This window comes from Canis aureus, chromosome 35, assembly GCF_053574225.1.
Source record: "Canis aureus isolate CA01 chromosome 35, VMU_Caureus_v.1.0, whole genome shotgun sequence".
In the NCBI taxonomy this organism is placed as follows: domain Eukaryota; kingdom Metazoa; phylum Chordata; class Mammalia; order Carnivora; family Canidae; genus Canis; species Canis aureus.
Genome location: NC_135645.1, coordinates 28,360,683 through 28,432,771, shown reverse-complemented (window position 1 = coordinate 28,432,771; position 72,089 = coordinate 28,360,683). Strand labels below are relative to the sequence as shown.

Genomic DNA, 72,089 nt, shown 5'->3' with positions numbered 1-72,089 from the left:
ACCGGAGTCCAGGCAAAACAAAAACAAAAACAAAAACAGATGACACATTCAAACAAAATAAATTTAAGATCATTTAGGAAATAAATTAATAATGAAGATAAAGGCAGGATTTAGGGAAAGCAACACGGAATAGCGCAGTACCCCAGGATTGTAAACATCCTGGAGTCATCATCACTCCTAGGATTAAAAGGTGATGAAGCTGAAGAAGTCATGATAGAGACAAATATCATACTAAAGGGTAAATGTTCCCTGATTTTTCTTGACTGTGTATAATATTAACATCGATTTTTGGGCAGCCCGGGTGGCTCAGCAGTTTAGCGCCGCCTTCAGCCCAGGGCGTGACCCTGGACCCATGTCTGGCTCCCTACATGGAGCCTGCTTCTCCCTCTGCCTGTGTCTCTGCCTCTCTCTCTCCTCTCTGTGTATCTCTCATGAATAAATAAATAAAGTCTTTAAAAAAAACCATTGATTTTCAAATATTCATTTTCTCTGTCATTTTATTTTTGTAGTGACTGGATATCATGTATAGGAATCATTTTGCCATCTTAAACAGTCAAGCCAGATAAATAAATTTCAAAGGAACAAAGATTTTATTTAGAAACAATAAATCAGTGGCATTATAAATTATTTATCATGAAAATTACTACATTCATGGGGAAAATAAATGAACTAAAGAAAAAAACAGATGTTCCTATAAAAAGATTTTTTTGTTCCTTAAATACAGGGATATTATGAATTGATGAAATAATAACTGGATTTTACTGCCTACTAATCTTACAAATAAAGTAGGCAAATGCTGACATACTTTTACTGAAGTGGCACAGGGGAAAGTTGTTATTATTGAATTTAACAACCAAAATATGTTTTTTTACAGGTCTTAATTTAACATTCTTTATATAGCACGTAGATACAGAAATACTGCCCACATTACCAGTATGATCATATTTGTTTTTACAAGTAGAATAAATTATGTTTCCTCTATGTTCCCATATGATTGATATAAGCTGTAATACAAAAGCAAGGGGGACGGTTATAATGGAATCGAAAATAGTAAATATGGGCAGGCTGAAAATTTATGTCAGGTTTCGAGCCTCCAAATTAAAACTTTTTTTAGGCACACCTGGGTGACTCATCTGGTTAAGCACCTGCCTTTGGCTCAGGTCATGATCCCTGGGCCCTGGGATGGAGCCCTACTTCGGGCTCCCTGCTCAGCTTCTCTCCCTCCTCCTGCTTCTCTTGCTCTCTTTCTATCAAATAAATAAATAAATAAATAAATAAATAAATAAATAAAATCTTTTAAAAAATGACTTTTTTTTAAACATTTCAAATCTATTTGAGTGACTTGGTTGATGCTCAATCATTTATTTATTCCACAAAATGTATTGGTTGTTTATGTGGGATAAAGCATGGTTGGGGATTCAAGGATATCATATAAGTAAAATAAACAACATTCACTACACTCTAGTAAAGAGAAAAATAATAAACAACAGGAGCAATATTCTGTTAAATAGTGGTAATTACAGTAAAAATTCAGGAATGTGAGAAAGACATCACTGAACATAAAGGAATACGTTAGGTACATACCATGCTCAAGCGAGTCCACTCTGAAGGTGGTGTGGTGACATTTATGGAGAGATCTGAGTGGTGAGAAGGCATCCCAAGAAGTAAACAAAAAGCAGTAAAGAGGCAAAACCCTGGGAAATAGTTCATTAAGTATAATGCAAATGAGCCGAGGCAGGAATAAGCTTCGTATTTTTCAGACACAGCAAGACAACATTTATAGATAGGGTTTTAGGAATTAAAATATTAATAGAAAATTAGTACAGAAATTTAACCAGAGCCAAGATTTTATCGGTATTTATAAACCATGGTAAGGCCTTTTTATATGATTCTCAACGTAATGGGATTTTAATTAGAGAAATAACAGCTCAGATTTTATTTTTTGAAAAATAACTTTTCCTGATGTAGGAAAAATGCACCATAATAGAGTAAAAATGGTAAAGGGAAATACATTCAAATATTCCAGAACATTAATTCTTAAGTTGGATTCAGTAGGTTCAGAGCCTAAAATGGAAATTGTTTGATATTTATTGAAAATGTCCTCTCAGAAGTGATTGGTTTAAGTAGAAAAGCAGAATAAAGAAAAGCAAGGAACTTCTTAAGAATGTGATTTCAGGTGAAATTCAGCTATATTATTACCTCATTACCTATATTATTATAGGGAGCTCCTGAGTCTTTCCCACTTTTGGATAAGGAAATGGGCTTTTGCCGTTAACCGCATAGTCAGTCAATGCACCAGTAAACCATCGAGCACAGACCATCAAGAGGTGTGACCTTCAAGTGCCACCAGAAAAGGTGACTTCCAGGGACTATCTTCTGGAAGGTTCAGAGACAGCCTTTAGTCTAACCACCCACAGTCGTTAAAATATGGCTATCATGAAAGAATTGGTAAGTAGAAGGCCCACAAAGCAAATTTTGAAGAGAAAAAAAGCATTAAAAACCAATAAATTAAATGGCTCTATAATGACCTATCATAATGATTATATTTGTGGAGAAAATAGTTGTACTAAAGAAAAACAGAAGTAGACATTTCCGTAGAAATAGTTGCTGTCCAGTGGGACAACAGAGTAGACCCAATGGAGGGACCACTTTATTTTTATCACATTGGTATTATTAGATAATTAAGTATGTATTTATGAATCAGTAAGTTTTCTATTAGAACAAATAGCTTTACTACAAGATGTTAATGGAAATACCACTATTGAATCATAAAGCATGCTGGCAGTGGTACCTAGAAATAAATGATCCCTGAAAAGAATTGCCAAATGGTCATGCTAACCATCAATTCTTCCATTGTATTAAATTAAATCTGCCATTCTAAGAAATTAGATCACAAACAAAGCTACTTATCTACACTACATAAGTTTAGGAAAGTGCCTCCATAAAATCATAATTCAATATGCTTACAGATATTATCAGAAGTTATAAAAAACTCAAAAAAGTGGAATATTTATGAATCTTTTATAAACCTGTGATTAAACATACAGCCCATTATATTGTTTAAGAACTTTTAAATAACATTAATGTAGTATATTTCTCTTTGAGTTCAGTGCCAAATATAAACATGTTTATCTATCCTGAAAAATAAATACGCTCATTAAAATTGATAATAGCATGTATATGATCTATCAATTTTCCTTCCCGTGGTTAAGAAATCCAGAGAAAATGAATAAAGCAAAATATGCTTAATCTTGGCTTCTAATACAAATTATCCTTTTTTAATTCATCTCATCCAGGATTCTTGAGTTTTTAAATATTATATTAATAATCAGGCTTTTATATGCATTTTATTGTGAATTTACCACCATCTTATTGACTGAGACTATAATAGGCAGTATAAATAATGCTCAGTAATCTGCATTAGAGCATTTCATTGTGAAATTCTACAAATTATAAGGACACAATGACAGTAAAACTCAAGTTTCTATAAATATCTAGTTTTAAATAAAGTGAAAATGAATGTTTATAATTCATTAAGCAAATGCGATGATTAGTTTCTAATTTTCAGAGGTCAATGTGTACTATGTGATATAACTACAATATAATTCAGAATCATAATAACTGTGTCTGTCATAATTCATTGTTACAAAGAAATGTATTTATTCAAGAAAATGTATTTGCTTAAATATGTCATTTACATATAAAGTGTTATCATTTGGTAAGTATAAATTAGGCCATGTTTGGCTTTCATCTTTAAAATATGATTGCACTGGGCATTTATGACTTCCAATTATTGAAATATCGAAATTAAAGAAGTAAGTATAAATTTATGAGAAAAGGTATAATCATAACATTTGTTGTAGGTCTCTGCTATCATTTACTAGCCACAACTTCTAATATTTTTGTCAATTTTTTAGAGGCCAGTATTTTCAAATGAAATAATTTGAGAAACATGAAATTAGCACTAGACATTTATGGTACATTGAATTTATTCTTTATTTTACTTACTATTTGTGTTTATGTCTTTCTTACATAGTAACATCATTTCAAATGAGAATAACTTTTTTTTAATGTTTCTTCCCGTGCTTATCATAATACGTTAACTATTATAAAACAATTCAAATATCTTTTAGTTTCAACTATTGTCCTGAAAGAAACATTTAATAGTCTATTTTCCTTTAATATTTAATTATTTTCTTCAGTAGTAAAATAAAGATTTTAATAGACTAGACTTCTGATTTCATCACGGCCTGTGGGTACACAATTCCGTGGTCTGTTTGCATGTGCATGTTGGGGCAGTAAAGAGAAGAGCAAACCGTGAGTGAGAGATGGTGAAAGGGGTTACCAGACCACCACATTCTAATGTCAACGTGATCAATATAATAAACTTGATTTCCATTTGTCTCTTACTGAGTTCTACGAAGTCCAATTTTATGGACGGTTGGGTGGTGACAAAAGACCCAAACGATGGTGATCTGCATACTGAGGCTGAGGTGAGTAGCCACATCATGTCTCCAGTAACCCATCTGAGTTACTGGTGGATCCCTATGGGTCCTAGAAGTGCACAGGAAGAGGTCTGACCATCAAGCTACATTGGGATCCTGAGCACCAGGGCAGGGCCTGCCCTGAGTCTCTTGTCCTCCAGAGGATAGGATGGCTTCTCCCAGAGTGAGTGTCCTTGCACAGCAGAGCCAAGGTTGATGGAAAAAGAAAAAGAAAAAAATGGTAACTTGGGCAGAGGACAAATCCTTGGGTTCTATAGATGCTCTGCTTTTTATTCCTTTCAGTTTTATATTTTTATAAGATCCGTGGGTTTTTTTTTTCTTTTTCAGGAAATTTATCTTTTAATAGTCTGGAAACCCCACTAAGATGACCGGTAGATTGATCTGACTGACCACAATAAACTTTCTCTCCACAGCAGTGCATTTCATGGGCTGCTGAGTCAAGTAACATCTTTTCCAGCCTTCTGTCCAAAGTAAACAAAATTTTGATGATTTTGTTTTTCTAATTTAGTATTTCTCTATAATTTTTTGTATTTTGGTGTTTCTATATTTTTTGGTTCATTTATAACTGATACTTTATTTGGCACTAGCAGCAGCAATGATTGAAGATTTGGTATTACGATCTGACATATGATGAGCTCTGTTTTCTGTTGAATGAAAAACCACAAAAGTTTGGTGTGTTACCCTTCTTTGTTTGCTTGTTTATTTTTCTGTTTTGAGCTCAAATCTCAAACCTCTTAAGGCTTTCATTTCACCAGGAATGAAAACAGCTATTTGATAACTGGACAGGTGATTTTTTTAATGTTTCTGTGTTTATCATTGACACATAAATTAAGTTGTAGAATTGAAGTTATAAATTATGTGCCTGTATGTGTATGTGTCAGGAATTCAGAAAGATCTTTACCTCTTACTGTGTATGTCATACTTCCACTTCTGAAAAGTATTAATAAATTATATTTTAAAGTCTTTTTAAAATATAAAAGTTCTATTCCCATTTTTATAGACAAATATATATGTGTCCCTATTAAATATACATATATATGTGTATATATATGTGTGTGTATATATGTCTCTCTCACTATATATATATATATATATATATATATATATATATATATATATAGAGAGAGAGAGAGAGAGAGAGAGAGAGAGAGAGAAGTTTCCAGAAACTAAGGGCACGGAATATCTAATATTTTATGTGTGCTATAGATATACATATGTGTTTATAGGATGTACATATTTATAGAAACAATCAATTTTAGAGAAAACTTTTAATTCTTAGAAAAATAAGTTAAAAGATAAAACAGGATATCCAGTTTTTAATTTATTTTTCAAATTCTTTTATACATATATATTACTCAATGTCTATTTTTCGAGTTTCTATCATGCGCCATGGCTCCCCAAGGTTGATGAGATTAAAGAGACCAGAGAGATAAACTCAAGCCTGGATCTTAGAGAGTATTTAGAGAGGACCTTAGAGTACTCAACAGAAATGTGATCAGGGCAATAGAGAAGGCCAAGGACCATGAAGCAATCAGGCAGGAGGAATGGGAATCAGAAGTATAGCAAAGAACCCTTGCATGATTTGTAGAAACACAGCTATTTTGAGATACCTTAATTGACCTCCAAAAAATGGATGACAGATAATGGCTCGCACAAGTACCCACTGAACTATCCAATAGAGTAGCCATTACCCACAGGTTGCTATTTAAATCTAAATTAAAAATAATTAAAATAAATTGAAAACTCAATTTTTTAGTTGTACTAGGCTCATTTCAAGTGTTTACAGTTTATACAAAGATAGACACTTTTCCATCATCGAAGAAATTTCTTTTTGACAGTGTTCATTATGTGAGAATAGTTTGTTCTCATTTAATATGTATATCTAGGAATATTTTTCATATATGTTGTTTCTTTTGTTTAACTAACTCCCTTTACATTTTTTAAAAATTTGTATGTTTTTCAGAGGGAATGTTAAAGGAAGATAGACATTTGAGAAATATATATCAATTGTTTCTTTCTTTCTTTCTTTCCTTTTTTTTTTTTTTTTTTTTTTTTTTAAGATTTTACCTACCTATTCATGAGAGACACAGAGAGAGGCAGAGACACAGGCAGAGGGAGAAGCAGGCTCCATGCAGGGAGCCAGACACAGGACTCGATCCTGGAACTCCAGGATCACGCCCGGAGCCGAAGGCAGACGCTCAACTGCTGAGCCACCCCGGCGTCCTTCAATTGTTGTTTCCTACATAGTGTGTTTACATTGTTATTAATTTCCCTTCTTGTTATCTTGACCTTTAAAAACTAAATTAAGACAAAAGAGTGGTTATGTAATCTGAAAAATCTTCAAGGCTTAGTTTAAAGGAAGGAACAATGGAAAGACTTCACAATTTTCTAATTTTCTCATCTGTAAATATGCCGTCAGCACTTGTAGATGCCATCTATTCATCTGAGGATATTGACAAGTTGTATGGAACAGAAGACAGTCTTGACAAATTATAGACCTTTTGGGGAGAACCCCTAATAAACAACTTATAGGAGTTCATATATTACCATCTATTGTATTACTTTTGTCATGGGTCATCCATTTACTGTATTCTCACAGATTTCTAATTTTGTGGATAGAGCATATTTTCTATTTATCTTGTAAATCAACTCAATATTCATGAACTAATTTGCACTCTACATACCATGTGCCTTGAGGGTACTACAAAAGATTAGTTCTACTTAGATCTTAAGATACAGTTTTCTCACATAGTTTTCAAAAAATATGATGTTTTCCCTTTTAAGAAACCAAGATATATTAAAATGGGATAACTTTTTTGTGTTGGCTAGTAAAAAGTTGGCTAATAGGTACCAATTTAACTTAGAGCATATTTTCAAAACCCTTTCAATAATTGCTAAAGAATTGTTCTGTCTGTTGAAGAATAAAGTTTATTAGTGTAATTTGACAGTGTTGTAATATTATATGACAAACAAATAAGTCCCATTATTCATGTGACACTGATAAAATATTATTAAAATCTTAGTGTAGTCATTTAATCTTTGCAGCCAGTTTGGAAAAACTCATATGGGGGAAAGTTTTCACTTAATGGAACTCAAATTAAAGATGAAGTGTTTACTGCCTATAAGCTTTCTTTCTGTCTCCTCATAAATAATAACTTGAGTTCTGGAGGAAAAGAAATAACTTAAGGGAAAGAAAAATACTAAGAGCAAATTATATTTTTATTTCATAGAAAACAAAATTACTTGCTTTCATTAAGAATAATGGCTTTCAAAATTTAAGGCCATGGAATTCTTTCTTCAAATGAAATCTTTTCACAAACTTCAGCAAGTAAAAATATATTGAAGAGGTTGGAGAAGGAAGTTTAGGCCCGAGCATCCATGGCCCCAATGGTCTCCAAATGAGCCCCAAAGGGCATTCTATGACACACAATTTGTAAGTCTCTAATGTGAAACACTGTTTATGCATACTTCTTTGCTTTCTTTAAAAATGGGCAAAAATCCTGTTTGGTTGTTAGGGTTTTGGCTTTTTTCTAATCACTACAGGGAAGAGAAAGTTACAAAACCAAAGAGTCCTTCCCAAAGTCTCAGTTTTCCTCCATTTTCTTAAATGTCTGACTCTATTATTATATTTTATAGTCTCCTTGGATTTCCTCTCAGATTTTTTTCACCAATATATAATTCAATAAACCACCCTCTTCCTTCTGATTTATCTTTTTTTGAAACCATGTAAGCACCTATGACCCAAGTAACTTTTCTTCCTATGATGTAGTATAGTTTAGTTCTACAGATATTTTTCATGCTAGAAACCGCTGGTTACTAAAGGAACAAAGATTATTCATCCATTGACTCGGACAGTCCTCAAGAAGTTTAGAGTGAAGTGTGGAGAAGCAGACAGATGAAAGGAAAACATCAAAACAGCTTGGTAAGTGGTAAAATAATGTGCTCACACATGAATGAAGGTGCTTAAAGGGTGGAACACATTTTTTTTTCAATGTGTAGTGTTTTATTAGTTTTAGGTTTCTGAATTTATTTTACAATTGTTCATTGTAAGAGTATTTCTTAAATGATTTAACTGGTTTTCTGTAATTAGATGTATTTTTAAGTACATTGTATTTTAGTAAATAAGCATTACTGAACACCTTGAGTGCACAATTCACCTTTATTTTTTTTTTTAAGATTTTATTTATTTATTCATGAGAGACACAGAGAGAGGCAGAGACACAGGCAGAGGGAGAAGCAGGCTCCATGCAGGGAGTCCGATGTGGGACCCGATCCCAGGACCTGGGGGGTCAAGACCTGAGCCAAAGGCAGACACTCAACCGCTGAGCCACCCAGGCATCCCATAGTTCACCTTTAGATATTGTTTTTTATAGAAACCTTAGTATGAAGTTTTATAAATGGAGACAATTCATTATGTCCACTAAAATAATTATTTCATTTTGTTTTAATTACATTAATAGAATGTAAATAAGTTAAATATACCAAAATTCAATCACATTAAAACTGTCTGAGTAACTTAGATTGACTCATGTTTGAAAGACATTTGCATTGTGCTCACTTCAGCAGCACATATACTGAAAGACACATTTGCATATCCTTTAATTACAAATTCCTCAGCCACCTAATATTCCTAGATTAAAACATGTAAATTAAAAGACTTCCTTTTTTGATATATGATATAAGTATATCATATATCATATATAGATACATATGTATCATATATATCAATATATATATGATATAAATAACTTAAATTTAATGGTTTTGTAATTTCTTCTTAAAGATTTCCAAGTGGCCAGATTACAAGTTAAATTTACATGGGAGAAAATGCACATACTAAAAATTTAAGTTCTAATTCTTTTGTATAAATCAACAGCAACAACCAAACACATACAGGGAGCCCTAGAGTTAAAAACCTGAGAACCAGAATTTAAAGGCCCAGCTCATTAAAATGATTTAGAATCATCTATGTTTGTTACAAAATATCTACTTGTGACTATAAACTCTCTTTGCATATAAGCAAAACATCATTGGAAATAATAATGAGTAAGATGCTGATGAAGTTTTGGAATATAGGTGAGGTTTGGTGGGGTGAGATCTGGAGCCAATGACCAAGAAAGAATTCTTGAGACGTCTCTGGTGCAAAATGGTGGTTTTATGAAAACCCAGGGACAGGACCCCTAGGCAGGAAGAGCTGCTGTCTTGGGCCTTGAAGGGTGGCTGGTATACCTGGGAGTTGGGAGGGGTTTGAGGATAGCGTACTTTGTAAAGAATTTTGGAAGCAAGGTCTCCAGGACCTTGAGGGGGGCTGGTTATCATTGGGAAAGGTCATGTATTACTGTCTAATAAAATCTGAGTCATGAGACCCTTCAGGTGTATATCTGTGGGCCATGTGCTTGGAGGATGATTGCCAACATGTATCTTGGGGGTTTAGAGATAAAGGAAATTTCTAAAGGAATTTTTATATGTTAAAGTAGACTTACTGGCTCCTGGGGGTCATGCTGAGATTGCCTTCTGCCCTTAGCAAGGTATTAACATGGTGGCAGCTGAGGTCCCAGAGGAAGGTCCCCCTGCCTGTTTCAAGGGCTTATCAATATACTGCCCAAGGTTTGTGCTTTGTCCTCAGCTGGCCCTGTTCCCCCATCAACACCATGTGCTTCTCATCATACTATTGTTCTAAAGACCAAATTGCTACTTTGAATGGAGATTTTTAAATACATATCAATAATAAGTTTTTAAATGAGAAAGTAGGTCTAACCTAGGTAAGTACCCAAAAAATATGGTTAAATCAGCCTGATTGGCCAAAATTAATATAAAGTCTATTCATTGACAGGGTCCTTGATTTTGTAAAGCTTATGTTCAAAGAGGAAAGAGAGACTCCAAACAAGTTAAGATTAAATATAAAGCCAGGTGGGGGGATCCCTGGGTGGCGCAGCGGTTTGGCGCCTGCCTTTGGCCCAGGGCGCGATCCTGGAGACTCGGGATCGAATCCCACATTGGCCTCCCGGTGCATGGAGCCTGCTTCTCCCTCTGCCTGTGTCTCTGCCTCTCTCTCTCTCTCTCTCTCTGTGTGACTATCATAAATAAATGAATAAATAAATAAATAAATAGAAAAAAGAAAACAAAAGTCTATGCAAAAATTAAGATAAATTGGGCAGCCCCGGTGGCTCAGCGGTTTAGCGTTGCCTACAGCTCAGGGCATGATCCTGGACACCTGGGATCGAGTCCCATATCAGGCTCCCTGCATGGAGCCTGCTTCTCCCTCTGCCTGTGTCTCTGCCTCTCTCTCTCTCTCTCTCTCTCTCTGTGAGACTATCATAATAAATAAAAATTTATAAAAAAAAAAAAAAGCCAGGTGGTTGAGATGACTTACTTATTAACAATTCGTGCTCCAACTCCCCAAGTAAGGAATTGGTGGGAGGCAGCTGCCTGCACATCTCTTCGCAGACACACACAGACTCTTTTGAGGTATTCTCTCCAAAGAAATTAATCAGAAAATATGTGTACCTTTTTTAAAAAATATTTTATTTATTTATTCATGAGAGACAGAGAGAGAGAGAGAGGCAGAGACACAGGCAGAGGGAGAAGCAGGCTCCATGCAGGGAGCCCGACGTGAGACTCGATCCCAGTACTCCAGGATCATGCGCTGTGCTGAAAGTGGCGCTAGACCGCTGAGCCACCCAGGGATCCCCCATGTGTACCATTTCTTAACTAGTATTTTATTTTTTTTAATTTATTTTTTATTGGTGTTCAATTTACTAACATACAGAATAACCCCCAGTGCCCGTCACCCATTCACTCCCACCCCCCACCCTCCTCCCCTTCTACCACCCCTAGTTCGTTTCCCAGAGTTAGCAGTCTTTACGTTATGTCTCCCTTTCTGATATTTCCCACACATTTTTATCCCTTCCCTTATGTTCCCTTTCACTATTATTTATATTCCCCGAATGAATGAAAACATATAATGTTTGTCCTCCGATTGACTTACTTCACTCAGCATAATACCCTCCAGTTCCATCCACGTTGAAGCAAATGGTGGGTATTTGTCATTTCTAATAGCTGAGTAATATCATTTCTTAACTAGTATTTTAAAGTGGCTGGTGAGGCTGTTGCTCAAGTTTTTACCTTCTTGGTTTTAGATTCCTTACCTTATAACTCTACCTTTGGTAACTGCTGGATGACATTTCTTTTGTTAGTTTTGATTAGATCCATTTTATAATTCTACTCTGGCTTGTTTATTTTTTCTTATTTGACTTTGAATGCAGATTTTTTTCTAATTTCACTTTATCATGCAACTTCAAAAAAGGATTATTTTGTTTGTTTCTTTTTCTGCTCTATTGAAGGCTATCTCTTGCTGGTTGAGAGGATGTTCCAGTCAAATACTTCTCTGTCTGTATATGGTTTTTGCTTCTGTTAGAAATGTCCTTTCTCCTTTTTCTCTTGTCCTTGTTGTTCTTAAAAAAAAAAAAATTCCCATTAATCCTTCAGGATTTAGTTAATCATGATTTCTTCTGAGAACCTTCTGCGACTCTAAAAATGTTTTTCTGTTCTGGCTTAGAACCTCATTTCTTACTAATATAAAACTTTACAATAGAAGTTAACCACAAAACAGTAATTGAATATTTTAGTTTATTTTTGTAAGTAGATTTAAATTTTTAAGTGAAAAAATATATCTAGATATTAACAGTACATATTATATATATATATATATATATATATATATATATATATATATATATATTCAGCCTCAAGAATAGTGTCTGGAAAGTAGTAAACCTTCAAAAATTTATAAATTGACTTCATTCAGAGGTACTAGGTCATTTTCTCTGAAGTTCTTCACCCAGTGCAGATGGCCAATTGTTTTACCATCATTCTACCATGTGTCCAGAGCTCCAGTGGGCTTGTATTAGGTTAACAGGTATGTGCGGAAATATGACTAGAAGGTCCATTAGGTCTATTAGAAGGTCTATATCTTTTACAGCTCCAAATACTATCCATCTACATTACTAGTAATAATGATGCTATCATTTTGATTTTATAATACAAGGTAAAATAAAGAAAGAGCAAATGAATTTCCAAGTCACTTTATTTATCTGTTGCTATTTTTCTCTCTGCTCCTTCCTTCTAGCCAGCTCTCTTCCCATGTATTGGTGATTGAATGAATGTAAGATTGAAGGACAAAGTGCTCTGGGAACTCCCACAAAGTTGGTTGTATGAGAAGAGTTGGAATAGAAAGATTGACAGCCAAGTCCTGAAATGACAAGAATTTTATTTAATTTACTTTTGGTTTTCATCATTGTAAAAACACAGATAACCCTTAGGATATGCAGGTATTTCAGTGCTTGCCACTGTAAACAGATATCTAAATAATAACTAAAATGGAGAAAAAAGAACCCTCTTGCACTATTGGTAGGAATGTAAACTGATGCAACCACTCTGGAAAACGGTTTGGAGGGTCCTCAAAAAGTTAAAAATAGGACTGCTCTATGATCTAGCAATTTCACTACTAGATATTTACCCAAAGGCTAAAAATAATGGTTCAAAGGGGCACATGCACCCCGTTGTTTGTAGCAGCATTATCAGCAACAATCAAATTATGGAAAGAGCCCAAATCTCCATCGATTGGTAAATGAATAAAGAAATGGTATATAGAGGCACCTGGGTGGCTCAGTCTGTTAAGCGTCTGCCTTCAGCTCAGATCATGAGCCCTAGGATCCTGGATTAGAGCCCCACATAGGACTCCCTGCTCAGCGGGGAGCTTGCTTCTCCCTCTCCTCCCTATTCATTATCTCTGTCTCTCTCTCTCAAATAAATAAAATCTTAAATAAAGAAATGGTATATATGTGTGTGTGTACGTATATATATATATATATGTATATATATATATTCACATATACTCAGTGGAATGTTACTCAGCCGTCAAAAGAATGAAATCTTGCCATTTGCAATGACATGGATGGAGCTAGAGAGTAGTATCCTAACTAAATAAGTCAGAAAAAGACAAATATCACATGATTTCACTCATGAAGAATTTAGGAAAGAAAACAAGCAAAAGGGGGAACAAAAAAAAAAGAAAAGAAAGAAAGAGAGAGAGAGGCAAACTAAGAAATAGACTCTTAATTAAGCTAAAGAACAAACTGATGGTCACCAGAAGGGAGGTGGGTGGGGGATGGGTGATATAGGTGACAGGGATTAAGGAGGCACTTGTGATGAGCACCAGGTGGTGAATAGAAGTATTGAATTACTATATTGCACACCTGAAACTAATATTACACTATATGTAACTAATTAGAATTTAAATAAAAAAATTAAAAAGCAGATTGGAAGAGAATAAGAGTAAATTAAAATATAAATATTTGCCAAACCATGAAACAAAGTGAAAATTAATGGATTTGTGAGAGAATTATTATGACAGATACAGATATACATAGACAGTAGTTTGATAGAAGTGTACATATGTAGATAGAAACCTCTCAGAGAAAAGCGTTAGTTACAAAATAATTTCCACAAATTAATTATGATCCAAGTTAAAGAAGAACAAGAGATAAAAATAGGCAAGTTATAGAGAAAACTCAGCCAAGAAAAGTTTGAAAACAGGGAAAACCTAAGTAATAATCAAAGAGATATGCGTTGAAATATTAGTGAGATATCATTTCTTAGCCACCATTCTAAACAAAAATAGAAAAATTCACCAATATAAAATTTCAGACTGGATCGTTCATAGGAGTGAAAGTAAAACGGTAAAAATGCTTTGGGAAGCCACTAAATAATATTTAATAATGTGAAACAAAACCTATTCTATAACTCATGAAATACACTGTTACGTATAAACCCTAAAGAAATTCTGCAATGTGAATGTATGTGTTGACATATATTTTCAAATGTCATCCAGAAAATAATAAACTAAAATTATATGCAACATTAAAAAATGTCTTAAAATACAGTGATGTAGTATAAAAGTATCAAGGAGCAACATTCACACATATCAGATTTACATAAGGTTTCTAAACATGCAAAAATAACACCAAATATTTTTATGCTGCCATATATAGGTTAAAGTTATACAAATATAATCGGAGTCATAGACAGCGAATTTGAGTAATGGTCATCTCTAAAATAATGCAAGGAAATGGGGTCACTTTGTGTAAACAAAGGAAATGCCAGCTGTATCTGTAATGTTTTAGTTATCAAACTCTATGTGGACACGAGTATCTGTTATACTGGTCCCTATGCTTTGTTTACACAAAATAATTGAATTAAAAAAATGACAGGAGAACACTGAGTCGGAAGCTCATATGTGCAAAGTAAGTTTGAATTAGGGGATCTGAGAAGACAGTGAGAACCCTGAAAAAGCAGCTCTGGGGAGAAGCATGAAGAGCTAAAGGTGAGTAAAAGAGAATCCACATAGGTTAGTAGAAGATCCTGACCTAACACGTGGTTCCTTCCACCGAGGGGGTAAATATCCATAAAAGCAAGACATTGCAGTAGCCCAACGGTTCTCTTCACCTTCCTTTCAATACAATCTCCTCTCTGCCCCCGCACTGCTCCAGGTATCCCTGCAGGTGGGCACCCAGTGGATGCAAAACAACGGGACTAAATGACAATTGTCTGAGGGTGAGGCTACTGCTCTTCCGCAGAGGGGAAGTCAGTCAGGCAGTCCAGACAGCCAGGAGAGAGTGGGATGTCCCTGATCTCTCATCTCATTAGGCAAGACCAACTAAGGATCTGTTTACTAAAAAAGTGAAACTCAATTAAAATGAGGAATCATGCAAGGTAGGGGCAAAATTAATGAAAAGTGCTTTGACTATTTTTAACTTAAAATTGCCCTACACATCTATTTTAATTTTAATTATATTAAAATGTCTCGACTATAAATAAATCATCCCTACTGCTTGAAATTGTTAACCAGGTAATAGATCCAAAACTAAGATATCACTGTCAACTAGAGGTAGATTATCTTAATTGCCAGGTCTTAAAATTTGAATCTGCCAAGGGTCAGATTCACTTTCTTGGAATAAAATATCTTTATTAATTATGGCATTCTATTACCCAAAGTCACAGGACATGTTGTTTTCAAAATGACTTCCTCAAATTCGTACAAAAATTAAGAAATAAAATAAATGCAAATGAGAACAATCAAAGCTATAAATTAACAGTAATTTCAAATAATCATTAAAAATGATCACTTTCAAAAACAACCCAAAAAACAACTAAAGTGATATCATTTTAAATTTAGAATATATACAGCTTTCCAAGTCAAACTCTTTCAGTGTCTCCAGAACAATTCCGCCTTGTGTCGCTGTGATTCTCACTGTCCTAATTTGTGAAATGCATGTAGTAGTCATTCCTACCACGTGAATGGTGAAAAGTGAATATGAAAACACGCGGAGCATTATGACAAGTGCTGGACCTAAAATAAGTCATCAATAATTGCTGGCTATTTGTAATTATTATTATTAACATACATACCTTAGAATGCTTCTTGTTTTGTGAATAAGTTACCGTGAATGGAAATTGTGCAGATAACACACACGTTAGACTTCTTTTTTTTTTTATGTCTCCAGAAGGTGAATTACTAAACACTTAACATTAAATATGAAGTTGCTTCCTGAGTGGAATTCTAGAATACAAAGAATGTGTGTGAAAGATAAATGTTCTTTATTTGTCCTTTAGATTCCTTTCCTAATATCCTTTGCTAAAGGTCTTTTGCTTTTGACTAATTAATGGCTGAGATTGAGTTCAGATGTGAAAATTATATGAAGTTAATTTTAGACTCTCTTGAGTCTTCTATCTGAAATTCATTACCATCTATCTGGTCAGGAAATTCTTTTGCTTTACAGACGAGTCTCATAGTTACCTGTTGCTAAAAATATTTAGTGTCTTGGGTTATCTTCCTTTCTGTGGAAACTGTTGCCTTTTCTTTTGTTAAAGGGAATCTATTGTTAACACTTCTTTTAATTTTCACTGATTCTTTTGTCAAATTACAAATTACAAGTGGAGATGAGTTGCTAATCAAGCTGCCAACCTCCAAGGAGGCTAGCAACGTATAATGAGTCATGCTAATTCTTTTCTGAACAAAATTTCAGAGAACACACTTAAAATACAAAAAAGCTGTACTTATTTCCACATCCATCATCTATTTCCTACATCAATCTTTTTTAAGGTAGGTGATTGTGAATCATAATAAAACTAAGCAGGACCTAGCCACGGCTAAGCATGTAGGTCTGATATGAAATCGGCGCTATCAAAACTGAATAAATAACACTTTTGCTCCTTACTTTCCTAAAAGATTAAAAAAAATGTAATATTTAGTTACACACACATCAAGTTCTTCCTTTTTGCAGGAGAGTATGTAATCAATATTACTGTGGCAACAGTGACATCAAAAACCCATGCACTCGGGCAGCCCTGGTGGCTCAGCGGTTTGGCAAAGCCTACAGCCCGGGATCGAGTCCCATGTCGGGCTCCCTGCATGGAGCCTGCTTCTCCCTCTGCCTGGGTCTCTGCCTCTCTCTCTCTCTCTCTCTGTGTATCTCTCATGAATAAATAAATAAAATCTTTAAAAAAATTAAAAAAAAAAACCTATGCACTCAAAACTCACGATTTTAAAATAAAAATGTAGGGCTGGGCCACTAGGGCCCACACCGCCTCCATGGGTCTGGGGGTCTGGACTCTATCTCCTTGGGGGCCTCACGTATGCTCAGTGGTTAGCTTGTGTTTGAGCAATAAAGCCTGGCAGTTGTTTGTATGCTAAAAAAAAAATAATAATAAGACAAAATAAAATAAAATAATAAATTAAATTAAAATTTAGTAGCCTCCCCTTAACCATGGTTTTGCTCTCCACAATTTTAGTTACTCACACCCGACTGCAATCCAGAAGCAACGGTCCTCCTTCCAACCTGTCAGAAGGACAGCTGGTGGCCCACCACTACGTGCCTCCGTCACTGACCTCCCTTCATCCCCTCACGCGGGCATTTTACCATCTCATGTCGTCACAACATGAAGGAGGAGTACAGTGCAATAAGGTATTTCGAGAGGAGGAGAGACCCAGCATTCACATGACTTCTATTACAGCGTACTGTTAACATTGTCCTACTTTATTATTAGTTGTTGTCTCTGTCTTCCTGGGCCTCATCTGTAAGCTAAACTTTATCTTGGGCAGGAAAGTAGAGGAAAAACCTAGTAAATTCAGGGTTTAGTATCATGTGCAGTTTTAGGCATCCATGAGGGATCTTGAGGGTCCCCCCTGCAGATGGGGGGAGGTAGTGTTGCAGCTCAAGAAAAAGCTGCCCGTGGCTCTTCTGAGCCGTCAGTGTCAACCGAAGGCAGATGAGTATGCACCGAGGTTTAAAATTCCAAGATAAATTATCAGACAAGACAAATCAAGAGGGAGAGTTAGAATAAGTCTTCAAATTAGAAAGGCAGGGCTCAGAAAATGAGTGGCGATAAAACAGAAAAGGCTGAAACCAGTGTTATTAAGCCATTCTCACAAGCACCAGAAGTCAAAATAAGGGATTGAGAAGAGATTTTAGATTTACAGCCTGTAAAATTTTTAGCCTCTATCTTAGTGGACTTAGCAGGGTAAGTGGCTCAATAGTTGATTTTTAAGTTAAACTAGAGAGACAGAGCCTCAGACCTAAAAGGAGAGGCCATCGGGCTGTTAAATGGCTGATTAATGCCTGTGATGGAAACTTCTCAGCACCCAGCCTGCCAGCTGCAAGCTCATTTTGGACCATGTAACCCATGGGTTACCCCAGAGGGTGGTGACTGTGGACAATGAGTGCGTCTGCTTGACAGCAGGAGTGGCCTGGTCCAGGCACTCCTCCCCAACAAGGAATGACGGATTGATGGAATTGAGTGGGATCCGGAATCAGCATCAGTTACCAGGCTGTCGTAGCAGGGCTGGTCTTGAAAGAGCAGAAATACCAAATCCATTTTGGGAGACACTCATCTTTTCTGATAAAAACCAGTAGATCGGCCCATTTCAAGGATTGTGAAGCAAGATTTACTTCGTTTGGGTAAAAAAAAAGTCTGTGATGTCCCTGTGTTCATATAAACTTAGGACTTCGGTGCTGTTTTATAAATGTCTTAAGGTTGTGCCCTATTCTTTCAAGTTGAGGCCTGGGTTGGGAGGAGGAGGCCCCGGTATTGGAAGAGCGAGGAGTGTTCCTCGGCGTTAGGCAAACGTGCATGGTCTTGTGATACAAACAGATGCTTTGGTTGCAAAATTACATACGTTATTGTCTTTTGAGCAGTTGACAAAGGGACCCGGTGAGGACGAGCTAGGACAAAGGGACCTGCAGAGAGGTGAGAGGGCAGGTTCTTTATTTCATGGCGAAGCAGAGGACATTACAAAAGAATCAAACGCCATCGCTGATGTTAATTTGGAGTAACCCCAAATGTACCGATGTTGAAGGGCTTCCGAAGTCATTTATTTCATGAGGAGCAACAAGTGACACTGAATCGAGATTCCCTCTAGTGTGGGCCGCTTGTGTGTGTGTGTGTAATCCTGTGACACTGTACGTGTTTTCGATGCCAATCTTTCTGAGAAGAGGACATGTTGAGACAGGAGATGGTGAAGAAATCCTACTAAGGCCAGAAAGGACTTTTTCAACATCTCTACTATTCAGATCAGGTGGGGTGGGGTGGGGGGTGCTGTCTTATGCATGGTAGGGTATCAGCAGCATCCATGGCCTTGAGCAGCTAGGATGCGACAGACCTTCCCAAGCAGGTGTGACAGCCAACCACGTGTCCAGGCCCTGAGCAGAGCCTGTGGGGTAGGGAACCAGCGGGCAGGCGTCATCAAGAAACAGTAAGGGAACAATGAGAATAGAAATAGGTTTGGGTCTGTTAATGTGGAAAATATGCACATAGGATGGCAGTTATGACTGTGACTCTGTGCTCCCCCGGATTTTCCCTGAGCCACTACTGGTGGAGCTGCAACACGGCATGACCACCCGGCCACACGATGGCCCAGCAATTCCAATCTTAAATATTTATCAAGAAAAATGACCATTTTCCTCAAGAATAAAGTTTACAAAAATGTCTATTGCACCTCTCATCATAATAACCAAAAACTAGAAACATGCAAGGGGTGCACCTATAGAAGAATGGGTAAATAAGCGGTGCTGTAGTTATACCATGGTTTACCCCTCAGCAATTAAAAAAAAAAAAGAGGATCTGCTAATATACACACAACACACATGAATATTAAACCACACCGTATGAAAGAAGCTTTATGCCACAGAATACGTGGTGTATGCTTTCGTTTGTGTGATATTCTGGAGCAAGCAAAAATGATAAATGGTTGAAAAAATTGAAAGTGGTTGCCTCAGAGGTGGGGATTGATGGGAAAAGAAGAACAAGGAAGCTTTCTGGGATGATAGTGATGTTGTACATCTTAACGGAGGTCAAGGTTACACCTATCAAATAGTATTGTTTTGTCATCGTATGTTCAAAATAAGAGAAAGAGGCCTGAACAAATGGTGACCTCTAGTAAAGACATACACAGTGAAGTATTTTTGCAAGACACACTATACATCGAATCATGTTGCAAAACATCAAAAAATAAATGAATTGCTGGACGAAGAGATGAATACATGGGAAAATACGTGATAAAGCAGGTATAGTAGGCTATGATAGCAAATTCTAGGTGTGGAAGGCTGGTTCCTTGACTCTTACCTGGATGTCATCAGGTGAATTAATATCTTTGAGTTTCAGTTTCCTGAAATATTAAACAGAATCATCCTTTAAAAAGAATTATTATGAACCATTGAGGTAAAACATGTGCGCACTTAGCACATTATGGAGGGATCCTTATGTTTTCATTGTATCTAAGTCTCATCTGAGTTCTGGAGGGTATATATTCCTGCTTCCTTCTTTCTTGGGTTTGGGCTGGAATGAAAATTACTTTATTCTGACTTTCTTGTTTAAGAGTTGAGGAACAACCACGAATTTTTCTCCTAATTGTTTTGTCTCTATACTAAAATAAATATATATTGACAATTGTTTTGTCTCTATACTAAATATATATATATATTTAGTATAGATATACAGTATGTATATATATATATACATAGTATGTATATATACAGTAAAGTATCATTTGTTATCTTTTTCCTCCTTTTAAATTTTCTCTTAGTATTTCTAATCCCTTTTTGTCTTTCACCACTTGAAGCTCCTTCCCTTGCTCTCTTTGTCTACTGGCAAATTCCCTTCCTTGATTAATAATCGCTGCAATTGTGCTGACCAGGGAAAGTAGAGCATCTGACTTCTCCATTAAAATAATTTTAGAAGATTTAAATATTTCTTTTAAAAAACTATTGTCCAGGGGCCCCTGGGTGGCTCAGTTGATTGAATGTCTGACTCTTGGTTTCAGCTCAGGTCATGATTGTAGGGTCCTGGGATGGAGCCCTGCATCAGGGTCTGCACTCAGCTCAGAGTCTTCTGGGGATTCTTTCTCTCCCTCTTCTTCCCTCTGTTCTCTCTCTCTCTCTCTCTCTCAAATAAATAAATAATCTGAATAAATAAATAAACAAATAAAATATCATCTTAAAAAATAGGATAACATATCTTAATATCAGGAAAAGATACATGATTTGATAAATTTTGGGGAGTCAAACAAATAGACATATGTAAAAAAATAAACTGGATTCCTACAACAGATTGTGTGTAAAAAATATTTGAAATAAAGAAAATATTTCAAGGTGAAAAATAAGTCATAAAAATATTGAAAAATATTTAGAGATATTTCTTTTATATTCTCAGTTTAGAAAAGACTTTCTAAATATGGCACACATTAAAAAACACTAAGAGGCACCTGTGTGGCTCAATCAGTTAAGGGTCCAACTGGTGATTTCGACTCAGGTCATGATCTCAGGTTTGGGGGATCAAGCCCCATGTCAGCCTCTATGCGGAACATGGAACCTGCTTGAGATTCTATCTCTCCTTCCCCCTCTGCTCCTCCTTCCCCTTTTCCTTCCCTCTATCACTCTAAAAAAAAAAAAAAAAAAAAATCAAAAGCTGAAAATAGGGCAGCCTGGGTGGCTCAGCGGTTTAGCGCCATCTTCAGTCCAGGGTGTAATCCTGGAGACCCAGGATCAAGCCCCACCTCAGGCTCCCTGTGAGGAGCCTGCTTCTCCCTCTGCCTGTATCTCTCTGCCTCTCTCTATCTGTGTCTTTCATGAATGAATAAATAAAAGCTTTTTAAAAAGCTGAAAATAGGACTTCATAAAATCATAAGATATTTTAGAAAACAAAATTCTTGGAACTTATACTATAGCTATACCAGCATATGTGCAAAATTAAATATATATATAAGGAAATTAATTGCTGCATTGCTTTAAATATCAAGTGTTTAGAAACTAAATAAGTACTTATTAATAAATATTAGCTAAATAGATAATTATAAAATTAAAAAATATAATTATAATTCAAAATATAATTTCATAAACTAGAATGCCGTACAGCTCTTGAAAAACAATGTAACTATATAAAGAGTATTTTTTAAAATTTTATTTATTTATTAGAGAGTAAAAGAGAGCACCCACCAGTTGGGGGGAGGGGCAGAGGGAGAAGGAGAAGCAGACCCCCTGCTCAGTACAGAGTCCAACTTGGGCTCTATCTTGAAGCCCTGAGAGCATGACCTGAATGGAAGGCAGACACCCAACCAACTGAGCCACCCAGGTGCCCTGAGAACCCATTGAAATTATTTCCAAAATATTTCAAGTAAGAAAAAAAAAAAGATGGAAAATGTTATATTTTAAGCCACTATCTGTGTAATTATGTGTTTCCATGGATAGCAGAGCTTCTTATTTCAGGGCCATGTGATTCATATGAATAGTGGACAGGCATTGCATGGTGCTAAGGTTGTCCTGCCATATGCCCCTATCCTGACCTATGGCATAGAGTCTCTCTGGAAGGATATTCAGCAAGTCTTACTAGAGGTTGTCTCTGGGAGGAGAACTATGTAGCTTGGGGAAGGAATGGGAGGCAGATTTATTTTTCATAAACACTTTTTAGAGATTTTTTTTTTTTTTTCAGAGAGAGGTGGGGGTAGAGGGAAAGAGAGAATCTTAAGCAGACTCCACGCCCAGCATGGAGTCTGACACAGGGCTGTATCTCACCACCTTGAGATCATGACCTAAGCCAAAATCACCAGTTGGAACCTTAACGGACTGAGCCACCCAGGCGTCCCTAAAGATTTTTAGTTGTATGGGCTATGTGTACCAATACCTATTCACAAAGTGAACAAAAATAAATTTAAAGAATGAATAATAAAGCATTGGTATGCAGAGTAACCTATTAGATAAGATCTGAGTTTCTGCTTTAGGTAAAACTTCACTATTAAATTCCTTTTAGTCAGCTCTATTTGACACTAGAGGACCTTATTTTTCCCTTGAACACAAACATGTTGTTTGGGTCTTACTTCTGAGAATAAAGTGCTACTTAAATCTAGAATGTCACTTCAGGGGTCACCATATTAGGTAAGCAATATTTCCTTCAAGTTATATGAACAATCATTTATAGTATTTGTAGTTTAATTTTAGGAAAAACATCTAGGAGAATTGCTAGTGACCTCCATATGGGTCTTGCTACAGATGTAATTTCCTTTACTTTACTGCTGACCTGAGAATCTAGATTCTTTTTTAAAGCCTTGATATATTTTCTTCAAAAAATGCTATGAGCTGTATCTGCAGTCTAGGTTTTAAAGGTTGGTAGAAAAATGAGTTGTTAATAATTTGAAACAAACTGACTTCCTTAGCACAACACACACTATAACCCAAGGTTAATGGCCCGCTCTATTACCTGTTGGTGCTTTAACTCTTCTGTTCATATGAATACATTTCCTTAAAAATTGGCATTTTCAATGATTGAAAATAATGCTATTTTTCTTTCCCTTTTTACTGAATAATGTTTGTTTCTTCAGCTTTGCTAATAACAAACTCTACAGTGAAAAAAACCTCTCCAGTAACCTACAATCAACTCTGTGACTTAGAGACTTGTTCCTATGCCATCATTCCAGAGGATGTCCTCCTGTGTCAGTCTGGGCAGGAACATCCAGCAGTGATGGATTCAACAGGGCCAACGTCAAAGGGCAGGAGTCAGACATTAAGGGACATTCTGTTTTAAAAAAGCATTTATTTAGAGGATTAAGAAATTCAATGCAATATCAAATAATAAAATGAAAATCTGCCACATACCAATGCAAACATAATAAAGAAAAAAAAAGAATGATCAACTACAAATCATATTTTTAACTAAAAATTATATGCAATAAAACTGATATTAGATCATGCAAAAACGTATCACAAAGAAGGTTATTATATAAACAGGAGTTTTCATTTTCTGAAATCATATTTTCAAGGGTATTTTGATCTCTTTTATTTTTTTAAAGATTTTATTTATTCATAAGAGACATAGAGAGAGGCAGAGACACAGGGAGAGGGACAAGCAGGCTCCCCATGGGGAGCCCCATGCAGAACTTGATCCCAGGACCCTGGGATCACAAACTAAGCTGAAGGCAGATGCTCAACACTGAGCCACCCAGGTGCCTCTTGATCTCTTTAAACTTGAAAAAAATTTACATTTCTAAGTGGACCTTGTGTTAATAATCACGTGGAACTGGGATCCCTGGGTGGCGCAGCGGTTTGGCGCCTGCCTTTGGCCCAGGGTGCGATCCTGGAGACCCAGGATCGAATCCCACGTCGGGCTCCCAGTGCATGGAGCCTGCTTCTCCCTCTGCCTGTGTCTCTGCCTCTCTCTCTCTCTCTGTGTGACTATCATAAATAAATAAAAATTAAAAAAAATAATAATAATCACGTGGAACTTAATGATATTTTATCCTAAAATTTTAATTTTTAATTTCTTTATATAATATCTGATTTTAATATAAACTTGAATTAAAGGTCATTTATTCCTAATCCATATAAGAGAATTGTCTTACTTAAATACATGTAAGAGACCATGTAATAATGTCTTTTATCTACCTATCAACATACCAAAATTTTCAGGTATCCATACATTCAGTTACTAATGAATGGTGTGGTTGTGTGTGTGTGTGTGTGTATTTACAAAGGAATACCAATGTGTTAGGTAGGAAATATAGGAAAAAACAAGACAAGAGATTTGGTTATTCATAGCCTATATCCATTTTACTTTTGAGTTTGCATGGGGTGCAGAAATTTCTTGACCATGGTAAGTATAATTCTCTTGGAGATTATGGATGTTAAGAACATCTTATTCTGGCTTGTTACTAATCCCTATGGGACTTACATAAGAAGTTTTAGATGTGATGATAGAAAATAATTACGGAAAATATTTTTATCACTCGATAAACTAGTTATAATATGGTATTTGCCTGCAATGCAATACTACATGGTATCATGAAATAATTAATTGGATGTACACAAAGCAACATGAATAGATTTAGCAAGTGTAGCTCTGTATATCAAAAATAAATGGAGGGATGTTGAGAGTGTGAATAAAATGAAAAATACTAAAATAAAGCAATAGAATGTTCTTGCCTTATACCGGCTGATAATGCTTTCATGACATGTCTCAAGAGATAAAGACAATAAGTTATTGTAAAACTGGCCTCCTGAAAAATGAAATATACATGGAATGTGGCTCATTTGGAGTTTATACTTTTTTTTTTAAGATTTTATTTATTTATGATAGTCACACAGAGAGAGAGAGAGAGAGAGAGAGAGGCAGAGACCAGGCAGAGGGAGAAGCAGGCTCCACACAAGGATCCCGATGTAGGACTCAGTCCCGGGACTCCAGGATCACACCCTGGGCCAAAGGCAGGTGCTAAACTACTGAGCCACCCAGGAATCCCCTGGAGTTTATAATTTAATAGAATTAGTAAGAGATTCATATGACCAACTACCAGCATTAGGTAGAAAATGATGAGTACATATTGAAACACATGGGTGTTCCTTTATATATTCTGTTGACAAAGCCTGTTGAGTGTCCCTCATGGTCTAAGATTCAGTGGAGAGTGGATTGATCAAGGCTGCTGCTATATTGAGATACTGAAGAAACAAATAATGGAATACTATACCATGTAGAGACACCACCCTAAATAGAGGATGAAAATAGCATGAGAGGCAGGGTGACTGAGTAGTTTCTTTAGATTGGGTAGTTAGGGAAGGTCTTCTCCAAAGAGATGACTTTAAGCTGAGATGCCCGTGACTAGAACCAGCCATACGGATCTGGGGAAAATAAGTCCAGGCAGAGTGGGTAGAGAGGATCTCAGCCCATTTGAAAACCTGAAGCCTAATGGACCAAGAAGAGGAAAAGCCAGTAAGAGTTTTGAGATACACCGAGGGAGTAGACACTTAGGTTTTATTTTCCAAACTAGAGGTTTTTTGTTTTTTTTTTCTCTTTCTCTCTCTCTCTCCTGTGTTTCTCATGAATAAGTAAATAGAATCTTAAAAAAAAAAAAAAAAAAAAATTAAGCATCCCCAGGTAGCAGGTAGTGAAGAAGTAAGGATATTGTATTTGCATTCTGGACAACTGGATTCCAGTCAGGGTTGTCATTATTTCGCTGTGTGACCATCAGCACGTACTTCACCTTTCTGAGCCTCGGGTATGTCGTCCCCACGATAGTGTGCTCTGGGAGAGGCCCTTTCAAGGCCACGTAAGCTTGACTGTGCGGAGGGAGGTAAGAAAGAGACCAACTCAGAATTCTAGGCTCCTGCCCAGTTCCAACTAAGCAGTTACACTTGTACTGGTTTTATATATTTAAATTAATGGAAGTTTTCATCCAAATAAAAAATGTGACAGGGATCCCTGGGTGGCGCAGCGGTTTGGCGCCTGCCTTTGGCCCAGGGCGCGATCCTGGAGACCCGGGATCGAATCCCACGTCGGGCTCCCGGTGCATGGAGCCTGCTTCTCCCTCTGCCTGTGTCTCTGCCTCTCTGTCTCTCTCTGTGATTATCATAAATAAATAAAAATTAAAAAAAAATGTGACAGCATCAAATAATTTCTAAATCCCTTTGAACTATAGCATTCTACGATCCTATAATGTTCCAGTGGGTATGTGTCACAACTGAGAGAGGAGAATATGTCCCAGTGGTTTCCACCACCAGGGACAGATACATAGTAACTGTCCAGAAACAGAAAAACTAAAATACAATGTATATAAAACACCCATATTGTTGGATTTTTATACAAGAACAACATTATATTCACAAAATAACTTTTTTTTCCATCTGGGAGGGTTTTTTGTCCATGCCTAATGTTATGTTTACTGGCTTAAAATATTGTTTGAATTTAAAATATAAAATTTTCTCAGACCTCCACAGAATGTGAACTTCACAAGCATTAGGTATTTTTATTTCAAAAATCACCTGATTAACTTTATTATAAAAGAATACATCTAATTTCATATAAGCTAAATGTCTTTTAATGAACAGTAAAACATATATGCTTCTGGTATGCAAATTTAGGAAATTATAAGGACTGTTAAGTATATTTACTTTAAATTTTAAGATCTTTTTATTTTGCATAAACTGAATATGTAAAAGGTGATAATCAGGTAAACAACAGAATATAGACTCGGTAAAAACTCCAACCAGATTTTGGGTCCAGCTGCTACTTTTAAATTTTTTATGATGCAGTATAACATACAACCATCTAAATTCACACTTCAGATTAAAAAAAAAAAACAAGTTTGAGAAGTTTCAAGAGAATAAGTGTTTCTAGCAAATCATAAAATATCAAGGCTCTCACCAAATAACTCTAGAACCAGAGAACAAGAACACTCACAGAATATTACATGGGCCACTTAAGTGTTGGTATTGCTTTTTGGCTTTTATTAAAGAAAACAAAAAGTATTGGGGGCATTTTAAACTTGTCTTCCACATTTAACCATACTTATTTAAATCGTATTCAAGGACTTCACTGAAAGGTAAAAATGATTAAAGAAAAGGTGCTTTATATACTTAAGAGAGAAAATGTTGAATTTCAACCTCATCACACTAATACCAGAAGCATTAAAAAATTTCTCTTCCATTGGATCTGTCACTTACCATGATTTTACCATTTTATTGAGTACGTAATGCATTCAAGATACTAGCCTAAGGGATCTGTATACATTATCTCCTTTCATACTCAAAACAATCATGTGTTCAATAATTTTATATATCTAAATGTACCTTCTATTTTAGGCTTCAAGCATCATTATGTCAGGCATTTCCAGTAAGAAAACTTTCACATATTATCTGTTTTTTTTTCAGTGACCAAAAATATGCAAATATCATAAATAAACCAATTTTAATGTATGGAAGACTCCTATAGCAAAAGTAGTTTTAGATTTTAAGCTTATAACATTTTCACATACCTAATTTCATATAATAATCACAAAGACCTGGAAATGAAGGCAATACCACTATATATTATTTTTTATATAAATAAACTTAATTCATGGCACACCCAGCTTCACACTAATAATGGCAGGTAGCTCTTGAAGAATTCCTCTGTCTCCATCTTTAGTGTTAGTTTCGCCATCATACATTTGCAAATTGCAGTAGAAATGTCTGTATTTCAGACCTTATTCAAGGATATATTCTTGGAAAATGATTTATATTTATCATATGTCCATTTATTTTTGGAAATACTTCCTTTTTTGTGTTATTCTATCACTTGAGATAAGTCTTAACAAAGTACAAATGCAAGATACTAAAACAAAAACATAAACAAAAACAAACAGACAAACAAAAACCCAAGCAAACTGCTACTCTGGTAAAGTCTACCACATCTCTTGGAAAAATAAAATAAAATAATAGATACCTGTAGTGAAATTTCCAAACACATGGAAGGGATGTGAATATGCAGACTAGTAAAATAATGTAATCATTTTTTCATTTTTGTAGCTGCTATTAGTGACTTCTCAAGTCGAATCTCTCAATTATGATTATACTTTATGTTATGCTATTATTACAATTCTTATATGTTATGTTATTATTTATTACATGTTATAACACATTAAATATACAGTAATATATATTTTAAACAAGCTGATGTCAAAGACATGGAGTCTGAAACTTTAGAATTTTTAGAATTATTATTTGTGCTTTATTTTTAAAATAATTTTTGAACATTAAAAAATTACTTGACATATTTTTGAAAATATCGAGAATATTGAATCAAAATACTTTTAATTATCTGAATCTTAAGCATAGAATCAGGATGTTATTCATAAAAAACATAAAACACTAGTTGAATTAATGCAATTCTTTAAAATTTATGAATACTACACCTTAGTCAGTTTTAGACTGAGTTCATAGAATCAATCTATAACACACAGGGAGAATTGCAGTTGTTAATTTTAGTAATTCTAATCACTGAGTTATATATGAAATAGTGATTCATTAGGCTATAAGATTTTATTTGCATATTCAGTCAATATATTCACTACCAAATATGTTGTTATATACACTAATATATATACATATATTGTTTTTCTTTTTTTTTTAATTTTTATTTATTTATGATAGGCACACAGTGAGAGAGAGAGAGGCAGAGACACAGGCAGAGGGAGAAGCAGGCTCCATGCACCGGGAGCCCGACGTGGGATTCGATCCCGGGTCTCCAGGATCGCGCCCTGGGCCAAAGGCAGGTGCTAAACCGCTGCGCCACCCAGGGATCCCCTTGTTTTTCTTTTTTAAGTAAACTCTACACTCAACATGGGGCTTGAGTTCATGACTCCAAGAAGAAAAGTCCCATGCTCTACTGACTGAGCCAGTCAGGTATCCCCAAAAATATATTTTAAATGCCAAAAGAAATGTCCTAAAGTTTTATCACCTTAAAAAAAATATTCTTTTGGGAGATAGATTATCAGGTTCTTCTCCATGACTCTACCACAGATATCAACTATACGGCCATTGACTATACTCTTAATGTGTGGACATTTATTTCTTCTCTAGAATGGAAGATTATATAAAATTATTTTAAATGTTGTACATTATTCTATAATTCCAAGAAGCAATCCTTTATGGAGTTCCACATGAAAGTCAAATTGACATTAACAACTCACTACAGAATGATTAGTTTTCATAAAGCATGCCAAAACTTTGAATATTTTATCATTTACTAATCTAGATGTTCAATTACCCTGTCTTTTCTGGGAAATTACCAGAAACTATTGTCCTTACTAAAAGTTCATTTCATAATTTTATTGATATGTCATGAAAAAAATTGCCAAAGTCTGCTAAACTTCATAAACTTGATAAACAGATATTTAATATTATTATTTTCTGACATTCATAGTTTAAAAAGTTTCTGGTAGAAGCAATAATTTTTATTCGTCAGAATAAAAAATATTGTAACAGTTTTAGTAAGTATAAAAATGTTTCAGTGAATCCGTAAAATGAAATTCAGAAAGTGCTATTTATTTCCAATTTTATGAAGTCTTCCTCTGTGCTTCACAGTGAGTGAGAACCTAACTTGGAAATTTACACTGTCAAAATATGTGATGATTTTAAAGTGTCTGCACTTCAAGTAATTTCTTATTTTTTAACTTATAAATAATATCTATAAAAATTTAGGGCTTCAAAATAGTTTTCTTAATTTCATACAAAAGTTTCAAATGCTTTATCAATTAAAATAAATACTTAAAAAATACTGAGAAAGCATCCCTCATGAAACAGGATTGAGGTAGGAAAAAGAGTAAGGACTGAGGTAGGAAAAAGAGTAAGAACCACAAGAACGTATGAAATTAGTGCAGATGTTTCTCCCCTATAAAACAAAAGCCTTCACTGATAATGAAAATAGACAAAGACATGAAAAGAAAAGAATTCCATAGATAAATATCCTTCGTGAAAATAGAAAGCTCATCAACAAAATATTAGCACATGGAATCCAGAAATATAGAAAAAGAGTAATGTATCACCACAAATTGGGTGAACCAAGGCTGTTTGAACATTTAAATTGTTTCCACAATTAAATTAATTCATCATAAGAATCTAAAGAAGAAAAACAATTTTCTCATAGACGAAGGACAAAATTTGTCATCTACTCATGACAATATGAAAGCGAACCGCAAAAACAAACAGGATGCTAAATAGTCTCTCTCCATAATTTGGTATGAGATAAAGATGTTTTTTTCTTAACATTCCATTCAGCATCATACTGGAAGTCCCAAAACAAGGCAAAACAAACAAAACAGGAAAGAAAGAAATGAAAAAGGACAAGAATAGGAGGGAAAAAATACAACTATCTCACTGTCTCTATTTACAGATGATATCATTGTCTATATTTTAAAAATTCAACAAAAATACCAAAAGAAAGCTCTTAAACCTAATAAATGGCTTTAAGCAGATGGCAGGAAATAATATCAATACAAAAATATCAATTGTATTTCCATGATATAGAAATAAACAGTGCCAATTGTAATAGCAGCAGCAAAAAAGGTGAAAATCTTAAATGTAAATTTAAAAATATTGCAGGTTCTTTACATTGAAAATTATACAGTGCTCATGAAGGAAATCCTAGATAAAAGGGAAGCTAAACAAATGGAGAGTTACACCTTGTTCATGAATTGAAAGGCTCAGAATTATTAAGATATCAGTCCCCTCATTTGATCTATAGATTTATTATACTCCCAAACAAAATCCCAGCAGATATTTTGTAGCTATTGATAAGTTCTTCCTAAAATTTATATGGAAAGGCAAAGATACCAGAGTAGTAAAACAAAAGAATATATTTGGAGGACTTGTGCTGCCTTTTTTGTTGACTTAATCAAAAGCTACATTAAGACATTATAGTATTAGTGAGCAGATAAAAGCGTAGATCAATGGAGTATAAGAAAGGATCCAGGGACAGAGCATACAAATATGGTCTTGAGATTTTGGCAAAGCCATAATGTTAGGAGCATTTGGACATCCACATGCAAAAAGTAATATTAAAAACTCTTGACTTGTATCCTATACCCAGACAAAAACTTACTTAAAATAAATCAGTCTTTTTAAAAAATATTTTATTTATTTATCATGAGAGACACACACAGAGAGAGGCAGAGACACAGGCAGAGGGAGAAGCAGGCTCCCTGTGGGAAGCTGGATGCAGGACTCCATCCCAGAACCCCAATATCATGACCTGAACCAAAGGCAGATGCTCAGCCACTGAGCCACCCAGGTGCCCCCAAGTGCATCAGTCTTAAATGTAAAACATAGAAATGCGAAACCTCTACCTAGAAATGTAATAGAAAATGTTTATTATAATGTGTTAAGGACGAGACCTTAAAGATTTTATTTATTTATTTATTTATTTATTTATTTATTTATTTATTTAGAGGGGGGGAGCGAGCGTGGGTGCACAAGCAGAGAGAAGGGTAGAGGGAGAGAAGGAGGCAGACTCCCTGCTGAGTGGGGAGCCAATTGCGAGACTCGATCCTGGGACCCTGAGATCATGCCTGAGCTGAAGTCAGACACTTGACCATCTGAGCCACCCAAGAGCCCCATGGACCGAGTTCTTAGATGGGACACCAAAGCACAAAGATATTTGCAAATCACATAGTTGACGAATGAGTTTTATTCATAACAAAGAAATCACAAAACTCAACCGTAGACAAACAAATGTATAATTAAAAATGAGAAAACATTTGGGTAAACAGTGAAGCTGTATGGATGGTAAATAAGCACATAAAGACACCCAATGAATTAGCTTTTAGGGAAATGTCATTAAAACTACAAAGCTATGGGCAGCCCAGGTGGCTCAGAGGTCTAGCGCCGCCTTCGGCCCAGGGCGTGACCCTGGAGACCCGGGATCGAGTCCCGCGTCGGGCTCCCTGCACGGAGCCTGCTTCTCCCTCTGCCTGGGTCTCTGCCTCTCTCTCTCTCTCTCTCTCTCTCTCTCTCTCTCTCTCATGAAATAAATAAACAAACGAATAAATGAATAAATAAACAGAACCGCGACAATCCGCGTCCTCGGCCCTGGCCGTTACCCACGGAACCATGGCCCCGTGGGAAGAGCATATGACCCTTGTTCTCACCAAAATTACCCAAACTCTGACACGGAGTAACGACCCTGGTCCGGGCCGCCGAGCGGTGAGAACGACCACGGGGGGGGGGGGGGGGGCTCGGTCCTCGGGCGGGGGCGGCCGGGGGAGCAGCGGGGCTCCCCGCGCAAAGGGGAGCGGAGAAGGGGGCCGCTGGGTACACCCGCCGCCTCCTCTTGCCCGGGGCAGGATCGGACCCGGAGGGTATGACCCGATTCCCAGGTGGGGCCGGGCCGGGCCGGGTTCCCTCCGCGGGGTCCCCACGGAGGCCCCCGCCGGGGAGGAGGGAGCACGCCCGGGGTGTCCCCGGCCGGGAGGTGGCCTTCCAGGCGGGGTCCCAAGAACCCAAGAACGTGCGACGGGGACTCCTGTGCGGGAGGGACTGCCCCTCGGCGCAGCCTGCAGGGTATGGGGCCGAGGAGGCTGCGGACGGACAGAAGGACGGAGTCCGGGCCTCAGGCTCCCCACACGGACGCTCAACCCCGCCCGCCGCCCAGTTCCTCGGGGCGAGAGCTGGACTCCGCAGCTGCTGTGCCGAATCCCTCGCTGGCAGTGGGGGTGGGGGGGATGGGGGGAGGGATGGGGGGAGGGGGGTGGGATGGGGGGAGGGGGAGAGGAGAGGGACGGGGGAGGGGGGAGGGATGGGGGAGGGATGGGGAGGGGGGAGGGATGGTGGGAGGGATGGTGGGATGGGGGAGGGATGGGGAGAGGAGAGGGACCGGGGAGGGATAGCGGAGGAGGGGAGGCATGGGGGAGGAGGGGGAGGGATGGGGAGGAGGGGGAGAGGAGGGATGGGGGAGGAAGGAGGGATGGGGAGGGATGGGGAGGAGGGGAGGCATGAGGGAGGAGGGGGAGGGGGGAGGAGTAGTGGGGGGAGGGAGGGGGAGGGATGGTGGGAGGAGGGGAGGCATGAGGGAGGAGGGAGGGATGGAGGGAGTGGGGGAAGGATGGGGGGTGCCCGCCCGCCGGGGTGCTCCTCGTCCCCGAGAACAGTCAAGCGTCAGGAGAGGCCTTTGGGAGCACTACTCCCAGCCCCGGGGGCGGGTCAGGCCGAGGGACCCCTGTCCATGTACCGAGGCCCCCTGCCCCCCCCCCCCCCCCACCCAGGGCACCTACTGTTGCCACGTGCCTCTCGGTTTCTCAGGAACTAGCCGGGTGGGAACGCGCCCCGCAGGTGAGGCCTGCGCCGAATCCAGATCCCATCATTGTCCATCATTGTCCGACGGGACTACCTGAGGCTGTTCCTGTCGTTCGAGGCATCTGCAACCTGATGCCCCTCCTGAAACAGCCACACGGGCTTATTGAAAAGCCGGACTCTCTGGTGAGCGCCGCTGTATCACGGAGAAAACCAAGTACTTAATAAAAAGGAAATAAAATGCAGGAAAATAATACGCCGCGTGCTAGTAGTATTACCCCAATAGAGCCTCGGGTAGTGCACACAAAGCAAACATGCTGCTGGCCTAACCTGCTACATTGAACGTGGGTTTTTTTGTTTTTCTGTTTTCACAGAAAAATGTAACACCGTCAAGTAGTAAATATTTCTCTCAGTGACCCTCCCCCTTTGTACTCTTCTCCTCTCCAATCCCTTTAATTCGTTCTCTCAATTACTCCAAGGGCTGGAGACTCTCCCCCGGAGCATCTCACCTGTAATCCCCCCTCTGTCTTCTGCGAAGCACCTCAAGCTCTGGTCATTTCAGCCTCTCTCACTTTCTCTCAAAATAATTGCCCCTATAGATCTTTTAACCTGGACCCAAACTTAACTATAGTTTCCTATCAATGGCTCAGATTCATTAACAATTTACCTATGTCTCAATGGCTGCCCTCATTTTTTTTTCCCTTTTCAAGGGAAAGTTACATGGGGAGACAGTTTAAGTCAACACCAGGATGCATACTGATTGCACCTACACTAGAAAAGGTTTTTCTTCCCCCCCTCAATGGGATGGGCCTTCTTTTAGAGTTTTATCCTTGTAAGAAAAGTACATTCACATCCTAATAACACATTCCTAACACTAAAAAATAAATAGCGCATTTGAAAAATTACTGTTAACCTCCATGGAGCCCTGGCTTCCAGAGACCAAGGTAAGGATTTCTATACCTAGATCAAATAGAACCTTTGGAAGTAAACTTTCTTTGGTCTTCCCGACAGAAGTTGTATTGTGACTTGGAGCCTGGTACCTGCAAAAGTTAGGCTCTGATCCTCCCATGGAAACTGAGAGATAAGAACACTCTTTTCCTTGATTACAATTCAAAGAGGTGGCTCCCAGGTCCTTGAGGGGACAAGCCTGGGCTGTAAAATGGGCAAGAAGCTTTTTAAAAAGATTCGCATCTCCAGGAGGCAATGAGAAAATTTATAATTACAAGTTTTCTGAAGTTTGTGCTCTAAAGAAAAGACAGTTCAGGGGTGTAGAGGCAGGAAGAGGCCTGTCCAATATTTTGCCAAGCTGAGAGGGACATTTATGCTTCTTGGTTTGGAATTCTCACTTTCTTTACATATTTCTACTCAAATATTACTTCGTTATGTCACTTTCTTTCTTTCTTTTTTTTTTTTTTTTAAGATTTTATTTATTTATCCATGAGAGAAACAGAGAGAGAGGCAGAGACATAGGTAGAGGGAGAGGGAGGCTCCTCAAGTGGAGGCTGCCCTACATATCTTCGCAACATCTTTGTTCTGTTTTCATACATAAAAGAGAATTGAATAATAAGACATTTGGTGGTTAAATTGTTACTTCCCCTCCCTTGTCATTGGAAATGACCAGTTAGATTTTGGTACTTTGTTGAGAATTAGCCTGGGTATTTGTAAATCTTTTCACCTTTCCCCAATTCAGCTTCTTTATCTCAGGAAAATGTCTTTAAGCCTTTGATTTTTCCTTGTGTTACATTTGTTGTTTTATTTTTCTTTTGTCTTTTTATTCAAGCATAGTTAACATACAGTGTGATATTAGCTTCAGGTGTACAGAACACATGTTTCAGCCATTCTATGCATGTCGCAGAGCTCCTGAGGGTGAGTGTACCTTCCATCCCCATCACCTACTTTACCCACCCCCACACTCGCCTCCCTCTGGAAATCACCGGTTGGTTCTCTGTGTTTAAGGTTGTTTTTTTGTTTATTTTTCTCTTTCCCCTCTTGGTTTATTTGTTTGTTTTGTTTCTTAGATTCCACATGGATTGAAATCATATGGTATTTGTCTTTCTCAGACTTACTTCACTTAGCAGTCCATCCTTATTGTTGCAAATGGCAAGATTTCATTCCTTTTTTATGCCTGAGTAATTACATATATATATATGAAATATATATATATGAAATATATATATATGAAATATATATATATGAAATATATATATATGAAATATATATATGAAATATATATATATGAAATATATATATATATATATATATATATATATATATATATTCACATCTTCTTCATCCATTCATCCCTTGACACCTGGGCTATTTCTGTGTGTTGGCTATTGTAAATAATGCTGCAATAAACACAGGAGGGCATACATCTTCTTGAAGGGGTGTTTTTATTTTATTTTATTATTTTTATTTTATTTTATTTTATTATTTCTTTGGATAAATACCAAGTAATGGAATTACTGGATCATATGGCAATTCTATTTTTTGGAAAAATATGGAACATGCCATGAATTTCCTTGTACAAAGATCATGCTAATGTTCTCTGCATTGTTCCAATCTTAGAATATGTGCTGCTGAAGCAAGCACTGTTGTTTTAATTTTTAAATTCTTTACCCCCAAAAAATGTTTGAGCTGCATTGCCTCCCTACACATTGGTCACATGCTGTCTCAGCTTTCATCTTTAGTCCCCTTTCTTCTGCACTCTGGGAGAATTTCACCTACCATCAGTGATTTAATTTTCCATAATAGTAATTCTCCTTATTACTATATCCATTTTTTTAAAAATCTGTTAGTACATTATTGAGTTAATTTTTTCCTTTACACTACTTTTTAAAATTTTCACTGTATTCTTTTCAATGTAAACTGTCCCTCCTCACCCTTCTGCCAAGGCATTATATATAACTTCCTAATTAAATCTTTGTACTAACAGGTTCCCTTCTCTTTTCATTATTTTTATAAAATACGTTATTCTATTAAAAATTCAGCAGATGTTCATAACTGCTGGTGATAGTAGTGGTATTCTTTTTATCGGTTCATTACATTTTGGAAGAGGGAACTTTTGTGATTCAGCTTCACCATTTGCAATAGGAATTCTCCAAACCCTAATTTATTCTTTGATCCTTTAACTTTTGTGATGACGGATCAAGTTTTGGCATTACCAAATTCTCAGTGACTTCTCATTTCACAGTAATGGAATTAAATACAAATCTCCCTCTAAATAAATCTACAATATGGCTATATCCCAATATATAAACTTGCTGGCTTCTTGTGCTCTGCACAGAGCCTCTGGTCTAACCATGGAACTACGTTGACTGTCACCTAAAATCATCCCACAAATTTATTCCCCTGCTAGTTTGTACAGATTATTACCCAGACCTGAAATGTACCACCTATCTCTACCTCCAACCAATTTTTTTTTAAATCCGCATTTATCTCAAAGATACATCCTTCAAAAACTTTTTTTTCTGATTTTTCCACTCCAATGTCTTTCTGCTTCTCTTATGTGACTTGTCATGTGTCATATACCATGGTTGTCTGTGAAATCTATTAGCCTTATTACCATAGTAAGATTTTCTTATGGAGAAGGTTACTTTTAGACCCTATCCATCTTCAGGAAAAAAAAAAAAAAAAAAAAGGTAGAATGTACACTATGATTGTTTTTCATTAAATATTTCTGACATGTAAGAAAACATTCTTTTGTCTTTAAACATTTCAATGACCTCCCAAGGCCTACTAAATAAAGATAAATCCTTAATATAGTATTAACTATTCTCTCCTTCTTCTTTCCTGATAGTCAGGGTTCAACAGCGACTTAGTTTCTTTTTTTTTTTCTTGTTTTTAATTTACTCATTACTAATACTCCAGACAAATTATGAGAAACTTGGTTGTTTCTGGAACATCCCACTTTTTCCCATTTTCATGCATATACTCAAGTGTTCTTGTCGTAGAACATCTTTACCGTTGGAAAATTATTCCAGTATTTAATGGAAGATTAATTTAATATTATTTTAGATTTAATACAAGATTAAGTTGCCTTTTCTTCCTTTATAGCTTTATTGTCTACCTCAGTCTTGAGTAATTTTTCCTTTTCAATGTCCTTTGGTTTTTCATTCATAATATACATCATATTTTTTTATTTGTATTGCTATCAATTCAGTCTACTGTTTAATTTCCACTCTATTATAAACATTATAAGTGATAGAATTGCATTTTTTCACTTTTATAGCCCTCCCAGAACACAATTCACAGGTTTGCATATATGAAAGATTCCAAATAACTGCTTTTTAAATTTATATTGATTGTAGAAGAAATATATGAGTGAATGGCGAAACAATGTGATTCTAATAAAAACATTCCAAGTCTTAGCATTGAAATATAGTAATTAAATTAATTACCTAGAATTTTTAAAAGTCTGATAGATATAATATGAATTGCACAAAAGGTGATATTTCTATAAGTCCGTATACTATTCTTTAACCCTTTTAAGGAGAGAAGCTTTTAAATACTCCATAGTATGTCGCATCTGGTTCAGTGTTGCTTTATAACTGCACAGCTTTACAACAATGTATATGGAAAGTTCTAGTTCTTATAATAACTATATCAAAAAGATTTTCCTGTTTTTAGTGCCAGATTCTAATGCTACCGGTTTCCCATGACATGGGGATGGAATAGTAGGTAAGGACATACATGCCTTTTGTTAATCATCTATAGGATGAATCTTTTTAAGTTAAAACACTATTTTTTCCAGGCAGCCCTGGTGGTGGAGTGGTTTAGCACCGCCTGCAGCCCAGGGTGTGATCCTGGAGACCTGGGATCGACTCCCATGTTGGGCTCCCTGCATGGAGTCTGCTTCTCCCTCTTCCTGTGTCTCTGCCTCTCTCTCTCTCTCTGTGTGTCTCTATGAATAAATTAATAAAATCTAAAAAAAAAAAACAAAAACACTATTTTTTACATTATTAGTCTACTCTATCTTTAACCTTTTTACCCTTTAGTGTTCAAGTAATTGGAAGACAAAAACCTTTCTCCTTCTGTCATAAAAGAAGGAGTAAGCAAGAGTAGTCTTCAAAAGCATAATGTTTTTTCCCTATTCCAGTCACCATAAACACCATAAAACTCTATGAGGGGTGTGGATTTTATGTATATAAAGTCCATGTGTGTATGTATATATAGAGAGACACTATATATAGACATAATATGGTAGTAATAATAGAGACAATAAAGACATAATAGAGTAGTAATTCCCAATGATTTAATTTGTATATTTTTGTGTTGCTGATTAATTTTACAAACCACTATTGGAAGTACACAAGTGTGCATTTTATATTTTTGTCATTGCTATTGATCCCCAAAGTAAACTCTTCCTATATAATAGTCCTATTCATCTTTGCATTTTCAGAACATGAGTCATATATGGTTTATAGTGTTGGAGACAGTTTTATGGAGAGTTTTATAATATATGTGAAAATCTTCACATATGCTATAGGTCATCCAGAGGAATTCTATCAATAAACCTACATCATAGAGGCACCGAGAAATGGTAAGTCAAAGGAAGAAAGAATTGGGAGCAGACCCACTCTATTTTTGCAGCAAATCTTCCTACTTTTGAGTATATTTATTCTCACAAATAGAGAAACCTCAAGACTAGTGAATAAGTAGTGACCAACTTCAGAAACCAGTATACTACTGCAGTGAATTAGTCTCCACCTGCATATATTAGAGACCACTTTTTGGAATTTATAAGGGAATTTTTCTTTTTTTTTAAGATTTTATTTATTTATTCATGACAGAGAGAGAGAGAGAGGCAGAGACACAGGCAGAGGGAGAAGCAGGCTCCACGCAGGGAGCCCAATGTGGGACTTGATCCCGGGTCTCCAGGATCAGGCCCTGGGCTGAAGGCAGCGCTAAACCGCTGAGCCACCCGGGCTGCTCTATAAGGGAATTTCCCTAAAGGAAAATTCAGATTTAGAAAATTCGCCGAGTCAAGCTTTCATTACAATATATTTAACATTATGTAGAAAACAAAAAGCCTGAGAAGATAAAATTTAGAGACTCTTTTGTTACGAATACAATACAGTGTAAATAATTACTGAGAGGAAAAGAATAAATTGAAGAGAAGGTCATCATTCCTGCAAACAGGATGATTTTTCTTGTGAGTCACAAAGGGCAGAGGGACTCTGAACTAGCTATTCATGCTCTTCTAAAACAATGACAAGAAAAGTGTTTGGGACTTGAAGAATAAATTATGTTCTCTAGAATACAAAAATAAAAAGGAGCTTAATAACCAATAAAATGTAATATGTAAAGGGACTACAGAATCTAATGTGACAGAAAAAGCATTATTTTCATTTTTTAAGCACATCAGTATATATATTTTTTAAAGATTTATTTATTTATTTATTTATTTATTTATTTATTTATTTATTTATGAGAGAGAAAGAGCATGAGCAGGAGACAGAGCAGAAGGAGAGACTGAGTCTCCAGCCGACTTCTCGCTGGGCATAGAGTCTGGCCCCCTGCCTCGCAGATCCCAGCACCCTGAGATCATGACCTGAGTCAAAATCAAGAGTCAGCCACGTAGCCGACTAATCCATCTCTGTACCCCAAGCACATCGGTATATTTGAAAACCAATTTTAATTTTGTTGTTCCTACTTGAAGATAATTTCTGAGTATGCAAACTGGTGGCCAAAACGTTAGTAAATTGGGATATAATTTTGCTTGTAGTCGAATGATTTCAGAAGCAAAATAACAAAAAGAGTTTTAATATGTTCTAGCAGAAATATCCTTAATTTGTAATAGAGGTTTATTTGATATGCTTAATTTGGAGGGATGCTTCCAACTGCTACTACTTTGGGCCCATGAAGTTTTAAAAAAGCACTTGACTGTTAGTTTTTTTCAATGTAGGAATATATTTGAACTTAATTGTTCTCTCAACGAACTGTAAAATCTTTTTGTCACCACCGGAGAGCATCTACCTGTACGAGAGCCACTAAAGAAGCAAGTAGACAGAATGAATCCAGCTGCTTGCCATCAGCCATTGGCCACTGACCATCCCAGGCCAGTACAGGGGTTCGTGAATGCAGTTTTGGGAACAGAACTAGCCCTATCTGCCCACTCACCAAGCCTTATCTCACTAAACTCCCGGCTAGTGTCACCCACGCCAACAACAGTAACAGCAAACTCCCAATTCAGTTTCTCAAAGAGATTAAGGTGTTGTTTGTTAATGAGCTAATTTTACTGGATCCTTTCCACACTGGAAGCCACAGTGATTCATTTAGACTGAAATTAATCTGTTCTGGGTATGGATTGGACTTTCTTTCCCACGGCTCTTCTGACAGTACAATAATCTGAGAACTTAGAGAATATTTGATCTACTGACAAGAAACCTTGCATAAGATAAGTATAGAGCAAGGAAACTTTTTGAAAAGGGAGGTATGAGGGCATCTGGGTGGCTCGGGTTGAGCGTCTGTCTTCAGCTCGGGTAGTGATCCCAGGGTGTTGTCTATGTCTATGTCTCTGCCTCTGTATCTCTCATGAATAAATAAAGAAAATCTAAAAAAAAGAAGAAAGAAGAAGAAAGAAAGAAAGAAAGAAAGAAAGAAAGAAAGAAAGAAAGAAAGAAAGAAAGAGAGAGAGAAAAAGACAAGGGAGGTAGGGTGTTCCATACATGAGGATGGGATCTACTTTTGCGGCATGTGTATCTTCAAGAAACTTCATCCTGAGAGAGCAATAAAAGAGCCTTTGAAGACACTGCTGTTGTACTGGTTTGGAGATGATCCCTTGCAAGCATCTGTTGCTGTCATGATGGTGCTGTGTCCCCAAAAAGTAGGGCCTGATCACTGAGGGATGAGAGTGGAAGAGGTTCTGCTTACCACTGCTCCTTGTGATGCACCGTCGGTGGCGGTGGGGTGGAGGGAGTGTGGCTTCTCGTCCTTGTGTTCTGGATTAAGAAGATTGAAAGGTTCTGTTTCCAGAGAGAAATCTCTTCCATCAATGGACAGATCAATAATTAAACCTTATGCTATGGCTGCCACCCAATTCACTGGGCCCTGTGCCAAGGGACCAGCAGGCCAGGAAAGGAGACATCATCCTGGCAGATTATTGACTGATCATCAGGAGAAAGTACAGCTGCCGCTACCCAGTGGGACAGACAGGAATGTGCTTGGCATCAGGGCCGTGTTGTGCCAGTGTAGGCTCTACAAACCCGGTCATCAGAGCCTGGTATCTGCCTCTCTTCCCCATTCCTCGTCCAGTTACGCAATACTGATAGCTTGAAACCAGACATGGTTGGAATATCTCACCATAGAAATCAGAAGATGCTTTAAAGCAGGGCTTCTGTTTTCTCTGTCTCCAGAGAGCTAGTTGTTAAACGTGAGCCAGGACATCATTCATCTGCGTGAGCTTCAGAGCCATCGCTTGGTACTTCCTTTGCCAATTTTAATTTAAATTACTGAGTGCGACAGTCATAGCATGAGAAGAGGTTGGTGATCAAGTGCCACAAAGATGAGTGTCCCGGTCTCTCCTCCAGGTGCACCACTTACACGGCCCTGCTGATGTAGGTGAGATTCAGGGGGAATTCAGGCTTGATATCAGAGGAAAAAGATAATAATCATCTCAAAAACAGCTACAGCAGTGAGGACTGTAGGTTTTCCATTTAAGTTATTCTTAAAGGTTTTCCAGAAAAAGAGACTGAGCAAAATGCCTAAAGATGCCTTCCCGGGTGCATTGAACATATTCTAATACAAGTGGATTTAAGGCTGTAGTGATATTGTCACGTTCCCCTTAGATTCCCCTTGAGGACTGAAGCACTCATGCCCCAGGTGCTGGGGTTATTGGCTACTGAGGGCAAACAACTGAATCCACCCATGGGAATTATTCTCCATCTAAGATATGCCCTCTCTCCAGGGCCACCCCACATTCAGGGAGTATCATCTGATTCCAATAAGGTAACAGGTGATTTTACCATTAAAATCATCCTTTCACTTTAAACAAAACTTTTTTTTTTTTTTTGCTAGATATTTAGCGACACCTATTAGAACAGAGTATGTGAAGGAGTGTCTGGATGAGCTTATAAGGCTCTGGAGAATGTGCGCATGTGCGTGTGTGTGCACACATTGGAACACATGTTCACCTCAACTGCTTTTTCATAAATGGCTGAATTCATCAAAAAAAAATCAGTCGAGTATTTGCTTTCCTTAATATGTTACCTGGTCGTGATACAGTAGGAGAGAAGTTATCTTGTCCTCATTTATCTTTAATTATTAGCTTACTGGTCGCTATAAAACTAACATAATTATGGCAAACACCATATTAGCTTGGTCATTTTTGCCACACTTGATTTCTTCCTTGAAAATACTAACTGAAACCTGAAAGTCCAGTGGCAACCAAGTCACAGACTGTGTTAAAGCATCACCCTCACAACTGCTGGCATCACAGCTATGCAGGATGAAGATACCTAGGCCAGGAAGGAATGCTCTTTTGAGGGAAAGAAAGGGAGATGAATCCGTTGCCTTATTTCTTTCATGATAATTACGATGAAGATCTTGCAATTAAGAAATTAATTGGCTGTAGGCAGAAGGTTAGGTGATGGAATGTACTAGGTCTTCCTTTTATCTCCTAAATAACTCAGAATCGATAAATAAATAACTCTGTATACTATCCCTGCTGGAATTCCTACCTCGGTTCCTGATCTCTTGCCAAAGGATGTTCAAAAAGAAACTGCTACTTATCTGTAGTAAAGAATAATCATATAAGGGTGCTGCAAATCTAATCCCTTACAGAATAAAAATACATTATGAAATGAAGCTTATTTTTAAGTCACATCCCCCACTTCCCTTGCTGAACATTCTCCTCGGATCTTCATATTAAAACTTACTTTTTGGTTTCATTGTTTTATGTTTTAATCAAAATACTTGTTAATATTTAGGGAATGATCATTTTGGAAACTAGATATTGCTTAACCAAGTATAAAACAAACAAACATGTGCCAAAGGTGGGGGAAAAAAAAAAACCCTCCTTGGGTCATTACAACTCTTCTTTGTTTGTCATGGGGAATTCTTACATAATTCCTTGCATTATCTCTGTTTATATTACTTTTGAGTTTAACTTTTCCAAACAGCATGGATTAACTTACTGTATTGCCATCTATGTTGGTTGTAAAGGACCCAGGAATGAAGGGACATCATCAACTTCCTTGTTAGAGTTAGGAAAAAAAATTGCATGTAAAATAACATACAAGGTAAAACAATATCAGTGGCTATTATTCACTGCATGGTTACTCTGTCTTACTTTTCTTATGTATATTTCATGTGCCATATCAACCTACTCAGAAGAAATAACAATAATTCATATTTGGAATAAAAAGGGCTCATACAAGTTAAGTAAAATTTTTCCATTACAAGGCCAAATTTTGAATCAGATATATGATCATGTTTGAATTGTTTCCATCATCTTACCTATGATTCCGCAACACAGTACAATACATAAGAAATATAAGGAAAATGAACTGAACATCTAAAAACGTAGTCTTTAGCATTTTCCGTATATTTACATCTTACTTATTTAAGAGAATCAAAATCAAGATTCATTATGAATGGGAATCACTATTTAAATAAAGAAGACTATTCACCTATGATTTGCCAACTTCAAGACACGTGGAGATACAAATAAGATACTTATTTGTAGGGTGGTGAAATTACAGATGATTTCAAATCTAGATATATATTAAAATACATATAAAACAGTATAAATGAAAAACTTGGTATTTTAAAAATGCCATTAAAATAATATTCAATAATGTAACTGTTCATAAAGTGAGAGTATCATAGAGGAATTGAGGCATTGGCAACCAGGGAAGAATTCAGTGGGAGCGTTGCTCTCCTCACCTTTGATAAGAAGTTTGCCAGCTAAATGAGCAGAGAGAGAAAACACCAGTATAGAGAATATTTGGAAAGATGGTTTTGCAAGAAGGAATTTAATGTGTTCAAAACACTAAAAAAGCCCCTTGTAGCAGGAACGGGACGAGTCAACAGTAGATTGATGCACTAGGACAATGAATTGTTCCCCAAAGGTAACCTGTGATTTCTACTAAGAAGTGCATGTCAGACTGGTTCCATCTTTTAATTCAAATAAGTGGTAACATGGAGCCATTTTAGACCAGTAGTTCTCACCTATTAGAGGTCGAAGAGTCTTGCCTGGTCTCCACGACACATTTAAGAATTCAGGACTCTGAAAGGCAGAAGGAAAAGACTAACTGGCTATGGACCTTGGGACCCAAGCAACAACAAAAAAGTGAGTTTTCAGTGGTGGTGGGGGGGGTGCTTCAGATATCCCAGATTCCGATCTGGAGAACCCAGCAATCTAGAAACACCTTTGAATATAGACACAAGAGACCCCTTTCCAGCAGGTTAGAATCTAGGAACTCACAGAGACACTGGAATCGAGGCCGTGACCATTATAACACAGACGGATTCCTACCCGACATATGTCGTAGGACTTAAGAAATGACCTGAGGCAGAGATTGACTCCACCTCTGATGGGAAGGGCTTGGGTCATGGTGTTACCGAGTGCCCGAGGAAGTCAGCTTGTGCCTCCCGGCCTACTGACCTGGAGGCCTGAGTTGTCACTGAACTCCCTGCGTGTTCTTCAGCCTGGTCAGGACTTCCTCCCTTGGCCCTAAATCCCACACCACCACTTCCCTTATGACTTGCCCCAACTCTCACCTGTTCCATTTCTTCTTTCTGACAATCCTCCATGTAATTCCAACGAATAGAGCCCGGAATCATTTAACTCAATTTTCCTTCCCATCTCCACTTAGCAGGGCATTCATTTAGGTAAAAAAAAAAAAAAAAAAAAAAAAAAAGTCAAGGTTATTCTCATTCCAAACATTCCATTTCTGCTATGAATACTCCAAATAGAGTCTTGATTGCTGAGCCCTCTCCTTGTGTTAACCTTAATAATAAACCTATCAATGATTCTACCAGTAAAAATGTGTTTTTCAAGAATAGCAGAGAATTGGCAAGCCTGCCCAGACAAGCCACAGCAAAACCGTAGGCAAGTCTGGAAAACAAGGGAGGGGAAAAGTCCTTCTATCCAGGAAAGGTGGGGGAGTTGTAAAGACTTCTGTACACTAGAAGTCCTTGGGAATAATCCTGGAGTTTGAAATATAGTTGCTTTTCATTGGCTCAGTTGGGACACCCTCTCATTGGCTGGGCTGTTGCCAAGGGAGGAGAAGAACCGTTCCTCCTTCTGCTGGGATAGCCAAGTAGTAGCCAGAATAGTCTAGTCTTGCAAGGTCCATTTCTTCCTGTTGGGTGTGCCTTTGAGGAACAGTGATAGGACAGGGGAGCTCCTCCTGCTGGTCTTCAGACTCCATTTTTAAATGAGGTTTTCTTGATTTTCCCACTTGGGACCTCGGTTACGTCACTGAACGAAATCACACACTCTCAGAAATGAGACGCCTTCAGAGTCAGCTGACAATGCTTGCATTTGAGGATGAAGTTTTTCACATCAACAGCCTGCCTGCATCTGATGAGTCTGCAGGGATGTCAGAGGGGTCATTCTTAGATGGGCCACACCACTCTATCCTTACAGGGCTTTCAACATTCAGAAGCCAAGGGATGACACCTGTTACTCTACTCTCCTGCTATGTCACAATCACTTACCGAGCTGCATGTGCCTGGACGGTTTACCTTCCTGAAGCTGTTTCTTCTTTGATAAAATGCTCGCAATATTTTTTTTTCTTGTGGACTGTAACAATTTTTGTTTAAAAATTCTTTCAGAATCACCAAGAAGAATCCCTCTCTCTTCAATCATTGCATGACTGTTAATTTAGACCACAGCCAAAAAGTGGAGAGAGGACAGAGCCTCAGGAGGATGTTATGTTGGGGGAAGGCAATATAGCAAAGAGGAGGTGGGAAGAGAGATTTCAGAGTCATGGAGAAGGAATCATCAAGAAGGAATTTTCAGAATACACAACTTAAGACACCAGATTCCTTAAAAGAATTATAAATAAAAGAGGTTCTGTTGTCCTTGTGATATCTTCGGGGGCAAGAAATGAAAGATGTATCACGGGAGGCCTCAAGAGGACTCCTCCAGCATCTTTGGTGTTTAACATCTTTAAATTTAACATTTGCGTCCTCTGTCTTACTAATCTGACCTCACCTCATACTTCACAAAATATCAGAGGTAACATCTTCTAGAAGACTGTCTTGGAATTTCCAAATTGTGCTGTTGTGCCACTCCTCTGGACTCCATCATATTTCTAACCTAATATACTGAAATCATGAATAAATTTGTCAGTTATTTTCACAAAGGGGACCATGTGTGTTCCTCTCTGGCCTCTCAGAACCTGGAGAGTACCTGGCTGCCTGACTCACAGTAGGTTGTTTTTAATATAAATGGAACTAAAATGTTCCCTTAATATTTGCATATATCTCCATGCCCAACCTTTTGTCTTCAAGCTTCCAAATGCTATGATCTTATTATTCAAATCCTATCTCCAACTCAAGTTACATTTTTCAGATTCTTCTATTCATTTTTCAGACATTGATTCCTTTGTTAAAATCAAATACGAAATAAAGGCCAGACTTAAGAATTCTCTGAGCGGACAAAACAATTTAAATCATGCCGTCAAAACTAAATCTAGCTTATTTCACGCACATGGCAAAACTCGGGTTATCTCTGGTAAACACCTTTGTTAATCATAAAAGAAATTGAAGTCATCTTACTAAAAATGGTATAAGGCAATTATTTTTAACCGACCTCCTGGCATCCGGAAGCCCCCATTGTAATGACCGATCACTGTAAAGCTTAAACCATTCCCGGATTTTCACTTGATAAGCCATCCTGTAACATCACGTACCTGAGCCACATACCAGTTTTAAATTTGAAAGCTCCCAGTTTCGTGAACTGTTCATGTACGCCCAATAAACTCTTGCTCAATACCATTCATTCATTTGGTGGTTTCAATTTTGCTATTTCTGAATTTTGGGCACCTTTAATTGGAATATTGTTGCCCAAGGACCTTGTTGGAGGCCTTGCTTCTTTGTAAACTTACCTCAGGTCTTATCTATAGGAGATCTATTTATAAGAAACTTGTATTGACCCTGCGGTAAGAAGAACTTTACCCTCTTTTCCCATTGCTTTCTCCCTCCCCATTTCAATGGATTAGCTCAATTCCTTTTACTGTTCTAAGAGAAATCCTGTTTTCATTCCGTGAAAAAGGCAACAAGTTAGAAGTCAGAAGAATTTGAATTGTGTCCTATCTGCCATCAACTAGGTTGTAGACTTAACCAAGTCATATGATTTTTGTAAACTTAATTCCCCTTATATTGAAAGTATATAAGCACACACCTAAATAAATTATATCGTACTCTCTTACATTTTTATGTAATATTATATATTTAAGATATACAAGAATAACTAGAGCTTAAAGAAGCTTATTTATTTGATATTCTTAACAAGTGTGGCGATTGGAAACAATATTTAATAGAGTGAAAAGGAGCATAAAATCAAAATATGTGTTCTGCTACTATAGAAAATATGTTAACACCATCTAGTCACTCCTTGTCCCAGAAGAATGTATAATGTATTTGTTAGATTATGCAGTACACTTCTTTATGTATAGTCTATAAATTTCAAACTATAAGCATGAAAAAATATATTGCAACAAAGGATTTATTAGCAAAATGGTCTTATTTTTTATCAGTTCTTGAGGGAGAGACTATGCTTGCTGTAATATCAAACACTGATCATGATTGATAGAGCCCTTGCTATACTAATAACTTTGTAGAAAGAGACCTGTCATACTATCCACTAGAATCTAAAATGCCTTCTTCACTTCCCATCTCATCTTCCCACTTCCATAATTCAATCCAATGAGTTTCTACAATCACATCTTTAACTTCCCCTGTTTATTATCATAAATATTCATAATACATAAAAATCATGCCGCTCAATTGGAAACCATTCAGAATTATATAATATTATCATTTATTGTTAAGTGGTTTTTCATTATTCTTGATTTCTACTGGATATGGCACGTTGCTATTCTGGTGATGGTATTTCTTTTTAATTAATAGTTACAGGTTTTAACTAATCTGCGATTTCACTTGGGAGAAATAAGAGAATGGTACTATTCTATTATTTCTGAGACTAAAATATCTTGACAAAATTATTACATTTTTGGGGATCCCTGGGTGGCTCAGCGGTTTAGTGCCGCCTTCGGCTCAGGGCGTGATCCTGGAGTCCCAGGATCAAGTCCCACATCAGGCTCTCTGCATGGAGCCTGCTTCTCCCTCTGCCTGTGTCTCTGCCTCTCTCTCTCTCTCTCTCTCTCTCTCTCTGTGTCTCATGAATAAATAAATAAAATATTTTAAAAATATTATTACATTTTTTAAAAATGTAGTTCAATGTCATAAATATCATGTCCTATACTATAATACTATAAAACACCATCAAATCAAACACAAAATTAAGAAGAAAAAAAAAACCTAAAACTAAATATGTGTGTGTACATAATAGCTTCATTTTGGTAATATAGTAAAGACTTAATTTAAAAATTAGAGAAAATCTGCGTTAATTGGTATAAACCCTAGATTATAGTTTTTTTAAATGCAGCTTTAATTTACCACTATCAAGTTTATACTGTACATCTTGGGAATAATCCTTACTTTGTAGAGTCCCTTGGGAGAATGGTTTTACTGCTTAGATAAGAACTATTTGAGATTAGCATTTCAATTATTTGAAAGCAAATGTGAGCCTCAAAAGTGCTTTAAGAGCTCTAAAACACTTATTATCTTAAGTGGTTAGAAATAGTATTTCAGTTTATGTATACTATTAAGTTGATTAACAAATTCTTTCCTAATAGAGCTCATAGAGATAAGTTTCAGCCTAAAACAAGGCTGAAGGGCTACAAATTCTGAATTAGATCAATGCCAACTTAAGACCAGAATGTACTGTTGTTCTTTTTTTTTTTTTAATTTTTATTTATTTATGATAGTCACACAGAGAGAGAGAGAGAGAGAGGCAGAGACACAGGCAGAGGGAGAAGCAGGCTCCATGCACCAGGGGCCTGATGTGGGATTCGATCCCGGGTCTCCAGGATCGGGCCCTGGGCCAAAGGCAGGCGCTAAACCGCTGCGCCACCCAGGGATCCCTGTACTGTTGTTCTTACACCTACATGGAAATGCTTAATGTCCAGGCACCCTGAGTTACTCCGAGAGTGGTGTGAAGTAAGTGCAAGATTATTCCTAAATTACATATCGACATTTTATTGCTTTAAGATATCTTAAATATTTGTATAATAAAATAGGGGACTTTTATACTTCATAGAGTGATATTCCTACAGTTCTGAAGTTAGGAAGAAAAAGAAAATATTTATTTAGCAGCAAACTGGCACAACAGGAAATGGACATTCTTGAAATGCAAGCAAAAGCAAGACCCACATTTATATTTTTTAAGATTTTATTTATTTATTCATGAGAGACACAGACAGAGAGGCAGAGATATAGGCAGAGGGAGAAGCAGGCTCCCTGCAAGGAGCCCGATGTGGGACTTGATCCCAGGACCCCGGGATCACGACCTAAACCAAAGGCAGATGCTCAACCACTGAGCCACTCAGGCATCCCAAGACCTACATATTTCAAAAGGAGCTCTCCAATATTAAGTTTATGTGTTAGATTTTTAAACCGCCATTGGTATTTTAAAGATAAAACAGCAGGATAGTGATATCATGGGAAAAAAAATAATGCCTCTATAAACAAGCCATGTTTATTGACTCATATGGTTGATGGGCATACCCAATTTCCTTGGTAATAAAAGCAAGGATGTCCCCAAGCAACCTACTAATTAATTTGTAGAATAGACAAGATGTTGAGGATATATTTAATAAATCTCTAAAAGATTTATTAAATGCCCAGAACTGACAGAGTCAATGGGAGAAGTAGAAATAACAAGTCTTCAGATCCCCAGATGTCCTTCAAGCAACATGCTTAGCTCTCTACAATGATATGAATTACCAAACACTTTGTCCTTCTTGTCCTCTTTTGACTCATTCAGGCTCCCAGTCAGTGGCGAGCCCTAGATGAAATACGCAGCGCCCAGGGCAGTTCCACAATGCCAGTGCCTCGATGCGCAATGTGTACCTAAGCACTCACTTTCTGGTATTACCAAGGTACTTTCTTGATAATAAACCCAAGTACTTATTTCTTAAATAGTATTTAAACCTGAACATGATAATATATTTTGCTAATTTTATTTCTCATCTTATGCACCATCAGTTTTGATATGATTATTGAATTTTGAGAGGTATAATTGGACTCGCATTTCATCTGAATCAAAACACTAATGTTCTGTGTTATAACCAGATGACTCTGTAATCTTTCTCGCTCAGAAGAGGCCGCTGTTGTGATTAACCTAGACACTGGGCACTGTTCCATAGGATGTGGCTTCCTTCCTACGAAATTGCTAAAGTCTTTGAACTGTGTGTGGTAAAAATTGAGTGAATTACCTCTGAACTTATAATTAAGTATGTGACAGTTGATTGAAACTTCTTCCTTCAGGAGAAGAGCTCGTAGGTGATGCTGCATGACTTATATGTTTAAGTAGATGTGCTATGGATAAACCGTGATTACACAATCTTTAAAACCATAACTCCCCCTATTAAATTAAAAGAACTTCCCTTATTTATACGCCCTTAAGTTGCAAGTACTACTAGTTGTGTTATCACTGATCAGTTTGATAATTACGTGGGCACTTGTAACCTGACCCTTTCCAAATCAATAAACTATTTCTTTAAAGCTATGCTAGACCAGATACATCAGAATATATATGAATATTATGGACATATTCCTTAACACCCAAAATAAAATTGCACAGATATCACAGTTGCAGTATATTTTACATATTTGAAATAATGCCATGATACTATGGATGCGCTATACCATCAGCATGTCTATTTGATCCATAGACATCAATTTGCATAAAACATTCCCCATGCCTGCAGCATTTTAATTAGAAGGAAAGTGTTAGAACTTTCCTAAATAACTGGTGTCAGAAGTCTAAGACAAATAGATTTGGGGGAAAAAAAACCTCAAAACTTGTCAAATCAAGGTTGGATAAAATTATCTTGGATTATGAACATCAGTGGTAATGCTTCAGACGGGAGAAACAATCCAAAACAACAATAAAAGTTCAGTTTCAGGCAGTATTTTCTTCTTCTTTCTCTAACAAATAGAAGAATATATATACAAAAAATTAATTCAGAAAATGCTGAGTGATGATTATTGATTAATAGTTTTTGGTTAAATATCAGCCTCAGTATCTTCTTTCTTCCAAATACTCTGTCCTACAGAGGACCATTTAAAATTGGCAAAGTGGGGATGCCTGGGGGGCTTAGCAGTTGAGCATCTGCCTTGAGCTCAGGTCGGGATCCTGGAGTCCTGGGATCGAGTCCCACGTCGGGCTCCCCACATTTAGCCTGTTTCTCTTTCTGCCCATGTCTCTGCCTCTCTCAGTGTGTTTCTCATGAATAAATAAATAAAATCTTAAAAAAATAAAATCTGGCAAAGTGAACGCTGTGATAAGAAAATATTTTCGAAGTTACAGTTCACTGCAACAAGCTCAAGGCCTCCTTTTTCAGGAGAGCGCGGTAGGAGGGACTCAGGAGAAATGCTAGTGTTAGGAAAGCGTTCTGACCGCCTACAGTGAGGTTCTGCCAGGTGGAAACCAGGGATGAGCAGTGGAAGGAATGCCCTGCGCAGTCTCCATTCCTTGACACGAAAGGTTTCAGAGTCCCAAGTTCTGGAGTGGGGGGATGATGGAGTGGCGTGGCAGTTAGACAGGCGTGAGCTGGAAGGCGAGGATGGTGATAAACAGGTTGCACATTAGAAGCCCAAGGACAAACATCCTGAACCTGTGGCCTCCCAGACCTTGGGGCTGACAGACCAAAAGCCACAGGTGTGGAGCATGTGCTCTCCTCTCCCATCTCTGCCCCAGGGTAACCCTGAGACTCCTTATAATGCATTTACATTGTGGGTACAGCCCCCCCTCCCAACGGAAGAAGGCTGCCATGGCAGTTCTGATACAAACCTTGTATCAGAAGGTCAAAAACTTCCCTCCCAACCTGTGGGAGGAGTCCCTTAGATGTTTGGAAACAGCCTCCATCAGAGACCAAAGCACTGTGGTCACTGTTCCTCCCAGCCCAGAGAGACCAATAATACCCAATCCCAAAACAGCCCAGGGTCCATGGCCACCTTGCAGAACCTGCAGGCTCTCCTCTAGAGAATGTACCCTTCCTTTCATAAACTTTCTTCTTCTTTCCCATTGGATGGCAAGACCTAAATCTTTATCGTGTGGATGCCCAGAGCCCAGACACAGTGCCTCCCGTGCTGACATCGTTTTTGGTGTTGGGACTGGATTGCCCCACCCCTTTCTTGACTGGCTCCCATCTCCTCAAACCCTTCAAACTTGGATTGCTACTGGATGTTCGCCTTCAAGGTCTGTCGGGCCAACCTCCCCAGTCTAGCCCAGGCTTCCCTGCAGGTGTTTTCACTCATTGTGATTTTAAGCCTCTCCTTTATTACCGCTGGGGACCAGCAGTTTGTCAGATGCTCATTTCGCCGTCTGGTCTGTTGTGCGCTTCCTGGCTGCATCTGTGCCAGCCACCACCATCTCCACTAGAGTCCTTTCTTCACTTGTGCCTCTGACCTCCGGGAGCCTGACCTTCTCCTCCTCACCTGTCTTGCAATGCATCAGATGCGGGGCTTTAGGGTTTCCCACAATGGAAGCCTTAGCGGCAGCCACACCTGAATTTCTGTCAAAGTGGAGGACATTCTTCCATTGGGTAGATGCTGGAAGAGAGCTTCTCCCAGTCTCTCTCCTCTGGAAATTCTGGCCTCTCCAATCATCATCCAACACATCTGCCAAAAGGCTACCCATGACTTAGAGGCAGTCTGTGTCCAGCTGGATGCCCCCAGCAGGAGACTTCACTCCAGCCCTGGGTGCATCACTCTAGGTCTCCAGACTTGGGCACAAAAACATGGAAAGATGAAGGAGCCCATCCAGCCCATCCTTCTCAGGACTGCCTGGAACAATTGGCACCAATTAAGGCTGAATCCTGAGGACCCTTGGGAAGGGCACCTAACCCAGCATCCCCCTAGCTCAAAGGGATACCTTTCCTCTTATCCCAAGAGCTTAGACCTCCAGATGCCAAGCTCTCCAGCTCCCCTGTTGTGTCTCTTACAGATGGGTAACCCGGCCTCTACAATTCCTCCTGAGTTCCCCTGGGTGGCAACCTAGCCCATTGGTCACTCTGACCCTGAGACCTTAAGGAGGAAGAGACTCATCTTCTTCTGCCACTGTTGGTCTGAATGTAAGCCAGACGACAGAGAGGTTTGGCCTTTAAACGGGAGCCTTAACTGGAACACCTGACTTCAGCTAGATTTCTTTAGTACAGAGCAGGGAGAGTGGAGGGAAATTTACTATGTCCAGACTTTCTTTGCCTTAAGGAACATAGAGGATCTCATAAAACCTGTAAGATTGACCCTCATCTTCTCTATCAAAGGGGACACCCTACCAAGAGACTCTCAGTCCCTCCTGGAGAAGGAACCCAAAAGGCCCTGGTGCTGCCCAAGCCCCTTTCCACCTTCTGTCCCTCCCTCTGTGCCTCCTCCCTGGGCACCTGGTTTGTATGCACCTCTCCCAATGTGCCATCCTCTCCCTTCACCGCCTCCATATCTCAGAGACTTCCCACCCTAAGCTGTGCCCTGTGGTCTAATGGGCCAGGGAGTTTAGACCTCGGGTTATTCATAAGTCCTTCTCTTTAATAGACTTTAAATGGATTAAACAAGACTTGGGACTCTGAAATCCTTCAGGTCAAGAGAGGAAGGTTCCTCTCGGCATTCCTTCCACTGCTCATACCTGGCTTCTTCCATCAGGTCGTGGAAGCAGTGAATTAAGACTCAGTCAGCTTGGGACGTCTCCAAACCAGGTGTGTTTGAAACTTCAGCTCTAGCAGAGGAAATTCAAGAAGAGGGATGGAAGCCGGTGCGTGATCATGCAACTAGTATGTTATTGGTTCTTTGTGACCATGTTATTTCCATTAACTGTTTTCCTTCCTAGCTCCAATGTGCTCAGCTATGATTTTGTACTATGGGGCCCCAAAGGTTGGCTTGGGGAAATCTATTTCCTGGTTTAATAATAATAATAATAATAATAATAATAATAATAATAAAATCATAAAATCAGTAGGGATGCCTGAGTGGCTCAGTGGTTGAGCATCTGCCTTCGGTCCAGGGCATGATCCCGGGGTCCTGGAATCGAGTCCTGCATTGGGCTCCCTGCATGGAGCCTGCTTCTCCTCCTTCTGCCTATGTCTCTGCCTCTCTCTGTGTCTCTCGTGAATAAATAGATAAAAATCTTTTTTTTCCCCTCCGTCCCGCCCCTAGATAAAAATCTTAAAAAAAATTCAGTAAACTCTGTATGTCATATTTGATCCAGAAAACATTGTGCCTCATGGTTTTAGAGTCAATATTAAGGATTGTGGTTTTGTATGTGGTTGTGTGTTTGTGTGTGTGTGTGTGTGTGTGTGTGTGTGAGAGAGAGAGAGAGAGAGAGAGAGAGAGAAAGCATGCACAGAGAGACAGAGAGACCGGGCTAGGAAAAAAGGGGAGCAGAAAGTAAACCTCGGTAAGGGAATTTTCAAGTTAAGAAGTTGGTTAATGATCACAATTAACCTAGATCCTTAGTCAATTTTAAATCTGTTTTGCTATCCACAAAAATTATTTTTGCTCTGCTTGCTAGTTTAAATAGGGGTCAGAGACACTTCAGGGGAATCAGCACCATCTGCACTATCCCCCGATCTAAACTGGAAACAAACCTTCCTCTCGTGAACCTGTGGTCCCAGCTCTTGGCCCCCTGATCTGTGTGTCAGGACCCGCCATCAGCTGCCATCCTCGTCCCTGTCCCCCACACTGCCACGCCATCTCCAGCTGGTCTCTCAGACCCATAAATTTAGTTTTGGGGAAACTGAAGAGAAACCAATTTTACTTCACATCAGTATATGTGATATTTGTCCTAAGTGTGTGTGTTGATCATATTTTCATTATTATTTTTATTGAAGTAAAATTTGCGTACAGTGAAATACACAGTCTTAAGGATAGAGTTTGGTTTTTGTCAAGCTTACACCAACAAAAGCCAAGCCTCAATCAAGATATAAAATATTTTCTTATCCTAGAGTGTTTCTTGCTGCTTCCTTTTTTAGACAAGACCCTGCCACCCCCAAATTAACGCTGTTCTGATTTTTATCATCATAGATTTGCTTATTCATGTAGTATCGCCAACATTTGGTAAAATCAGTATTCTTAAACTTAGCAATTTTGGTGAGTATGAAATACCTTATTGTGATCTTATTTTTCAATGTCCTAATGACTATCAATAAGCCCTTTTTCATGTGTTTTTCATTGACATACATATATTCTTGGTAACCATTCTTTTAAAATCCTTTTTTTAATTTTGAATTTAAAATTTGATTTTTATTTAAGATTTACCCATTTTAAGTGGATTGTGTGTCTCCTTATTAATGAATTATTATTGTTCTTATATATTCAGATCACTTGATAGACATATATTATAAGTTTCTCTCAGATTGTGGCTTTTATACTCATTTTCTTATTGCTAAATTTTTACATAGTTAAAAAAAATGTGATTAGGTCTAACTTATCAATTTGTTTCCATGATGGTTAATGCTTTCTGTGTTCTCTCAGGCAAATTTTCCTACCCCAAGATGGACAACATATTGTCCTAATCGTTCTCCATGGTGCTTTCCATTTTGAGTTTTTATATTTAGGTCTCTAATCTCAGCTCAAGATACTTCTTGTGTAGGGTAAGATAGGTGTTTTTTTCTATGTGGTTATACAGTTGTCCCAGCACCCTAATAGGTAAGGTTTTCATTAGTCATACATTTCTTTAGGGAATCTGTGGAACTTCATATAACCATGGATATGTGGGTACATATCTAGGTTCTGTTTTTGTCCATTGATCTATAAGCCTTAGCTATCACAATAAGCCAAGAAAAGGAAAACAGAGGCAGATAGATTGAAAAGAAAACTATACATATTGGCAGATGTTATTATTGTGGATATTTAAAAAAAACAAGCAAAAATAAACAACCTAAGAGTCATCAAAAATCCCCTAAGAATAAATAAATGAGTTTTCAAGTGTCTAGAATAAAAGATGAACACATGGAAATCAGTTATATTTCTATATGATAGTAACAAACACATAGGAACTCAAGTTAGAAATGCATACCATTAGCAATTGCTCGGAAGGAAAAAAATGAAATACTCATGTATTAATACAGCATGTGAATGAGGGTTTCCCAAGGAACTGGGAGAAAGATCAAATAATGACAATGCTCTAGAAATGGAAATTTATGAAGAACTTCAAATGTAGCCTGCTTCTTCCAGTGGCTGCAAGGCTGCTGGTTACCAGAGTTATACCATGGTTGGTTTTCAAGGCTACCACGAAGTTGAGGGTTGAGTTCAAACACTAGAATATAATGCCTGCTATTCTTACTAAGGGTCAGTAATATTTTCTTGAATAAATAAGTTTCAGGTTTGCTTTATGCTTTGGTTAATTCCCAGAGTTCTGTAAAACTTGACTTTTGCATCTTTTCCTTTTTTTTTTTTTTTTTTTAAGATTTCATTTATTTATGAGAGAGAGAGACATGCAGAGACACAGGCCGAAGGAGAAGCAGGTTCCATGCAGAGAGCCTGACGGGGGACTCAATCCCAGGTCTCCAGGATCAGGCTCTGGGCTGAAGGCTGTGCTAAACCACTGAGCCACCCGGGCTGCCCAATTTTTTTTTTTTTTAATTGATATTATGGAGAAGTGGATTTACAGAGGTCTTTGGTCTTTGTTCACTATTCTGGAAGTGCTGTCTCTTTGTATTATTTTAGCAGCTTTATTTTTTTATTTAAAAATAAAAAGTTTAAAAATATTTGATCATTCAAGACATAAAATCATTTTAGAAGCACAGAAGAGCTGGTGAGATATAACTCATTAGATAAATATAACTGAAGGTAGAAACTCATATAGAAAGTGCTTTTGCCTAAGAACATTTCCCAAACTGTTGGAGGTGAGCTGTAGTTTTAATAATTTAACAAAATATGAGTATAATATGACAAAACCAAGATTCTGACCAAAAGAAAACTATAACAAGTGACAACAAAAGGCCAAACTGTCAGTTTAATATAAAGTAAGCCCACCTCAATCGCTCTCCTCTCTTAAATGACTGCAGGAAACCCTGCCTTGGTACAGAGCACAGCAAGGAAAACAACTGTGCCAGAGAAGGGAAAAGATGAACCAATCCTCAACTGAATTCACAATCTGCTGTATATGTGCCCATAAGTTATCTAATGCTCTTCCTTTTAAGATATAGAACCTCATTTCTTTCCCCTTGATGATAGGTTAAATTTAGTGATTTTTAATAAGTAGAATAAAGGGAGAGTGATGGTTTGTGATTTCAAAATCTAGATTTTTCTGCTTTTCTTTCCTCTTTCTTAGATTGCTCACACTGAAGTAAAATTCTATGTTGAGATGAGCTCTATGGAGAAGTACATGTCACAAAGAACTTGACAGCCAAGCGAGAGAGCTCCTTTATAAGCAGATTCTCCAGCACTGGTGAAAGCTCAGATCTCTGTAGATACAGACAACATCTCACTCCCAGATTATTAATCTTCAGAAACATTGTCACCTGATAACTTTTCTGGTAATAGATATTTATTACACAGCCCAATCTTTTTAATATTCAGGAGGTTAGAAAAACAAGTTGTAAATTAAACATGTATCTGCCCAGTAGGCCTCTGGTTTCTTGATGAAAATAAGAGAAATTCTCTCTGGAGAAATATATCTTAGTTCTCACAGAATTCTGAAAGAATTCCCAAAAAATATTATTCTCAAAAGAAAATGAGGGAATTTAACATATTTCTTTTTTTAAAAAATATTTTATTTATTTATTTATTCATGAGAGACACACACAAAAAGAGGCAAAGACACAGGCAGAGGGAGAAGCAGACTCCCTGTGGAGAGCCCAATGTGGGACTCGATCCCAGGTCCCTAGAATCATGACCTGAGCCAAAGGCACGCGTTCAATCACTGAGCCACCCAGGTGCCCCTAACATAAAATATTTCTAAGCCACAAAGAAATTAGATATCTGAATTGGAAATGTATGTAGTAAAAGATTTGTAAAAATTATACTGGAATTAACAGAAACAGATATGAGGGAGGAACAGACTATTCTTGCTATTTTCTGAAAAAAATTAAAAAGTAACTTGAGGGGCACCTCAAGGTATATATACAATGGAATTATTGCTCAACCATAAAATAGAATGAAGTCTTGCCATTTGCAACAACATGGATGGAACTAGAGAGTATCATGCTAAATGAAACAAATAAGTCAGAGAAAGATAAAGATCATATGATTTGACTCATACTGCGAATTTAAGAAACAAAACAAATGAGCAAAAGGGAAAAGAGAGAGAGAGGCAAATCAAGAAACAGCTTCTTAACGATAGAGAACAAATTGATTATCAGAGTGGAGAAGGGTGCGGTTAAATAGGTGATGGGGATTAAGGAGTGCAACTTTTGTGAAAACAATTGTGGATAAAACAATACAGCTAAAAGACAGTTGTTTTGAGATTTGCTTTTTGAAAATATCCAACTTGTTTTTACATGAGACATAGCTAAACGTGTAGTTAACAAAAATGTTAAAACGAAATTGCAAAAGATGCATTTCTGGCAGAGATAATTGCCAAAAACAAGCTTATATAATTATATTAATGTAAAATTAATGCAGATTTTTCTATAAGACCAAGCATTTTCAAACACAGCGAGTTATTAAATAGTGATTTCAATTCCCCAGAAGGAAGCATTTATTTTAAATGTGTAGGCAATTGATAATAAGGTCTCAAAATATATAAAGACAAATTTATGTAAAGCAATTGTAATTATTGTTAATGATAATGCTAATTGTTGCAGAGTATTTTCCCTGTGAATATCACTTGGTTGGAGCATCCTCTATAATTGGATTCTATAATTACTTCTTGGGGACTCTTTCAGTACTTATTTTGAAGACTAAGTCTCTAACTGATAACTAAATGTATTAGTGTTGATGATCATCTGGCTCCAGCCCCTCAGTTTTAGAAATATAGGAATTGAGATCCATGGATATTAAAGAAGAGCTGCCTAAATAGTAATTTTGTAGAAGAGCAAGAGATTACTCTTCTAACTTTCCAACCAAAGTTCTTGGCACTATTTTACAATGTCTGCAGTTACCATTTCTGCACTAAACTGAAAGAGGCAACATAAATATTTCACTCTCTGAAAACTTTAATTTCAAGTAACCATTTAGTTTTGGCTTCAAGCTCTACATGAACTTTCATGCACTGGAGACCTGGTCTCACAAAATAGCTCACATTGCTTTCTCCACAAAGCCCCACATTGTGATTGTGTGCACATATGGGATCCAGAGAATATGATGGGAAAGACTAATAATGTGCTAACTCTACCAAAAATAATCTGTGACAAAAGAGTAGTATTTGGAGCAATAGCAAATTATCACTGCTAGAAACATATTTATAATGAGGACTTCACTAATGGATTTAAGACTTAAATATGCTACTGTTTTAAAAATAAGTTTATTTTTCTCCACAGGATAGATGATGAGACTTCTGACTTAAAAATGAAATTATAGGTTAGAAATTTAATCAGAGGACTTTATTTCATGTGCTTTAAAAAAAAAAAACACAGTACCTCAAATATTTAAATTTTAAGATTTACATTTAACAGTAACTCTTATTTCCAAGGAAGAGCTACACACTTTGTAGACAATTTTTTTTCTTATATTAATCAGGTAGAGTAGTATTTAAAAGCACAGGCTTTGGTATTATATTATCTCAGATTAAATTTCATTTATTCTTATCTGAGGCTATGGGCAAGATATCTTATCTTGCAAATAGAGGAAATAACTGGATTAACTTTTAGGTGCTGTAAAAACTAAGCTATATTAATATATATGAAGTCCTTAAGCAGTACCTGCACCTAGTTATCCCTGTCTTAGGCATATTTATTATTTTTTGAAAGAAAATAGATAAGTAGTACGTATTTCAGAATAGTTAACAAATAGAAAAAGGAGATTGACGTCTAGAAAAGGACAAACGTAGAGAACATACTATGTATTACTGGACAGGAGACTTCCACAGCTCATCCTATCCTCTTGCTCTACCTCTCAGAAGCAGTCAGTACAGACTGGCCAGAAATGAGGACACTCGATGCTAGGGGAAGGGGCTGTAACCCGAGAGAAAAATAAAATCACTGTCTGTTGGAACAAGTTCTGTCTTGTCCTCCCTGGCTAGCTTGATTTGGGCTGGTCTTTGTCAAGTTATATTAACATCCAAGATTTCGGTGTGGGATTAAAGGGAAGTGGGAAAAGAAATCAATCTGCCTTATTGCTCTGCCACTTTTGCTACTTAGCTGCGTCTTAAATCTGCCACTTTACCTTCCTTACTTACCATCTCCCTAATCGGTATCACCATCAACTTTCACCTAGACTATTTCTTTTTTTTATAAAATTTTTTAAGATTATTTATTTATTTATTCAGAGAGAGAGAGAGAGAGAGGCAGAGACACAGGCAGAGGGAGAAGCAGGCCCCATGCAGGGAACCCGACGTGGGACTCGATCTGGGGTCTCCAGGATCACACCCTGGGCCGAAAGTGGCACTAAACCGCTGAGCCCCCCTGGTTGCCCTACCTAGACTATTTCAATAGTATTCTAACCACATTCCCTGCAACTATTTTTTGCTCCTCCTATATTCGGTCTTTAAAATCAACTTGAGGGACGCCTGGGTGGCTCAGCAGTTGAGGGTCTGCCTTTGGCTCAGGTCGTGACCCCTGGGGCCTGGGATGGAGTCCCATGTTGGGCTCCTCTCAGGGAGCCTGCTTCTCCCTCTGTGTCTCTGCCTCTCTCTGTGTGTCCCTCATGAATAAATAAATAACATCTTTAAAATAAATTAATTAGTTTAAAAAAATCAACTCAAGAAATCTTTTTCAACCAAAAATGTTCATTACCGTTCTTCTTCCAGGTCTTAAGTCACCAAATTTTATGTTTGAGAAATCTCAAATCATGTGTCCTTCTATGAAACTCTAACCCTCTAGCATCATTCACCAGGAGACCCACCTGCCCCAGACAGTCCGCTGACCCTGTGTTATCTTCAGTACCTTAGACAAGCTTTATTTCGGGTGTCAGGGTTTGGCTGTGCTGTTTCCTCTGCCTGAAAGGCCCTATTACCCAGTCCTTAGCTGGTTAACCCCTACTCATCCTACAGATACCTTGTCCTCAGAAATGCTATTCCTGATAACAATGAATCTAATGGAGTCCCCTTTATCAATTAGACCTCAATTACAGGAGGACATACAAAACAGCTCTGGATATTCTAATCAAAAATAGATTTATTAGGGAGAGTTTTCAGGAGCTCTAGAGGGTTAAGTGGTCAGATGGCCACTAGCAGTTGCTCCCAAGCAAGGGCCTCATCTGTGAGCCGGGAGAGCCCGCAGAATCGGAAGGCCGTTACCGGTACTGGCCTCGAGATCATACTGCTGGAACCTGGCATCCCTAACCTGGATTTACGACCCACTGCCACATCCCCTCAACTCCTACAGAGCAAGTGACTAGATTCTGGAATTACAATGTTCCAAAAGTAATAAAATAATAAATTTCTCGAACATGGATGCAAAAATTCTCAACAAGATACTGGCCAATAGGATCCAACAATACATTAAGAAAATTATTCACCATGACCAAGTAGGATTTATCCCTGGGACACAAGGCTGGTTCAACACCCATAAAACAATCAATGTGATTCATCATATCAGCAAGAGAAAAACCAAGAACCATATGATCCTCTCATTGGATGCAGAGAAAGCATTTGACAAAATACAGCATCCATTCCTGATCAAAACTCTTCAGAGTGTAGGGATAGAGGGAACATTCCTCGACATCTTAAAAGCCATCTATGAAAAGCCCACAGCAAATATCATGCTCAATGGGGAAGCACTAGGAGCCTTTCCCCTAAGATCAGGAACAAGACAGGGATGTCCACTCTCACCACTGCTGTTCAACATAGTACTGGAAGTCCTAGCCTCAGCAATCAGACAACAAAAAGACATTAAAGGCATTCAAATTGGCAAAGAAGAAGTCAAACTCTCCCTCTTCGCCGATGACATGATACTCTACATAGATAACCCAAAAGTTTCCACCCCAAGATTGCTAGAACTCATACAGCAATTCGGTAGCGTGGCAGGATACAAAATCAATGCCCAGAAGTCAGTGGCATTTCTATACACTAACAATGAGACTGAAGAAAGAGAAATTAAGGAGTCAATCCCATTTACAATTGCACCCAAAAGCATAAGATACCTAGGAATAAACCTCACCAAAGATGTAAAGGATCTATACCCTCAAAACTATAGAACACTTCTGAAAGAAATTGAGGAAGACACAAAGAGATGGAAAAATATTCCATGCTCATGGATTGGCAGAATTAATATTGTGAAAATGTCAATGTTACCCAGGGCAATATACACGTTTAATGCAATCCCTATCAAAATACCATGGACTTTCTTCAGAGAGTTAGAACAAGTTATTTTAAGATTTGTGTGGAATCAGAAAAGACCCCGAATAGCCAGGGGAATTTTAAAAAAGAAAACCATATCTGGGGGCATCACAATGCCAGATTTCAGGTTGTACTACAAAGCTGTGGTCATCAAGACAGTGTGGTACTGGCACAAAAACAGACACATAGATCAGTGGAACAGAATAGAGAATCCAGAAGTGGACCCTGAACTTTATGGGCAACTAATATTCGATAAAGGAGGAAAGACTATCCATTGGAAGAAAGACAGTCTCTTCAATAGATGGTGCTGGGAAAATTGGACATCCACATGCAGAAGAATGAAACTAGACCACTCTCTTTCACCATACACCAAGATAAACTCAAAATGGATGAAAGATCTAAATGTGAGACAAGATTCCATCAAAATCCTAGAGAAGAACACAGGCAACACCCTTTTTGAACTCGGCCATAGTAACTTCTTGCAAGATACATCCACGAAGGCAAAAGAAACAAAAGCAAAAATGAACTATTGGGACTTCATCAAGATAAGAAGCTTTTGCACAGCAAAGGATACAGTCAACAAAACTCAAAGACAACCTACAGAATGGGAGAAGATATTTGCAAATGACATATCAGATAAAGGGCTAGTTTCCAAGATCTATAAAGAACTTATCAAACTCAACACCAAAGAAACAAACAATCTAATCATGAAATGGGCAAAAGACATGAACAGAAATCTCACAGAGGAAGACATAGACATGGCCAACATGCATATGAGAAAATGCTCTGCATCACTTGCCATCAGGGAAATACAAATCAAAACCACAATGAGATCCCACCTCACACCAGTGAGAATGGGGAAAATTAACAAGGCAGGAAACAACAAATGTTGGAGGGGATGCGGAGAAAAGTGAACCCTCTTACACTGTTGGTGGGAATGTGAACTGGTGCAGCCACTCTGGAAAACTGTGTGGAGGTTCCTCAAAGAGTTAAAAATAGACCTGCCCTACGACCCAGCAATTGCACTGTTGGGGATTTACCCCAAAGATACCAATGCAATGAAACGCTGGGACACCTGCACCCCGATGTTTCTAGCAGCAATGGCCACGATAGCCAAACTGTGGAAGGAGCCTCGGTGTCCAACGAAAGATGAATGGATAAAGAAGATGTGGTTTATGTATACAATGGAATATTACTCAGCTATTAGAAATGACAAATACCCACCATTTGCTTCAACGTGGATGGAACTGGAGGGTATTATGCTGAGTGAAGTAAGCCAGTCGGAGAAGGACAAACATTATATGTTCTCATTCATTTGGGGAATATAAATAATAGTGAAAGGGAAAATAAGGGAAGGGAGAAGAAATGTGTGGGAAATATCAGAAAGGGAGACAGAACGTAAAGACTGCTAACTCTGGGAAACGAACTAGGGGTGGTAGAAGGGGAGGAGGGCGGGGGGTGGGAGTGAATGGGTGACGGGCACTGGGGGTTATTCTGTATGTTAGTAAATTGAACACCAATAAAAAAAAATAAATAAATTTCTCTACAATTAAGCTATATGGAGCAATAGCCCAAGAAACCTCATTTTTGCCTCCAACATCTCAGGACTTCCAAGACCCTGAATGCAAGTTTTCTGGCCTCTACAGAATAGAAGCTATACCAGAGGAAGTTTAAAATGGGTGCAGGGTGCGACCACCGTATCCACCGTGTGCCCCACCCGTAGCATGTTCTGCTTACCACGATTTTACTTGCTGCTACATACAGTAGGCTTTCCTTGATTTGTTTTCTTTTATACTACCTTTCTGCTCCATTAGATTACAAGCTTTGTGAGGACATGAACCAATTTTGATTACTACTACCTAGTGCCTGACCTGCGGAAGGTCTACAGTAAATTGTTGTTGAAGGAATTAATTGGAAACATCAGGCCTCATTTCTAAGTGGGTTCAATACTCGGCTCACTCACTCCTTTGTTAAATGCAGAAACTTCTTAGCCTGTATGGGCTTCACCAATATGTCTGGAAATAAGGCTAATAATGTGGTATGAATAGCACCCATCCCTCTCTGTTCTTTTATGTCAAGCAGCTTGTGCTAAATATAAGGCCTAAACTTCTTGAAATGGTGCAAGCAAGATCTTGCTGAGTGTACAATGCAAACAGCTAGCCAACTCCTGCAAAAGTCTCTGTCTACGTTGGTGTTTGGTACAACATATACCAAACATGGCTTCATTGTCCCTCTCAGGCTGTCACTGCTCAAGCACTGGTGACCTCGATATATCAGAGAGAGATCTAGCTTTATTTCAGGCAGGCCTATGTACTGAGAGTCACCTTCCATGGCCCCAGGGATACATTTGAACCAGAAAAATTCTCTGAGTCATTGACTTTCCCTGCGATTCTTGGACCAAGAACAAGTCCACACTCAGTGCATAGAATTCATGCCACTATGTTCTCCCACTGCTTAAGACGTCTCCCTCCTGGTCTGTTCTTCAGGCCTTCAAAAGAATTGCCCATAGTGGAGTCTTTGTGTGGGTGTGGTTGTGTGGGTATGTGGGGGGGGGTGCGGTTGCTAGAGTAAGCAGTGAGCAACAGCATCTAGGTAGATCCTCTTTCTTCTGTATACATGGGAAGCTGGGACACTATCAAAATGGAGAGCATTGAAGGAAAGAGAGAGGGTAGAGAATTTCCTTTCCTCAAATCACAGTGTGGTTTGGAATGAGAATGAAAGTCATTATTATAAAGAAAATGCTTGAGAAGAAAAGCTATTCCCTGCTCCTAAGGGAGATAGGAACAGGAGTAGGTTAATTCTTCCCCTTTCCTATAACCTGTAAAATCCCTGGTTTATTGTTCCCTTTATCCTAATTCAATCCTTGCTCCCTTATACCCCCCAGATATACTACTGCAGCTCTCTCTTAACACGGGGCGGGGCGACACTGCTAGGAATGACCACTCCCGGCCACCCCCCACTAAGATTCCTTCAGGTGGGTGGAGAAAGAGAGCCTCCTTTCTGGTCCTTAAGGTCCTCCAGGTCCTACCTCTCACGTGGCCCAAGGAGGGTGGGGACCAGATAACATCTGAGCCTAGGAAATAATTGTCTGCCTGACACAGACGTCTTTAATGCAAGGCTAAGTAGACATGGTGAGGAGATGTAAATTTTTCCATTTGGGTGTCACAGATTACTACTCTGTCCCTCCTCATTCAGGAGCAAAAGTCACACCAGAATATCTGGGCTGCCTTTTTTACACAGAACTGTGGAATACCTCAGGACTTTAAGGGAAAAAGGAAACCAGAGAATCGTGATTCTCTATTGACTTTCAGAGGTTATTTGTATTAATGTTAAACCCCCAAATTGGTTTAGAAATCCTGACATTACCAGTTATCTCAACTTTCTTATTTTCCACATTGTCTGGAGCTAACATATTTACACACATTTTGTAGGGAGTATCTGAATTCCTTTTCTCTGATATCACGCCTGGGCTGTATAGAATACTGTAGGGAGAATTGGCCTATATGAAATTTATACTGTCCAGCTGGCCCAGAACCTTAACCATTTTTCTAGAGAACTCCCCAAGTAATGTCTCAAACATCTTATTTCACTGAGTTCTAATTGTCATAACTTTCCACTTCACTGCAGCCTGCAGACAGCAGAGAACATCTCTCATTTCTGAGAAATCCTATATCATGGAACATATATTTGCCCTCTTTCTAGCTCCATACAGCCTTTATTTATACCCGTCTCCACTAGAGCCTTACATGGAAATCTTTATTAATGTTTATCTTCTAAAGTTATCTGCTCTAAATAAATAAATAAATAAATAAATAAATAAATAAATAAAGTTAACGGCTCCCTAAGACGAATCTCTATGCTATAGACATCATATCTTCCCAAAAGACCTCGATCTTGTATTTATGCCTCCCTTTCCAGCATCATTAATCTTAATATCCCTCTAGTCAAGCTCCTCTACTGTCTTATATATTACAGCCTATGTTATGCTTTAAACAGTGATTTTATCATGTCACTCCCTTCTCTAAAATCCTCCAAAGACTTTTTCTTTTAATAACTTCCCAATTTTAAGGCCTTCTCTATTTTACTTCCCTCCTATTAACTCAACTCTATATTCATCATTTCTCCCAAACATAGTCCCTACTGTATGCAAACCAGTGTTTACGGTGACTCAGACCTACTGTATTCACAATACTCAACATGTAATGGGCATTCAGTACATGGCTGAGAAGTGGGTGTATGCAAGTTCATTTCTGTTGTCATCAATTCAAATTACTTACCTCTGACTTGGCATTTTCTCATTCTTTAGGCTATCAAAATCTTAGCTGATTTGAGAACTAACTTTAAATCCGTTTCCTTTGTGGAGCCTTGTAATACTCAAGTCTTAACTCACATGCTTTTATTTGAATATGATGGTACACACAGGATGTGCCAAACAAATATATGAGTTAGGGTTCAGTCGTAAGTAACAAAAATTCGCCAAATACTTCAAGCTAAAAGAGAAATTTATTTAACAAAGGAATATAGAAAATTTGCACTAACTAAATTGTTAGAAGGTAGTAAGAACAGACTTTCCATTAATGAGGCACACAGGAATGACATATCAGAAAATACCACTAAACTGAAAGGTCACGGAAGCTGCTAAGTCTGCAATAATTAAAGGAGACCACTGTGCCTGTTGATGACAGGAATGTGTTAGCTGGGAAGAAAGCACGAGAAAGATCCTACCAGAGTTATTGGCTCTAGAATTAGACTGTGTCTGTTAGATCCTAACAAAATTGAAACCTGCATCCCAACACCCAGAAATACATACAAAGACCTTGGTTAAAATTACCCCCCCACCCCCAAAACTTAAACGTTCCCATGATACTGCTTGCAAAAGTGCAGCATTTGCTGCACTGCCAACTTCTAAAACATGTATGAGTGCATACAAATGACTGAACTTTAATAACAGGAAATGCTAGTTGCAAGAAATTTTGAGGAGTTGGATTTTTTAGACTTTAGCCTGTGGAATATATCAAGAGGAGGAATAAATGTTAGATCTCAATTCTCTGTATTCTCCATAAGTGGATTTTATTTGCATTACTTCATTAATGTTTGACACATAATGACCATATCTTCCCAAATATATAATTACTTGTTAAGCAGAAAGTGTTTGTTTAATGTGGAGGCAGTCATTTGGTTTCTTTTGGTCACATTTAATTTGAGAAGGTTTTATAGGTGGTGTCGTGGGTATCCTCCTGATTTTCTAGTCTATCATTTCCTGATTGATTGAACCATACTCTCTGTTCAAGTAGACAGCCCATCCACTTGATGGGAAAAATTTGTGTTTGAGTATTAAATGTGTACTGAGTGTTTCACTTCAAGGGATACTAGAGGAGAGATCTAAGGGTCACAGAACATTGACATTTTTCTTTTTCTCTGAAGAGTAGTTGAATGGACATACTTTTATTCTTTTTAATGATAGGTAGAAACTTGAAGTGCCCTGTCTTACTGCTCTTTGAAAGACTTTAATGAGTTACATGGAGCACTCACAATAAAAACCGTGTCCCTAAATCCAATTCTCCGTGACTTAGAGAGGGTCAATATCGTTCTAACTTTCCCCCAATACAAAACAACATTCTCTTGACTTGCTTTTTTTACAGTATGCTCTCAGCCATTGATCTCCCACTTAGAATGATGGATCTTCCCTATCTTTTGCTATCACTGGCAGACAGTTCTTAAACAGATGAGACTCCAATCACTCCCTGTGGATGGTCTCCCTAAATAACTACCTGTCGGCTGAGTGTAACTAGATTTGGAGACTGATGCTTATATTATCGCACAATAAGATAGTTTGGCATGGGCTCTATAGTGATTCTAATAACAAACTTGGCAATACAAAGAACCACACTTGAACTGTCAGTTTCTGGTATGCATAGCTTCTGATTTCACCTGGAATGGTGTAATTGGAGATTTGGCGGCGGGGTATCAATCCTTGATTAACTCCACTGCCAGATTCCCTAAGGAAGTAAGCAGGGATTCTCTACTGCACATAATAATTCCATCCTTACACCCAGAGAAAACAGCCAAACCTAACTGTCAATAAATGACGCTTAAAAGAAACTCTTCCAGAGAAAATCTTACAAAAATTCATATTTAAATGTAGATTCTTGTCAATATCCTCATGTATGCATACAAGACTTTTGTTTTTGGAAACATCAGTAGATAAAGATATATAACCAGTCTCTTATTGACTGCAATCATTGAGCTCCAGATTATCATCACCAAAACTATCCTGAAGTAAAAGTGTAATGAGTAATTAAATTTAGAGTTTTCTATGTTGTATTTTTTTTAAGATTCACCTAAATAGCCTCATACCCAGTACTACTGCCAAGGACTTCTATGGTTTTTGAAGTTAAATATTCTTTTTCCGTCATTCAAATGTATCACCATAGGTGAAAATAAATACAAATTAATACTTTTGGTGAATAAAATGAAAAGAGGCCGGTCAAAAAATCTTATATTTTTCTTTTGACAAGTATTTTCACAAGAGGGGAAGCGACACAAATTAAATTTATTCCCACTCTGAAGATGTAAATCTAAACTGAAATCTTGAAAGTCTTTTTTTACCAATGCCTCAGGCTCTATCAATTACAATGTTGATTTTCTTTCTTCTTAAATTAAACTTTGGACTTTATAAAAGTGAAACAAAGACAATAAGTTGCATTCTTGGTTTAGATTTTTTAAAATTTATTTATTAAATCATTATTTACTTCAATGTAAAAAGAGCCTACTATTCTAGAACACATTATATATGTATATATATATAATTTATTTTAAGTTATAATTTGCTAAAATAAGACTGCATAAATTGAAATTTTGGTGACAAGTCTGAACTGAATTTGATGAGAATCTGTGTGCCTTATTAGGAATTTCTGTTTTATGCTGACCATGGTAGGGTTATATGGACTCCTTAGGATACTACATATTAGGAGTGAACATTTCTATCAAGCACTTGTGAGTTTCATTGAAGCAATGGCATTCTCTATTAAGATTTTACATAGAAATGTATAAAAGTGAGCTACCTGGTTTATTATTCTTATATGGGTGAAATTTTATTTTATTTTATTTTATTTTTTTCAGAGCTTTAATTCTCTCAATCTTGCCACCTAGGGTAGGAAACTATATATGTATATATATATATTTTTTTTCTCTGCACACCACAAAGAAACATGGAAAATAATACAATTAAATATATATATACATATATATATATATGTTACCCTGAAGAAATATCCTTTAAAGGAGATAATTTCAAAACTAATAAAAACTTCCTTCAAATAATACTTTCAAAAAGATAAAGTAAGAAAATTTTTGCATATTTACCATTTTAGGAATTATAACTGAAAATTACCAAGAAACACTTTTCAGTATGTAGTCTACAATCCACGAGCATTATTATATTCTTCAAAAAGAAATAAGACAAAGATGACTGCAGTAAACAGTATGTCTTCTCTCTTTGGCTTATAAATATGTTTATGGCAACATATTAAAGAATAATCCTCTTAATTAAAATGGTGAAGCAAATGACTAAATCCACATAACTCATTATTTGTCTTTCTTTTGACTAAGTTAAACAAGTCTATCTTTTGTATTCTTATAGATTTTTCAAGTTTTTATTCAATATAGTCTTCACATTTCTTTTAACCTGAAAATACACGATTATGGGGCTAAGCAATTATAAAATAAAAGCAAAACCCTGCATCACAGCATATTTCTAGATTTCTGGTGTTCTTAGAATCATTTCCAGTTCAAAAGTCTGTGAATATCATTGGAATATTTTATATAAGAGTTAACCTCACACTGATCATCTTGCTTATTATAAAAGCATTGACTAATAGAAATATAATGTGAGTCATCCGTGTCATTTTTCAAATTACTTTTATTTTTTTAAAGATCGCATTTATTTGACAGAGCACAAGCAGGGGAAGTGGCAGGCAGAGGGAGAGAGAGAAGCAGGCTCCCCTCAGAGCAAGGAGCCCAATGCAGGGCTCCATCCCAGGACCTTGGGACTATGACCTGAGCCGAAGGCAGATGCTTAACTGACTGAGCCACCCAGGCATCCCATTAAATTACTTTTAATATCTTGTATTAAAGCCAGTATATTAAAAATATTTCTATCTCAAAAAGTAAAATACAAAATGCATTTTAAAATACCAAGTATTTGGGATCCCTGGGTGGCGCAGCGGTTTAGCGCCTGCCTTTGGCCCAGGGCATGATCCTGGAGACCCGGGATCGAATCCCACGTCGGGCTCCCGGTGCATGGAGCCTGCTTCTCCCTCTGCCTGTGTCTCTGCCTCTCTCTCTCTGTGTCTCTCATGAATAAATAAATAAAATCTTTAAAAAAAAATACCAAGTATTTGAAAAGTATTTGTTATATGTGTGGCTTGTCTAATTCAAATGATAAATTTTCACCAAAAATATTTGATCTGTACTTAAGATTTCATAAATTTATGTTTGGAAAAAGTAACTTCACATATCCGAGTTGTTTGAAACATACTTAAAAATTTCCAATAACTGAATCAATACTAAAAATAAATTTGCTTTAATATTCGCATCAAAATGGACAAATGAGTTTATCTTTTAAACATTGTTTTATTTTTAATTTGACTTTGAAGCAAAAGTGTATTAGTTTCAAAAATATTTCTCCCCAAGTCATATCAATTTACTAACTCTTATATCAACTCAATAGCTTTAACATCAAATTCAAGTAGAAATTGAACTGGTAAAAAT

General features: G+C 37.5%; 1 long non-coding RNA gene and 1 pseudogene across 1 annotated transcript; both read right to left on the bottom strand.

Annotated features, from left to right (window-relative positions):
- Window positions 1–23,495: 23,495 nt before the first annotated feature.
- Window positions 23,496–45,466, bottom strand: LOC144305457 (uncharacterized). The gene is made up of 3 exons (XR_013372469.1): window positions 45,368–45,466; window positions 44,816–44,873; window positions 23,496–23,627 (listed from the first exon to the last, which is right to left on the bottom strand). It is a non-coding gene; the product is annotated as an uncharacterized LOC144305457 (long non-coding RNA).
- LOC144305653 (U6 spliceosomal RNA) lies at window positions 36,138–36,235 on the bottom strand (annotated as a pseudogene).
- Window positions 45,467–72,089: the final 26,623 nt, after the last annotated feature.